The sequence below is a fragment of the Arctopsyche grandis genome, chromosome 9 (assembly GCF_051622035.1).
Source record: "Arctopsyche grandis isolate Sample6627 chromosome 9, ASM5162203v2, whole genome shotgun sequence".
NCBI classification, from domain to species: Eukaryota; Metazoa; Arthropoda; class Insecta; order Trichoptera; family Hydropsychidae; genus Arctopsyche; species Arctopsyche grandis.
Window position 1 is genome coordinate 6,181,015 of NC_135363.1, and position 67,095 is coordinate 6,248,109.

A 67,095-nucleotide genomic window follows, 5' to 3' on the forward strand; every position below is an offset into this window, starting at 1 on the left:
CGCTTGTGAGTCATTATTTTCCTAAAAGTACTTAAAAAGTCTACTATTAATATTTTTATTTCACGAATCATTATAAATTTGTTTAAATATAATCTTTAAAAGTATTTTTTTTCATTAAAAAATTCTTGGCACGTTCGCCACCTCTGGCCCAAGCAACTGCGTGAAAATTGTGTTATAACTTATAAGGATAAAGATAATTAATAAAATTTGGTAATATGATCCCATAAATGAGTGTTCCGAAAGGTGAGACATTTCAAAAGACAGAAAAAAGTGATAAGAATAATTACATCCAAATCAGGTTTCAACATAACATTGACAAGCATAAAATATTATATAATTGAATTTTTGTCTGTGTATATAGGTATGTATATATTTTTATTTTTCTAATCTATCTGTATTTTTTGGAACATTATGGCACATTAAGGACTCCTATAATGCCACAATTGTCCAAACTTATGTAAATAAAATACAGGAATTGCTCGTGTGATAATATGGAATACATGTATAATACCTGTGAATCTTGGGAGGCGATACTAATGATCAATCCGAATATTATTATGGAACAAGATTGGATTTGTATAACCGCCATGTCTTAATAATAATTTATGCGACTATCATAGCAAAGGGCTGGCGTTAAAATGATACGTTAATTTTCGGGTTTGGTTCTACATTTTTGGTGTAAAATGAGATCTCACGTATTCATTTACACTATCAACATTTACGTGATTCACTGAAATCTAGTATCACTGATTATATTGTAGTAATCAAACTTGTATGTAAAAACTGATGCATTTTATTATCTTTGAACTAAATAACAGTGTTCATGTGCAAAATTTTATCTTCAATTCTTCGAACTCCTTCAACTATTCTGTCAATTTGCAAATCAGCAAATGCTGTCAAGGAAATATTTGCTTATGCTTTTATCGACTGCGCATTTTTTCAAAGCTATTTCAAAATTAGAAAACAACACCATTTGCCATTATAGAATAAATGTTTAACATTTTATTTCTTTCTCGACGGTTTTATCTATCGTATTTCATTTTAGTCTATATTTAGATATTTTATATTATTATATTTTAATTCTTTAATGCTTAGTGTTTATTATGTTTCGATCCGCGCATTATTTGTGTCCACGTGAAATCGTACCTGTTATATCATACTTTCTTATTGGATTATTTAAAAAAAATAGCATTTAACATACAGGTATTTTCTAATCGTTTTTCGCATATTAAAAATATGTCTATAAGATTTGTTTTTGGTTTTCATAGGTTATGGAATTATTTTTCCAGGGCCCGGGATTCCTCTCGGAGGCCCTGACCATATGCACAAATGTGTGCGACGCACATAGGCGGCCGAAATATAAAGGCGGGCGAAAAAAATCATAGGGAAATAACATGATAGCAGGTATAGCTTCGGTCCTCATAGGGCTAGGTATTTTATGTTCTATTAAACGCATGCGCGCTTTATGTGTTCATGTGCTGTTGTTTATTTTGTACTTGGTTATGTACAGTGTGTTTTTTTTTTATTAGAACAGTGATGTGCGGTTGTTCTTGTGCGATAATCATGAACAACCGTCTCGTTCTCCGACGAAAGGGTCTCTTAGGCTGTATTCGTTGGGGGGTGGTGGCCTCCTGTTGAGGGCTTTAAGGGTCAAATTCCTTGACCTTTAAAGCGGGCTTAGACATGTTCTATTATATTTGTGACTGCCGGATGTATTTCTTCTAGGATATTGAGTATTGGTTGGTCATCGAAAGAACAATGTCCTAGATGTGGGATTGGGGGTAAAAACACTACATTTTCATGAATGAACTTGAAAACGTTAAGTCTCTCTTGTCGTCTGGTCCTGTTAAACTCAACGTTTTGGTTTCCTGTCCATTTTTCTGGTTAATTTTTATTGTGATTAAAATTTTCAACACCATACCCCGAATTAATATGATCTATACAAATGCTGATAAAATTAAAGAGCGACCGATTTAAGTTTGCACACAGGCGACCGACCTCCTAGGCACGGCCCTGATCGTTATGGTATCATATGTAAAGAGCGGACCCAGAGCGCGCTGTCCATTGTTCACATGTTGTAAATGCATTGTTAAAGGTTTGCCAAACCTTTTTTACAAAGCATTTACAATAATGGAACAATAGACGGCGCGCTTCCGGTCCTTCCTCTAATCATATGTATGTATAATATCGCTATTCTGTATGTCTGTGTATCTGCGATAACAATAGATATACCATAATATTCGTTTAGATTCGAGATATATATGTACGTCACAGCTAAAAAAACTGCCAACAAAATGTACGAATATAATAACGAAAGAAAAAAATTTCTATATATAATGTTTGCTATCAATGTTTCATTTAGGCTAATAGAAGGCGCTAATTCTTTCTGACAAAAACTTTGTTTTCGTTTTTATTACCTGTATTATTATTTGTTATTTTCTGAAATTTTTATTTATTTATTACAATTAAAAAAAAATGGATAATTAATGCAAAAATCAATAAAAGCATGTATTTTCATATGAAATTTATTGTGGTACCATCATTACAAACAAAATGGCAGGCTTACAAAAGGGCAGTATGCTCTTCATTCTCGAATTTATTATCATATAATTAAATTAACACTAACTTAAGACCTAAGAAAGCTTTCATAAAATTTATAAATGTACCTAAAGCATAATTATAATCTAATTTAATACTTCTTATTACTTTATATTAATTACCCTTTTACCGAACCCCAAAATTATCATCCTATCAGAAAATCGCCGATAACATTATATTTAAGGTTGTTAATATATTTACATACATATAAATATATATATTTAAAGAAAACTATTTGAATACTTCAAATAAAGCCATCGCATATCACTTATCTTTTCTACTTATACATATGTAATGCGCACACATATTTGCAACAACCGAAAATATAATATTTTCTTTTGAATGTGAATCTATTTTCTGATAGAATGAATCTTTTAAAACTACATTTAATTCATAAAGACAAAGATATAATATGTATGTGTTTTTAGATAAGTGATTGCGAGGCCCCGAAACGTGCGATAGAACAAAAAGATCACAAATTACTTTACAAGATATGGTAACTTAGCTTACGTTTAATAATATAATCTTTGATCTCATATTTAAGCATAATAGAGAGCTCATTGAAAGCACTCGCTTATGTGAATCCTCACGCTTTCCAATAACAACGTGCCATTCCGAACAAATCCTGTGCCACTTTTATTAAAATATTTGCTATCACATATTAACTGCAATTTTCTTTACGTACATATTTAAAATAGTACTTATATTCTAGTGAAATATTTCTAAGTTGATCAATCGATATTTGGAGAGGTGTATTTTGCCGTGACACGTTTTGCTTCCGTCCCAAATCGTATACAAGCGCATCTGAAGAGTTTACGGTCCCTCGTGTCGTCTGTGACCTCGTCCTCCCGTCTGCTTCACGTCCAGACTCCTCAAAGAGCGTGATCTCTCAAATAGGGACGGATCGGTGTAAATCGGCTCGCTGGGATCGTCGAATGGACCGTTGATTGGCCGTGATCCGGGATCTTGTGCACCGCGTCCAAAATCGCAAACTCGACTCAAATTCCTGAAACAAATCATACATTTGAAATCAGTTTGAAAAGTTGAATCAAAAACTGAATTACAAGATTACTTACCCTGTAGCAAATGGCTTATGAAGTCCTGCACCAAAAATAGACATCCTACTGGTCGGCTGTCGGGATGCTGGATATCCGTTGGAAACTGGTGATTGTCTATCTACTGAAACATTCTTTTTCATCACTCCCCAATAACGTCTGAAATTGTATAGAAAAATTTATAAACAATTGTTTCCAGTACAAACATAAGCTATACTTTTTAAAACAATTAACCTAACCTGTATGCAAACATGAAAATGAGAACCACTGTAAATAATAAACAAATAAGAAGTACAACTGCTGTCAACAATCCATGATACTCCCCAGCCGACAAACAGACTGTAGCCGGAGCCGGAGCTACTCTTCTCGCTCCCATCATCAGCTCATCTCTTGACTCGTACACCTACAAAAATATGATAGAATATATTCAAAGCACATATCACACAAATAAAGCATTTCTTTTTCACATACCTCTATCATTTCTCTAACATGTTCTGGATATTCTGGCGGATCATCAGATCCACCATCATTTTCATCATCCTCATACGGATCAATAGCACCAGTAGTTCCATTTATTATACTAGTTTCTGTACCATTCTTCAATTCGCTTTCAATAATAGTTCCATTTACATCCCTACGTCTTCTTTTTCCGAACGATGGCTCCGATCTACCAGTACCGCTCGAACAATATGCCTAAAAATAGCTCGGCTAAATATATCTATTCATAAATAATACACATATTAATCATTAAAGTACTAACAGGCTGACAACCATCTCTACAAGTCCTAACAGTAGCTTCAAATACAAGGAAATTAGACTCGGGTATTTTGAAGGCATTGAATCTTGCTTCCAAGCTATCACCACTTCGTCCACGGTCCAATTCCGGGAAGACATAACTGTCGACTGGACATCTGCATTCGAAAATTTACATCAGTACATATTTTTCAATATAAAATCAATTCCATTTGTGTGCATGATCAAAGACATACCCGTATCTATCAATCAATTGAACGGATCTTCCGGAGTATGGATCCCTAGCAATGACATTAGTAGCAAAGATATCAGTCACATAATTGTATCCGTCTTGAGATTCGAGCCTGAAGGTTAGTGGATCTCCAACAGCTATGGTTGTCGTCGGTCTGCCTTGGTATAGGATCATTAGTCTCACTTTGGAGCTGAGGGAGTTCTCGGCCGGGAGATATTCGATCGGTATTGGACTGCCGGACCTGTCAACAATGTCCCACCCCACACTGGACTCAGGCTTACTTTTGTCACTTTTGCACACTTGCATGTGTGAACTTCAAACAATGCTCGAAGCAGTATTTGAAGTTCACCGTTAGTATCTTATTAGTTTTGATACTCATGCTTCAAAATATTTCAAATCTACATACACAGTATTCAATACCATGCTTCGCAACAATTATTGCATTCGCATGCTCGTAAACCAAATCTACTGTATTTGACAGTTACAAGAAAAAATGATGATTTGGATTCTACTACACATGCTGTTAATGAGTTATGAGTCGGCTGAAAATCTAGCCGACTATCATTCTACTTGAAATTCAAATACAACTAGCATACCCTGCTCCGATGTAGTTAGACGTTACAACAGCTTCTCCGGGTCCTCTGAAGAGGCATGTCAAATTGAACCGTTTATCTCTACCAGTCTGCACATTGTCACTAAACTGGACTACCACAATATTGGTCATTGTGTCGGAGTACTGAAAATGAACAATCAATCAAAAATAGCCCAACCATTTTTATTTTAATCAGAATTTATATAAAACGTACCCTCTGCGTGCCACATTCTGGATATCCTTGAGCTCCGCTGATTCTTAAAACGTTTGCCGTACCTCCGTTACCTCTGAAGAAACACCTATCGTAGAAACCATAAGTGTAAATCCTTCCATAGAAACCTTCCGGTGTTCGCAGTGTGAATTCCATACCGTCTTCATTACATACTTGACTCACTATAATAGAATTTGTTTTAATATTGTACCATCAATAACTTAGATATATTCTTAAAAATACATATATATTTACCATCAAGACATTCCTCTCCATTTCTAGAAATGGATCTTTCATAGAAATCATAATTTCCTGTGCTATCAAAGTAAGCAGGATTGCTTATATCCATTTCTCTGGAATCTCTGTCGCTCAATTCGCAATTATCCCGGTCAGTATCTCCATAAGGTACTGCATTATCTCTAAAAAATTATTTCAAATTTACCACTACATATATAAAGATGAATTTTTGTTTGTTTTTACTATTTGTAAATCTATAGTTTATGATTTAGAACCACCAAATGTAGTATCTTGCTTATTTCAATCTGTATACCTGTAGTTGAATGATCTGCATATGAAATCTCTTGCTTCGGCGCATTCTCGTTGGCAGTGTATCAAAGATTGTGCCGTTGTGAATCTTCTAATATACTGGCGTCTCATACGTTGTCTGGCACCCATTTGTTTGTACGTATCAGCATCGTCACATCTTAGAGCTGTTGGTCTTCCACCCGTTGGACCTATTCCTAGAGAACCTTCTGGAGCACCATATCCACCGCCGTTGTTGTCGTAACCACTTGGTGGGATGCCTAAACAAAAAAAAATGTTTTTATAAATGTCATCGTTTAATTTTGTCATTAAATTATGCTCATTTTAGATATTACTGAAACTTGGTGGTGGTCTATATCCAGGTTCTCCTCCTGCATAGCTGCCTCTGTAACCTCCACTTCCTCCTCCACTTCCACCTCCACCCCCTCCTCCTCCTCCTCCTCCTACTCCTACTCCACCACCCACTGGTGGTCCTCCAATCGGTCTGCGGGAACCTCCATAGCTTGGTCTACCTCCAAATCTGTCTCCTCCGAATCGATCACCTCCTCCATATCGATCACCTCCTCCATAACTATAATAATTTAACATTTAAAAATCAAATTGACTTTTGATAACATATAATCCATTTACTGTATAAAACTTGATTTACCTTCCTCCTGTATATCCATCTCCAAAACGATCTCTATCGTGGACACTTCCCCCGCCGTAACGATCTCCTCCGTAACGATCTGTTCCCCAGGAACTTCCTCCAGAATATCCTACAAATATAATCATAATTGCATTAAAATTAATATATAATACAATGTACATACGAAACCAGTTTACAAATCCAAGATATGTTGTTGTTAATATATAAAATAATATGACAATAAAGTATGTAATTCAAATCACCTGGTAATCTATCATACGGATAGCGTCCAATGCCTCCAATTCCGACTTGGTTTCTATCACCATTGGGGTATCTGTCCCAAGGTCCCGGATACCTATCTCCTCGAACAGGGTACCTGTCATTCGGGTATCTTTCCCTGTCCGATGCTGGTGGATATCTATCATTTGGATACCTATCTCTATCGGCTGGATACCTGTCTCTGTCAATCGGGTATCTATCTCTGTCTACTGGATATCTTTCTCTGTCCATTGGTGGAAATCTATCAATTGGGAATCTGTCTCTGTCGATTGGATATCTTTCGCGATCTGCGGGATATCTTTCTCTGTCAATCCCCGAGGGGCGCCTGCTGAATGGGTAGATACCTCTGTCTGGCCCTAATGGGATTCTGTCGATTTCGTTGTACGATGGATAGTCATCAGGTCGTCCTGGTAATCGATCTCCTCGTATTGGATATCGATCAGTTGGTCTTGATGGTGGGCCTATTGGGTATCTACTTCCTGATATTGGATATCTATCTCCAATGGGAAAACCGCCAGGAGGATATCTGCCACCAATTGGTGGGTACCTATCTCCCCCAGGAGGAAATCTATCATCAGGTAATCTCCCACCTCCAGGTGGATATCTATCACCACCTATGGGAAATCTGCCTCCACCTGGTGGATACCTATCACTTGGTGGATATCTATCGCCACCCGGAGGGTACCTATCGCCACCAGGAGGGTATCTTTCACCACCCGGAGGGAATCTGCTGCCGCCTGGAGGATATCTGTCGCCACCCGGAGGATATCTATCACCGCCTGGGGGATATCTGTCGCCACCCGGTGGATATCTATCACCACCCGGAGGAAATCTGTCACTACCTGGAGGATATCTTTCTCCTCCTGGGGGATATCTTTCTCCTCCTGGGGGATATCTGTCTCCTCCTGGGGGATATCTGTCTCCTCCTGGCGGATATCTGTCCCCACCCGTAAGATAATTATCATCACCTGGAGGATATCTGTCACCACCAGGCGGATATCTGTCACCACCAGGAGGGTATCTGTCACCACCGGGGGGATATCTGTCACCACCGGGGGGGTTTCTGTCACCACCGGGGGGGTATCTGTCACCACCGGGGGGGTATCTGTCACCACCGGGGGGGTATCTCTCACCACCGGGAGGGTATCTGTCACCACCAGGAGGATATCTGTCACCACCAGGAGGATATCTATCCCCACCTGGTCGGTATTTATCATCATCTGGATATCTGTCATTACCACCTGGTAATCTGTCTCTGTCTCTGTCTCTGTCGGATGGATATCTGTCCCTATCCCTATCGCCTGGATATCTATCGTCTTCTGGATATCTATCACCTCCTGGATATCTATCGTCGTCTCCTCCGGGATATCTATCTCTATCTCCACCCGGATATCTATCACCCCATCCACTGCCGCCACCTTGTTTATGCAGGAAAAAAGTGCCTTTATTATAATGGATAGTCTATTGTCCATTTATTTGTCGTATATAATCGTCTTAGTGAATTTGAGTTTTGAAAAATTAGTGTGGACATACATATATGTATTAGTCGGTGAATTCGAATGAAATAATTATCTACAGTTAAAATGTTTGGTGATAAAATGCGAATGATCAAACCTGGTCTTCCCCAATCGTTTCCTTGACCCATATCAGGACGCGCTCCAGGAGATCCCGGTTGATCTCCGTCCGTTCCCATCAACATGTGATCTAAAATTGTTAGATGATCTGTGATGTGCCACTATGATATAATGTTAAAAATGAATATGCCATTGTTTTATTAGTAACAATTAGCACCAATCGTCCTTTGTGGTTTGTTAACGATTTTTAATTTATGATTGTGATTCATGATAAATGCTCATGTTTAGTCAATGTATTATTTTTGAGCAGTTAATCAAAGTTTTATATTAAGTAAATATTCTTTTTGTGAATTAAAAGCAAATGTGATGAATGCAATGAACAATTAAATTATTTTAAATGAAAATTTAGTTTATTTTGTGTTTTCAAATCTTACGCATCAGGTTTTCATAATAATCGTAGTCGGCATCGTATATTATCCTCATTCCGTCGCGTTGGTTAAATCTGCTGAGTCTGCAAGTTCTAAAACGATCGCTGTACACAGCTGAACGACACTGAAAACTTGTCTGGCGAAGGCACTCATCCAAACATTCACTCAATGACCGACCCGTGATTTCTGAGTGAAACTCTCCTCCAAGTCTGCTATTTCTGTATCTTTGGAAAGCCGTATCAGGTCTTCTGCCGTTAGAGAATAGATGAGAAGTCACAGAATTATCTGGATACTCCGATCCCCTCGCTGGAAAATATTCAACATTAAACCAGGATTCTTGATAGCATATCAAAACTTTGTTTTGTTTGAGACTTACGGTTATCCAAGCATACTAAATCGTAGAAATGATGGGTTGGACTACTGCTGATTGTGATATCATCTTTTTGAGAAACGGAATCTTCTTCAGAAAGCACACACATTCTAGTAGCTTCATCAAATTCGACAGATCGACAGAAGTACCTATTTCAATTCAACGAACTCATTAGTATGCTGGGTTAAAGTTAAAATCGAATTGATCTAATTATTAAAGTATGCAAACTTTTCAGCTCGAAGACACATATCTTGACACTCCTCTAACGTCATATTAGAGAAAATGTCCACCTCAAATGGTCCTCCAAGTCTTTTGTTTTCTTCCTTCACGAATACCGCCAAGCCATCACATCGTCTTTCAGCTTCAATGAAACAATTAAATTAATCAAATTTTTGAATATTTTATTCTATCACATATTTATTTTTATATAATACCTGTCAAACACGTGTTTTCTAAATAATCAGCGTTTGGATCGTCTTCTAAAAGCTCAGGATGAGTACGCCTCGTGAATCTGCTGAGAGAACAACTTCGCAAAGACGCGTCGAAAGAAGCTGAGCGACAAACAAAGCTGAACTCATCTAAGCACTTATCTTCACATTCGGTCCTATTCGAAGCTATGACTTCCTTCAGATCGGCAGAAGGAAGTTTCAACTTCTTGCGAGGATGCCTTTCGAAGACATATCGTCGACTAGGACATTGGCGCTCTGGACGATCGGCTAAAAAATATATACCAATTCAGAAAAATTTCAAGAAGATAATAGTAAATAAAATATAAGAATACTAACATCTCAAGCAAACTTCTGAAAAGTGTACACTATTAGGAACCAGCATCAAACTTCCGATGCCTTCAGGGGCTGCTTGTTCTCGGGTCAAATAGCAAGTCGATTCCTCATATTCTGGAGCGCCGCTAAAAGAAGCTATTCTGCTACCAGGTTGAAAGTCAAATGAACTGCATGCCCTAACCAAATTATTAGCAGCTGTCCTATCTCTCAAGCACAAATCTTGACACTTTTCGAGCACTCTAAAAGGCGGTGCTGTATCTCTCACCTAAAAACAAAATGAGTTCCAAAAAAATTCTTTATTTTTCACTTCAATAGTGGTTACATTTAATTTATACTCACAACATCATCATCAAATCCTTGCAATTGTTGATTGGGTAACCTTTCATACATTACCCTTCCTGCACCTTGATTGCACGTAGTCTGACCTGTAACAACCAGAATAATGAGTATCTAATAGATGTTGTCAAAATGATAATTTTAAATGGTTGCTTATTCGAAAATTACCATTGGCCATCATTTTGAGAAGTGTCAGGACGGTGAAGGCCTGCATGACACCAGAGACCTGGTGTTTTCTTCTCATTTTTGTCAACTAATTTTGATTGCTTGCTTATCACTGAAGTCACCTGCTTATTATAAAGCAGCGACTAGACGCATGTCTCGAAACCTGAAACAAGTACATAAACTGTAATTAATTAAACCATATAATATAAATGAATATTTTTGGAAGCTCAAAAATAGAAATCTTTCAAAATTATAGATATATGTACATACATACATAGTGTCAAAATCAACATTATTTCATTTTAGGCACCTCTAACCTACGCGAGCCTCAAAATATGCAATTCTAATTGGTTAGAATAGGGGTTGGCAAACTTATTAGTCAACAAAGCCAAATTTCAACAGTACAACGATTGAGATTTCTTTTGATAGCCAAATTTCTTTAACTTAAACTATATACATAGGTAGGTACACTGATTATTAAAATTAAACTATAGGAACACTGAATACAACTCGATATCATACTTAATAATAATCTTACTTATTAATACAAATAAAAATTGTAAGTAAGGTATCCATAAAATTAGATCATGACAATGATTGACAAACACTTAATGTGAACAAATACAAATCCTTTAAAATTTGTAGTAAGTCAGGTTTATATGTTGTCGTTTTTAATTTTAGGTACGATTCCAGGTTCTCATCTATAAGACGACTTCTCAGTTTACTTTTGATAAGGTTCATTCTTGAAAAATATTGTTCTCATGAATATATGTATATGTAGAACTGAAAAGGGAAAGAATAGAAAACGCTAGTTTTTTCAACTTATCATATGAGTCAGGAATACTATTCCAGGTATTAAAAATCAGCATGTCTTCCTTCTCCAGGTCTTTCAAAGCAGACCAATTGTGGTGTGAACTAAGTTCAGATTTTTTTCTCCAATATTTCCCTATCAGCACTAAGACGTTCAAATTTAGAGCGCAATAATTCTTTGTTTTTTATATCCACCAATTGAATTTCAAAGTGGCCAAAGTCTTATCACCAATTCCATAACTTTGCAAATTTCTCCGTCTATATATAGCTTTCCTCTCTTAGCAATCTCTTGACTAATCACAAAACTTGCAATATTTACATATTACATAGAAGATTGCATCCAGTAATTAATTACAGAACTCCTTACTACTTTCTTCCTGACATCACCGACAGGGTATTTAGTGCTAAATGACGCGTGTTTAGTTGAAAAGTGTCTCTCCAAATTTGACTACTTGTTATGCACCAATTTTTCCTGACAATTTTAGAGCACTTTGGCCCTTGAATCGTACTCAAGGGGCCAAAGAGCCGCTGTTTGCCGAACCCTAGGCTACAACATCCTAACTAACCGATAATAATCACGTATTTTTCTCCCTATTACCAATATGGAGAAATAAAATATATAGTGTTCATCTACTTATGTACAATAAAGTAAAGAAAAATTGATCATATTAATGATTCAAACGATAAAACACTCCACTGAAATAAAATCCAGCACTTATCCACAACTCGAGTGGTAAAAGGTAAAAGTAATTAATTAATTATAGAATCAACATTCATGAAAGCCATACACATAAGGTCATATCTAATTACTAGAATGTAAATCAAATTTGTCCAAATGTATCTAATTACCAGTGTACAAAACTATCGGAAAGATCCAATTAGACGTGGTTCACAGGCGCCCACGCACATTTGCATACTTATCTCAACTTCCCGAAGGTTATCGTCATTTGACATTTTTTGCAACCCGTTTTTTTAGCGACATATCCAGAAATTCGCTTCGGATGCACACACGAAATCTAAACAATAGCGTACAGCCGTCAACGACCACCGCATAAATGATTTATACAATAAATGTTCGTTCCTCTCGCGTTGGTGACGAGCAAGCCTCCATCCGGTCTATTGTGGCTGCGCTGCTAGGAGCTAGACACCGTCATCATCATCATCATCATCATCAGAAGTGACCCTGAACCATTTAGAACAAAAAGAGCGGGGTTAGCGGCTCTTGTTTCAGCGAATGCAGTTTGAGGGCAGAGTACAACAACGACCCAACAAATTGGCATGAACGATACTACATTTGTATAAAAACCTCGTGAGTTAATTTATTTTTCAGGCTCTCAACATACATACATATACAATAGTGTTTGTATGTTGCCCGATGAAATATCATCGCATGGGTTATGACATATCAAGTTATTAAATTTAAAAAAAATTAAAAGAAATGTGTCGATCCTTTGTTCGATCCGCACGCAGTCGTATTAAAAATGGTAAAAATACCTATCTAGTATATATTATACATATACTATATGTAATTTAAATAATTAATTAAATAACTTTCCAATAGATGGCGCTAAATGCTCGGAGACTTATTTCCCTAGAGGAAGCATTGATAACAAACAGTATATATAGAAGTTTTTTGTTGATCTGTTATTATTTTCGTATTATATTCGTACGTTTTGTTGGCACTGTTTTATCTGTGACGTACTTTTAACACAGACACGCAGAATAGGCGTGTCCTATTTTTAAATTTGTTTTTCAAAATCTGGGGGTGGTCTGTATTAGAGCCTCCAATTCCAATATTTGAATATTCGAATACCAAATACATTCGCCCATTTTAAGTATTCGTTTTTCGAATATTTTAAATGGGCGTAAAATATTGTTTCATGTTTATGATAGCACTCAAAGGGTTAATTAACCCTTTGAGTGCTGACGTATTTTCTGTTGAAAGTCCGCCACGCTGAAAATTTCGCTAGCATTTCCAACTAGAATTATTTTGAAATCCAATAGAAAGCAGGTATAAAAATTGTAGTTATCTAGGATCCACACAAATCCTAGATAACTACCGCTGAGGATTTCGAGTTTTGTAAAGGTGTGTTAAGACTAGAGAAATGTTATATTAATAGAAGTGGCTTTAGGCGTCATATTGTTGTCAAGTGACGATTGTCCACAGATAATCCTAAATTATTTTAGCATCAGTCGTATGCTTGGTGCTCGATGTATGTCCGATAATATATATTGTCCGATAAACTGTCGAATTCACTCAATATATATATTGATATATATTGTCGCATTCACTCAATATATACATTCACTCAATATATATATCGAAGAAAGGAACGGCAACAAAATTAAGATTTCGGGTGTACAGCCCTCTTAACGAATGTATTTTTCATCATATGTATTAGTGCATCGATTCCTAGTTACATATTACTATAATACATATATGTATGTACATACATACATATGTATTGAAAATTTTCTAAAAAAAAATGTTTCGTTACAACTTTTTATTATTGATTTATTCTTAGAGATGGAAAATCTCAAATGTCATAGTCTTTTAGAATTTTGGAAAACATCCATGCTCCTTTGAAGTTCTGGATATAAAGATTATAAACATTGCCTACTTTCTTTAATTAATCCTTTGAGTGCCGATCTCTTTTCTGTTGAAAGCCCACCACGCTGAAAATTTTGCCAAAATTTCCAACTAGGATTATTTAGAAATCTAATAGAAAGCAGGCATAAAAAAAATTGTAGTTAATATAAAATAAACAAAAGAAGTCTATTAACGAATATATTTTTCCAAAACTAGTTCCATCTTCTTCATTGTTGTTGAAATGTAATTCTCACAATCCGAATGCCAAACCACAATATAAAATACTTAGCAGCTACGGATTTCCATCGGGAAATTCTACTATGGTTCGAAATTCAGAAATTCTGGTGTAAACTGCTATGGTTGAAATTCAGAAATTCGAAATTCAGAAATTCTGAATGACACGAGTTATAGTGCGTACGAACCAAACGAACGAACGGTCTCTGTGCCAACTTTTTGAACCAGTAGCGTACAAAATATCGAAATAAAAATTAAATTTAAAAATTGAAATTAAATATCAAAATTAAAACTATTATTATTATATTAAAATTAAATTCAAATATCAAAATAAAATTATAATCATTATATTAAAATTAAAATTAAATATTGAAAGTTAAAACAGAACATGCACAATTTAAATAAATTTTCGAGATTGACCTAAAATTACATCATCAACTTGGTTTGGTCCGTAGGCACCATTACACGACAAATGATCAATTCATTTTTTTTTCAATGCTACCTGTAAAGGCTTCGCGGGTAGTATTATTGTTTACTTCGTACATACATACTCAAAATACAACGCCTATCAGCGTTTTTCAGGTCTATGGAATTATTGGCAAAACGCCAATTGGCGTTGGTCAGTGGTAATGGGAAAAGCACAACAATATTTTTTGCTTACTAAGAATGTCAAAAGTTAATATTCCATCATCGTCATACTTTAACACAGATGTGCATAAAGTATATCAGTTTCATGTATTTACATAATATGCTACCCAACGTTACCGACCTTCGTAATCTAAAGCTTCCATATCTCATCCCCCAACATCTTTTTTTTTCAAATTCTCCAAAACTATATCACTAGAATATCTCAGGATATATGTATGTATGTATGTCTATCTGTTATTTAGAAATAAAGTTTTAATCCCACCTATTCATTACCGTTTTAGTATTTTTATTCACTTCGCTACGTATATACGTATCAGACTGCGGATAGAGAGCGTGCTTTTTCAAAGCTAAAGTGCAAAAATAAAAAGGTTCGGCAAACCTTTAACAAAGCATTTACAAGCAGTCAGATGTTCGCATATATTTATCTACATATGTAACATATGTACGTACATAAATATATGCAAACATTTCGAGCACATCTTTCGTGCTTCTCAGTTCTCATCCAGATGTTTTTTTCTTGTTATTCTAAACACGTGTTTCTCCACATTATTTTACATAGCAATCTTACTTTCAACGTCTAAGTTTCTTTTATCCAGCACTTTTTACTAACCAAAATATTATATTTAAAATTACAATTATAAAAATACGCGTTCCATTTCATTGATTACTGATTACACGCAAAACCATACAGTGGTCACTGACATGTAATAATGAAAATGTGTCGGTACCGTTACATTCTAATTTAAATGTTGTTGAACCGATGTCGTTCGCTTTTCGATTTGACGAAAATGCAAAAAAAATATATCCATACATACGTATGTACATACACACGATATTCATCACCAATGTCCCCGCCCACCCGATTGTATGAAATCAAAAAGAACCATTTTTGGGTTAACTGTCATATAATTGATAGTTACGTGGAAAAAATGCTCGCATCTAGTGCGACAATCAAATTTTAATAACAGTACAATATGCGGTCTTTTTTGTCGTGCAAAAAATAACTATCGATTAAACCATGGACACTGATTCATAATGGGTATGTGTGTATAGTATTTACATATATGGATTATATATATGTATACATATGTATTTGCGACGGGTTCACGTTTGTACCGTTGAACCCTTATGGTTAACCATTGCACGCAATCAACAGTTTTACATATCTACATACATTATGGTAGTGTAACGGCTGTTGCGCTTTTGTAATAGTATCAAAGACTATTAATTTGTTTATTTTTTATCAAATTTTTGTATAATAATACAGTTTCGGTTGATTTTTATCGAAATATACAGTATTCAGCTATTAAAATATTTATTTTACAATCTGTAAATTAATTAGTTATTATGTTTCTACTTTTTTTAATAATTTCATTCTTATCAGAAATTGATATTTTGCTCAGATAAAGGTAGTACAGATACACATTTCCTCAACTCCCCCTCCGTTCTGGTTGAACTGCTGTATGCAAAAATGTAAATGATCAGTCTATGTGGACTAAAACAAACATAATCTAATGAGAGGCTTAATATAATATGAACTAACATTACAAAGTGGTGCAGGAAAGACTTTCTTGAAAGTGTGAGATTGTTATTAGTAAAGTTGAGGGTGGAGATGTAAATGTGAATCAATCTTAACAACAAAACTACATTTCATAACCTTTGAATGCTAAGCAACGTCAATCAGCGTTTTTCCAACAAGTCCATGGGGCTGAAAAACGCTGATAGGCATTTACAAAGTAAACAATAATACTACATGCTAAGCCTTTCTAGGTAGCATTGAAAAAAAAGGCATTAATCGTGTAATCCGTTTCATTTATTCGTCAACGTTTATAAGACTGGTTTACACTGGAATTTCTGAATTTTTAACCATAGCAGAATTTCCCAATGGAAATCCCTAACTGCCGAGTATTTTAGATTGTGGCTTGGCATTTAGATTGTGAGCATTACATTTTAACAACAATGAAGAAGATGGAACTAGCTTTGGAAAAATACATTCATTAAGAGGGCTGAACACCAGCGCCTTGTCCATACAAACGTATTAGACTTCTCCCTTCCTCAATTATGGCACTAGAGAATTTTTTTTAATATGCTATGGATATCCACCATTGGGATGCATCTATCGTTTTATTTTTTTGATTAGTTATTTTTTATAGGAGCTAGAAGCCGCCAAACATCTATAAAATCGCCTGTTTTTTACACCCACGAAAAGAGTCCAGCGTGCTTATTTAACGGTCGATTTAAAAAAAAATACGCGCACAGAAAATACCGATGATGAAATTTTTTTAAAATTGGTCCAGTTTTGGAGGAGAAAATAGGAGAATACGAAACCTCGATTTTGTCGATTTAAAATACGTATTATCTGTTCGCAGCGAAACTGTCGCATTCACTCAATATATATATATAGCGAAGAAAGGAACGGCAACAAAATTAAGGTTTCGGGTGTACAGCCCTCTTAATAGACTTCTTTTGTTTATTTTATATTGTTGTAAGATATATTAGAGAGTCTTAACCAGAGAAATGTAATAATAATAGAAGGGCCCTAACGAATAAATAACTTTTGTCAATATTACGCGGTACGTCTTTATAAATACGCTACAACCCACGGATAAAATCGGATCAATTTACTTATAATAATGTATCCCATGTTGTTTATTGTGTGTTTTTGAATGCATTTTGCAATATTTACCGATGCTTGCCCATCTTGCGAGTAATATAAAGAAACAGAGAAGTTTTTATCGGACATACATCGAGCACCAAGCATACGACTGATGCTAAAATAATTTAGGATTATCTGTGGACAATCGTCACTTGACAACAATATGACGCCTAAAGCCACTTCTATTTATATAACATTTCTCTAGTCTTAACACACCTTTACAAAACTCGAAAACCTCGGCGATAGTTATCTAGTTAACTACTATTTTTTTTTGTCTGCTTTTTATTGGATTTCTAAATAATTCTAGTTGGAAATGTTGGCGAAATTTTCAGCGTGGCGGGCTTTCAACAGAAATGACGTCAGCACTCGAAGGGATAATTAAAGAAAGTAGGCAATTTTTGTTACCTTTATATCCAGAACTTCAAAGGAGTATGGATGTTGTCCAGAACTCTAAAAGACTATGACATTTGAGATTTTCCATCTTAAAGAATAAATCAATAATGAAATGTGTAACAAATAAAAGAAAACATTTTTTTTTTAGAAAATTTTCAATACATACATATGTATGTAGATATATGTATTATAGTAATATGTAACTAGGAATCGATCCACTATTGTTAATTTCTTAGATAAACCATGTTTTACTTACATATACAAATGTATCATAGTAACAACTAGGAATCGATGCACTATTCTTAATTTCTTAGATAAACCATGCTTCTTTGCTCTCTTGCTTTGAACATTAAACGGTCCATTGCTATTTGCAATTGCACCGATCCCTAGCCTAAGTCAAGTGAAACTAATAATAAACTTGTAAAAATATCGAACATTTTGCGTGGGAAAATGTACAATGACGGGTACCACCTCGTCGCAGTCAAAATGAAAACGGATTTCGTGGGCGGTACATTAAAAAAATAAAATAAAAAGAGCTGCCGAACCGCGGCCATTACAGATTTGAAAAGCGCCATGAATAATTCCCGCGCAAACAAAGCAACGGAAGAAGTATTTCCGGTGCACGATGCTACCAACTTGTAGCTAAAACTCTCACCGCAACCAAACACAACGACAACGCTTAAAACAAGGTGGTAAAATAAAATAGAAAGAATAAGAGAAGAAATTCAAAATATATTTATTGTTATATAATATGCGGCATGCGTTGCAATGCTACATTAACGCATGCAATTCCCGTTCCCGTTCCCATTTGTCGGAAAAACACAGGCAGCGAATACGTTGGTCCCGATGCGAAAACATTTGAAATTATAGCGTTGCAATGACACTCATCCCCGTTTTTTCACAGTAATATTCCCGGACATGCATACAACAAATCCTGAAAGTTCCATCGTAATCGGTTCAGTGGTTTAAGAGCCTATTCGAGACACACGTGCAGACATTCATTACAAACCTCCTTTACGTTTCACATTAATTATGTATATATGTATATAGATCTAAGCCCGCTTTAAAGGTCAAGGAATTTGACCCTTAAAGCCCTCAACATGAGGCCACCACCCCCCCAACGAATACAGTCTAAGTGAACCTTTCGTCGGAGAACGAGACGGTTGTTCATGAATATCGCATAAGAACAACCGCACAGCACTGTTTTAATAAAAAAAAACCACACTGTACATAACCAAGTACAAAATAAACAACAACGCATAAACACATAAAGCGCGCATGCATCAGGAAATAATACCTGAAATGTATGTATATAGAAGAAAAAGAAGATAGATATGTTATTCTTTTTTTGTTGATTTTTAAATGCTTTTTATTATTACGAAATTATGTTCACAATACATCTTATATCTATTTTAATAGCTACTGATCTACTGATCATTTTCTATTTTACAATTTAATTTAATTTGGTTAGTAATCATAGTATTATATTATTCTAATGTTAATCTACAGCATAATAGGAAAAAGAGCTCAAACACCTATTTACAATCCTTATAAATGTTCATAATACATCTAATACATAATATTAATTAAAGACTTTCTAAAGTCGATGACTTAAAGCAGATTGTGTTTAGGTAATCTGTGTGTTATACCTGAAGGGTATAGACATTTTGTTGTAATAACCGAGACTCTTCACAAGTGTGTTAGTATGGTTATTAGTGATTCTGTCATAGAATCTACTGGTTAGTTTGTTAGTAATGTCTGTAACAAACGGAATATTATATATGGCATGCAGTTTTTTCAAGTTAGTATATATGGGTGTATTATAAATTATTTTTAGGGATTTATTTTGTATTACTTGGAGCTTGTAAAGATTAATATTCCAGGCGAAATTCCATACAGGTGAAGCATAGGTTAATTATGGTAATATGAGCGCGCGATATAATTTTATTTTATTTTGAGTTGATAAAGAACTATGGCGATTAAATATTGGATATATTGATGATATACCCCGCATCACCTTGCATTTCGCTGCCTCAATGTGAGGTGCCCATCTCATACTTTTATCGAACGTTACTACTAAATATTTTATTACTGACTGCCATTTCAGACTTTCTCCAGAGGGGATTTTCAGATCTGAACTTGGCTTATGCTTTCTAACACTAAAAAATATGGCGTCTGTTTTGGTTTGATTAATTTGAATTTTCCACTTATTGAAGTGTTCAGTCATTATTTTAATTGCAAATTCAAGATTTTTAAGAATAGTGTCTGGTTTTTTGCTACTTGTGAAGCAAGCGGTATCATCTGCATATAGGGCTATGTGACAGTTTTTTTTGAATATGTACATATGTCATTTATATATATGGAGAACAAGAGTGGGCCAAGCAAGCTCCCCTGCGGAACGCCAGCTGCGATTATTTTTGGAGACGATAATTCATTATTTGCGCTAACCACTAGCTTTCTACGAGTTAGGTACGATTTGATGATATGTTATTCGACAGTTTATCAAGATATATCTTTATCTAGAATGTCATACAATTCCAATTAGACCAGAGTCTGGTTGAACCATTTTTTCTAGTCTGGTCACCAGACTAGAAAAAATGAATTAGATGCCATATAGCCCGCGTGGCGAACACTGATCTACGCATTCCAACGTAGCAACCAAGCAGAATCGCATCGCCTTTCAACACAGACTTCAACAACACACTTTCGGTATCGTCCATCAAGCGGGAAATTAGAGAAATAGTTTAACCTTAGAGGTCAATCTATTTCTCTAATTCTCGGGATCCTTACATACTGCGTTCCGAAAATGCCTCCTAGAACTGGTGTTATTTTAAATAAATAAAATAACACCAGTTCTAGGAGGCATTTTCGAAACGCAGTCTTGGAAGGATCCCGAGAATTAGAGAAATATACTGACCTCTGAGGGCATATGAATAGTGAAAGTGGGCCGATCCCGGAGGCACTGCAATGCCGGACCAACCCGCGACAGGAGTGGAGCAACCCCCATTCATCCCGTCACTTTCCAAAAATCAGCTTAATATACTGGTCCCGCGTTGCGGGAACTATCAGATATTAAGCTGATAAGAACAGATACTACACTTAGCCAAAAGGCCGAGAAGCGATAACGTTGTTTTTTTCTTTTTCTTTGTGGCCACATTTTATCGATAGTTTTCTCGGGTAGTGACACTTCCTTGACCTATCTATCGAACGTTTTATATAAGATCGATCTCTCGTTGATATTGTAGTGCGGGCTGGCGGCTGCCCGCTTGTTGAACGTTTGTCAGGTTAGAACATTAAGCAAAATTAGTGCATCATCTGTGGGATACTGTCGGGGTTAGTGTGGTTAGCAGGTTTGGGACCGTTTGGTGGTGATTTGTTCTGATTAATTTGACTGAATGCTAATTTTAGCCTATACCCGTCTTCAAAATGTCGATGGGCCTTTGATTAAACGTGAGTTTGGTCTCACTGAGGGAGTTGATTAGGGGGTTGTCTATCTTGCCGAGAGACTTTAAGTAGTTCACGGTAAGTTTGTGTACGTGTTTGTCAAGGTAGTCAGTGTTTAGGTCATTGTGAATAATAGTGTTTCTTGTGTACCAGTCATAGTTTCCCGCGGCACGCAAGAATTTGTTTTGAACAGTCTGTAATTTGAGTATGGATCTGTTGGAGATGGCTGTATGAGCCCAGACGGGGCTCGCATATGTGATTTGTGGGCGGATGATGGATTTATACAGCAAACACTTGTTTTTAAGCGAGAGTTTGCTGTTGTGTTTACATAGTGGGTAAAGCTTTGACGTAACTGCCCTAGCTCTACGCAACGCATTGGTGATGTGGGGTTTCCAGGTTAGTTTCTCGTCGATTATTACCCCCAGGTAGCGGGTAGACGTGGTCCAGTTGACTGGTTTGTCATTTATGATTACTAGCTTGGCTGGTTTACGCCGTTTTTTACATCTGGAGAAGAATATTGCCTGACTTTTATCCGGGTTGATTTTCATCAGCCATTTATCGTACCACGCTACTAGTTAGTCCGAGTACTACTGGAGGGCAAGCGAGACTCCCTTGGGGCTAATGGAGTTTGCTAAGATGTCAGTGTCGTCGGCGTATTGCGCGATGTTTGTGTATCTATGGGTGGGAGTGGGTATGTCGTGTGTGTAAAGGTTGAATAGTGTGGGGCCGAGGATAGAGACTTGGGGAACTCCGGCGGAGATGTCCCGCTGAGTTGACATTTGGTCTTTCAATTTGACCTGAAATTTTCGTTCTCTTAGGAAGGATGCAATGGATCGAATTGAGTGGGGGGTGACGTTAGCGGCAATCATTTTATAAAGGAGGCCTGCGTGCCAAACTTTATCGAAGGCTTTGGAAATATCTGTGAAGATTGCTTCAGTGGACATGTTTCGGTCGAAGCCGTCTATTACGGTTTCAACGACTCTGTGTATCTGGTGAACTGCAGAGTGTTGAGGTCTAAAGCCAAATTGTGTTTTGGGAAGGAGGTCAATTTTAGCGATCTCGTTGTTGAGGTTTGAGATTAAAATCCGTTCCAGGATTTTACTCAGTGAGGAGGGCAAGCTGATGGGTCTGTAGCTTGTTGCGAGAGAGGTTCGAAAAGGGTTTTCTGATTAGGATGATGTTGGCAAGTTTCCATTGACTCGGAAAACAGCAGATTCTGTTGGTGGCGTTTAGTATTGCTGTGAGTGCAGCGATAGCTTTTTGAGGGAGTTCTTTTAGTGCTTTGTTGGAGATTCCGTCCGGGCCAGAGGCCTTTTTAGCAGAGATAGTTTTAATGATTTTTAGGACATCAAGCGGCGAAGTGGCGACAATGGGTACGGGGGCTGGGTTTTCGAGGTAGCTTTTGACGGAGTTTTCAACTATTTGGCAAAAGTCGCTTTGTAGGTTGGAGTTTGATAGAGAAAACTGTTCCCGGAGACTGTCGGCTAGAGCTTCTGCTTTATCGGTGGTGGAATAGACGAAATTGTCTCCAACTTTGATCCTATCGATTCTATTGCCGTTGCTTCTGAATATTTTTGACAGTTTTCAGAAACCGTTATGTCCGTCTTCTAGCGCTCTGAGTTTAGTATCCCAGTTGTCGTTACGTAGTTACCACAGGGCGTTTTTAGCGTCTTGCTGAAGTCTATTCATTCGCTGTTTAAGGATAGGGTCCTTGTTCCTTTGGAATGCCTTCCTAGCTCTATTCTTGAGGCGAATAAGATCACGAATATCGGGGGGGTAAAGCTTGCGGGTACAGAGGGGAGTGAGGTGTTGTAGTGGTGCTGGCGTCCAAGGCTGACTGTATTTCATCAGTGAAGATATTAATGGCGGAGTCTATGTCTTGGGTGGTGTGAATCGAGTGGGGGTAAGAGACGGTTTGATGAAGAAGAGTTGAGAATTTTTCCCAAGATATGGTGCTACGAAGGGTGGGATTTATAGTGACGGGCGAGTTGGTGAGTTCTAGTGTGACCGGGTGATGGTCGGAAGAGAGATCATTTATTACAGTCAAGGATTGCGCGCCTGGAAAATTTTGGGTTAGAACGATTTCTAGAATATCGGGTCTGCCTTTGAGGTTAGTGGGGATTCTTGTGGGTTCGTCTGGGGCCGTGACGGAGAGTTTTGGGTTTGAGAGTTGGGAATAACTTAGAAGAGTTTTCGCATTTTTATTAGTGGTTCGGCTGTTCCATCTGGAGTGTTTGGCGTTAAGGTTACCTGCGGCAATGGTGGATTTTTTGGTGTTAAAAATGTTGTCCAAGTCTGCGGTGAGTAAGTTTTGTTTTGGTGGGTTGTAGACTGCGTGGAGGATGAGTGGGGTGCCTGTTTTAGTCCAAACTTCTATCGACGTCAGTTCTATCCCTGTGGTGATCGGCCGCGGGGCCAAGTTGTGTTGGATTGTGTGTTTGATGAATATGGCTGTGCCGCCGGTGGCTTTGCCTATTCTGTCGTTACTGTACGTATGTAGTGTAGTTTGAGAAGTGTAGTCGATTACCAGGTTTGAGCCAAGTAACGTTTACTAGCGCGATATCAATGGAGTGTTGGAGCAAAAATTGCTCGAATTCGACACGCTTGCAGAGTATGCTGCAAGCGTTCCAGTAGACGATCTTGAGGTATCGAGTCATTTGTGTTGTTGTGTAAGTAGGGCTAGGATTGACGACATCATCAACTGCATTTGATTGAAGCTTTCAGTCGTCCAGGGGGTTGAGTTTTGGTTAGACTGGTTCGAATATTTTAGGCGGGGTGTCTAGGGTGGTGGAAGTTAGAGGCGGGAAGTTAGATTTGGTGTATGAATAGTGTGGTTGCTGTGGTTTTGGAGGTAGGAGGAGCGTGGGGTTTCGGGGTTGACGGGCGTTTTTCTTGGTTTTGTTGTTGGGGTTTGCGAGGCAGCCTCTGTAGCTGGAGATGTGAGGGCCTCTACAGCTGGTACAAGTTTGAGTGGGGTTTTTTACCTCACACTGGGTGGTCAGGTGTGGACCTGTGCATTTGATGCACATGAGGGCGACATGGCAGTTGTAGGAGCCATCCTCGGAGAAGTTTGGGTTAATGCCCCTTATGACAATTTTTAATGGCTTATCCTCCGTTAGGGGATGAGGGTAGAATTCGAGTTACGAGCAGTTCGGTGATATTACCTTATTCTTGGAATATACGGATGTAAACTTGAAACTTTGTTGATTAAATTGTCTGTATACTACATTGTAGTCCGATGGGTTCTTGAGGAAAATTGAGGCCACTTTTGGTTTAGGAGCAGCTGTTGGGGGAGCATTTGAGCCCGAGTTCGTGGACAGGTGAGCTGGGCGTGTGTTTTGTGTTGCTGAGGCAGTGGCACGAGTTGCCAATGGGGTGAGGGGTTGAGATGTGTGAAGGGTTTGATGGGGCTTGTTAGCCGACGCGGCGCTGGAGGCCGTTTTTTAGGTCGGTTGTCTCGTGTGTGTGCTTGTGGGGGAGTTATGAAGTGGAGGTTGTCGGAAATTTTTCCAGTTACGGATGCCAACGGGGCGGGGATAATCTTTCGGTTGTGGTTGACTTGAGTGTATTTATGGTGCGGTTCCAGGTGGGGACTTGACAGTGACCTCCATTGGATCGGTGTCATTTGAGTCGGAATCGGAAGTTTCGGAGAGGTTTGGGTTCAAGAGTGGCACGAATCTGTTGGCATTGGGCGTCTGTGATTTAGTTGAATTTGGTAGACTTACCTTTTTTCGTTTAATTGTTTTGCGAGTGGTTTGCTGAGAGGATGTGGTCGACTTTGTCAATTTCATCAGATTGATGGCGAAGGCTTCTTGGACAGCTGCTTGCTCGGCTTCGTGATTCGCTATTTGTAGCTTAAGGAGATCTCTAAGGGATTCGTTTTGTTCTCTTAGAGCCAGAAGTTCTTCCATAAAGTTTGCATACTTACTATCAAGGACAATGTCACTGTGCGTGTTGGCGGTTATAGCGCCGTTATCACTGGATTTTTGTGTCACTGTCACTGTCACTTAGGGTTTGTTTGTAGCTAGGGTCAGTATCACGTTCCCAGAGAGGGCGCGTCCGTGAGAGCCGAACCTTAGTTACATGGGGTTGGCGTTTGGGGTTTGATAGCGCAGGTAGCGCGGGTAGCGCGGGTCAGTGGCGTAGCGAAGGGAGGGGTCCGGGGGGTCTGGACCCCCCCACTTGGCGGAGCGCAGTCGGCGGCAAAATATCCCACTCCTGTTGAAATTGATCGGTTGATTGCGTCATTCAGTTAGCAGTTCGCTTTACTTTATGTTTATATGTTGTGATTTTATATTAATTAAATATAAATTATATAAATTATCTTGCCTTTTTTCCTGTCAAAACCCACCCCTTGACAAAATACTGGCTACGCCACTGGCGCGGGTAGCGATTGTGGCGACACGGGTGGTTGATAAGCACGCTCAACTCGCGAACAACTTGGTTGACGCGACGTGTCGTTCTGAAGTTGCAAAATGACCGATCCCATACACATTGTATGGGGTCACATTTCATCGGGCCGCACCCTGCAACATGTCGGTCTCTCGGGTAATAAAGCCCAACGACGGTTGATACCAGGTGAAGCCGTTGGTTCTGGTCGCATGGATTTTATGACCTGAACGACCGACATGCCGGACCCATCAACAAAACTCCATACAAAAAAACACGTCAACGACCGCACGAGCAATCTACGACATGCCTCTATTGTATAATTCGATCAATCTATGAGATAATTTCTCAATTAATTGCTCAATATATGAGGTAATTGAACTATAATTTGATTCATATATCATTTATTGCACGTAATAAGTTTGTTTAATCTATCGAGTACAATAAACATTAATTTTAAATAAAAACAACATAACAATGGAATTTGCCGGAGATCGAGGAAGAAGAGACGAAATACAATTAGTTAGAGAGAATTTAAAAAAAATGTGGTCTTCAAATTATGTGGATAATGTAAATACGTAACAGTGTCCTTGTGTATTTAACAATAGTTTTTTTTGAGGACTTTCGACACGTGCAACACTTGCATAGAGCTGCTGAAATAAATCTTCTGAACAATGATTTATAAACAGGTTATGTACTGTATCGCCTTTACTCATTGGCAGCGTTAACACTAGCGGTATCTACCGCGGTATTTGAGAGATCTTTCAAATACCGCAGATCGTACGTATGAGTAATAGCGTTCGAACACGCGGTATTTGATAGATCTATCAAATACCGCGGTAGATACCGCTAGTGTTAACGCTGCCAATGTATCATATTGATATCCCTAATATATATTATTTTAAATGGACAGGATTTGCCCGTGTCGTGTAAAATTAACATTTGAAATAATAAAGATGTTGAAAACCCTAATAAGTAAGACTTTTTCGACTTGCTTACGACGACAATTAAGCATGAGTCCAACTTCTTCTACGTCCATCTTGAAAATGAGCGGAATCTTGGTCGCTTTTGCTCTCTATAGTGAGTCTACAAATTATGTGTATAATATAAATAATAGTATCCTTGTGTATTTAACAATAGACAATAGCTCTAATACATATGTATATGTATATTATTTTAAATGGACAAGGTGTGGCTGTGTCGTGTAAAATTAACAATTGAAATAATAGAGATGTTGAGAATGCAAATAAATTGTAATTTATTAGGATTCTAGTAGCACGTGCGGCCGTCTCAGGTCGTCCCCGAGTTGAAAGGAAGGCCGCACTCGCAGACTTTCCAGCAACAAAACTCGTCAACAAAGTTGTTCGCGAGTTGAGTGGTGCGGCCCGGCCCTTTGAGAAATAGTTTAACCTCCGAGGTCAATCCATTTCTCTAATTCTCGGCATCCTGCCAAAGCTGCGTCCTAAAAATGCCTCGTATGCTGCGTACGGACCAAACCAACGACGATTTTGGTCCAACGTTTTAACCAGCAGGATTAAACCAGTAGCGTACAAAATACCGAAATAAAAATTATATTTAAAAATTGAAATCAAATATCAAAATTAAAAATATTATTATTATATTAAAATTAAATTCAGATATCAAAATAAAATTATAATCAATATATTAAATTTAAAATAAAATATTGAAAGTTAAAACAGAACATGCCCAATTTGTATAAATTTTCGAGATTGACCTAAAATTAGATCATCAACAATCACATACAGGTAATCCTCGACTTTTGTTTATCGAAGATGTTTTGACTTACGTAGATACGCACTAAGATCGAAAAAAAAATAAAAGAATTATTATTTTTACTTCCCCGTAATGCGCAGTTACTGAGAATATATCATGTGTTAGTATGGGTGACCGAGTGATGGTCCCAACCCGACCGGTTGTCGGTTTATCAAACGAAATTTTTTTAGTCTTCAATTTATCGGACAATGTCTTCAATTGTTTCTCTCATCGAAATAAATCGAATAATTAAATCCATCTCAGAGGTAAAATTTATCGGATAATTTGTGATTATTAATTTTATTTCGACGAAAGAAAAAAAAACCCTTTGACAAATCACCGACATTTTTTTTGTTAAATATTTTATTCGACGGCGAAACACAGTAGTGAATCGTGACGACTTATAAGAAACAATAACAAGGCTTTTTTCGCTCGTAATTATAATATTTCTCTGGTTGTAATGCGTGTCGTCGTAATTCAAAACATCGTTGTAATTCAAAACATCAACGATGATCTAATTTTAGCTCAATCTCGCTCGTTAGCTTAATTTTGATATTTAATTTCAATTTTTTTTATTTAATTTTTATTTCAATATTTTGTACGATACTGGTTTTAAAAGTTGGCCCAAAATCGTCGTTGGTTTGGTGCGTACGGACCAATAGAAATAAAATAACACCAGTTTTAGCAGGCATATTTACGGCGCAGCTTGGGAAGGATCCCGAGGATTAGAGAAATAGACCGACCTCCGAGGGCATATGAATAGTGAATGTGGGCCGATCCCGGCGGCACTGCAATGCCGGGCCAACCCGCGACAGGAGTGGAGCAAGCCCCGATCATCCCGTCACTTTCCAAAAATCAATTTAATATACTGGTCCCGCGATGCGGGAACTATCAGATATTAAGCTGATAAGAACAGATACTACACTTTGATCTTAGCCAACAGGCCGAGAAGCGATAACATTGTCTTTGTGGCTACATTTTAACGATAGTTTTCTCGGGTAGTGACACTCCCTTGACCTATCTATCGAACGTTTTATATAAGATCGATCTCTCGTTGATATTGTAGTGCGGGCTGGCGGCTGCACGCTTGTTGATCGTTTGTCAGGCTAGAACACTAAGCAAAATTAGTGCATCATCTGTGGGATATTGTCGGGGTTAGTGTGTTAGTGGGTGGTTAGCTGGTTTGGGACCGTTCGGTGGTGATTTGTTTAATTTAACTGAATGCTAGTTTTAGCCTATGCCCGTCTTCAAAATGTCGATGGGCCTTTGATTAAACGTGAGTTTGGTCTCACTGAGGGAGTTGATCAGGGGGTTGTCTATCTTGCCGAGAGACTTGAAGTAGTTCACGGCAAGTTTGTGTACGTGTTTGTCAAGGTAGTCAGTGTTTAGGTCGCTGTGAATAATAGTGTTTCTTGTGTACCAGTCATAGTTTCCCGCGGCACGCAAGAATTTGTTTTGGACAGTCTGTAATTTGAGTATTGATTTGTTGGAGATGGCTGTGTGAGCCCAGACGGGGCTCGCATATGTGATTTGTGGGCGGATGATGGATTTGTACAGCAAACACTTGTTTTTAAGCGAGAGTTTGCTGTTGTGTTTACATAGTGGGTAAAGCTTTGACGTAACTGCCCTAGCTCTACGCACCGCATTGGTGATGTGAGGTTTCCAGGTTAGTTTCTGGTCGATTATTACCCCCAGGTAGCGGGTAGACTTGGTCCAGTTGACTGGTTTGTCATTTATGATTACTGGCTTACCTGGTTTACGCCGTTTTTTACGTCTGGAGAAGAATATTGCCTGACTTTTATCCGGGTTGATTTTCATCAGCCATTTATCGTACCACGCTACAAGTTGGTCCGAGTACTTCTGGAGGGCAAGCGAGACTCCCTTGGGGCTAATGGAGCTTGCTAAGATGGCAGTGTCGTCGGCGTATTGCGCGATGTTTGTGTATCTATGGGTGGGAGTGGGTATGTCGTGTGTGTATAGGTTGAATAGTGTGGGGCCGAGGATAGAGCCTTGGGGAACTCCGGCGGAGATGTCCCGCTGGGTTGACATTTGGTCTTTCAATTTGACCTGAAATTTCCGTTCTCTTAGGAAGGATGCAATGGATCGAATTGAGTGGGGGGTGATGTTAGCGGCAATCATTTTATAAAGGAGGCCTGCGTGCCAAACTTTATCGAAGGCTTTGGAAATATCTAGGAAGATTGCTCCAGTGGACATGTTTCGGTCGAAGCCGTCTATTACGGTTTCAACGACTCTGTGTATCTGGTGAACTGCAGAGTGTTGAGGTCTAAAGCCAAATTGTGTTTTGGGAAGGAGGTCAATTTTAGCGATCTCGTTGTTGAGGTTTGAGATTAAAATCCGTTCCAGGATTTTACTCAGTGAGGAGAGCAAGCTGATGGGTCTGTAGCTTGTTGCGAGGGAGGGGTTCGAAAAGGGTTTTCTGATTAGGATGATGTTGGCAAGTTTCCATTGACTTGGAAAATAGCAGATTCTGTTGGTGGCGTTTAGTATTGCTGTGAGTGCAGCGATGGCTTTTTGAGGGAGTTCTTTTAGAGCTTTGTTGGAGATTCCATCCGGGCCAGGGGCCTTTTTAGCAGAGATAGTTTTAATGATTTTTAGGACTTCAAGCGGCGAAGTGGCGACAATGGGTACGGGGGCTGGATTTTCAAGGTAGCTATTGACGGAGCTTTCCACCTTTTGGCAAAAGTCGCTATGTAGGTTGGAGTTTGAGAGAGAAAACTGTTCCCGGAGACTGTCTGCTAGGGCTTCTGCTTTTTCGGTGGTGGAGTAGACGAAGTTGTCACCAACTTTGATCCTATCGATTCTATTGCCGTTGCTTCTGAATATTTTAGACAGTTTCCAGAAACCGTTATGTCCGTCTTCTAGCGCTCTGAGTTTAGTATCCCAGTTGTCGTTACGTAGTTGCCACAGGGCGTTTTTAACGTCTTGCTGAAGTCTATTCATTCGCTGTTTAAGGATAGGGTCTTTGTTCCTTTGGAATGCCTTCCTGGCTCTGTTCTTGAGGCGAATGAGATCGCGAATATCTGGGGGTAAAGCTTGCGGGTGCAGAGGGGAGTGAGGAGTGGTAGTGGTGCTGGCGTCCAAGGCTGATTGTATTTCATCGGTGATGGTATTAATGGCGGAGTCTATGTCTTGGGTGGTGTGAATCGAGTGGGGGTAAGATACGGTTTGATGAAGAAGAGTTGAGAATTTTTCCCAAGATATGGTGCTGCGGAGGGTGGGATTTATAGTGACGGGGGTGTTGGTGAGTTCTAGTATGACCGGATGATGGTCGGAAGAGAGATCGTTTATTACAGTCAAGGACTGCGCGCCTGGAAAATTTTGGGTTAGAACGATGTCTAGAATATCGGGTCTGCCCTTGAGGTTAGTAGGGATTCTTGTGGGTTCGTCTGGGGCCGTGACGGAGAGTTTTGGGTTTGAGAGTTGGGAGTAACTTAAAAGAGTTTTCCCATTTTTATTTGTGGTTCGGCTGTTCCATCTGGGGTGTTTGGCGTTAAGGTCACCTGCGGCAATGGTGGGTTTGTTGGTGTTAAAAATGTTGTCCAAGTCTGCGGTGAGTAAGTGTTGTTTTGGTGGGTTGTAGACTGCATGGAGGATGAGTGGGGTGCCTGTGTTAGTCCAAACTTCTACCGACGTCAGTTCTATTCCTGTGGTGATCGGCCGCGGGGCCAAGTTATGTTGGATTGTGTGTTTGATGAATATGGCTGTGCCGCCGGCGGCTTTGCCTATTCTGTCGTTTCTGTACGTAGTGTAGTTTGAGAAGTGTAATCGGTTACCAGGTTTGAGCCAAGTTTCGTTTACTAGCGCGATATCAATGGAGTGTTGGAGCAAAAATTGCTCGAATTCGACACGCTTGCAGAGTATACTGCAGGCGTTCCAGTAAACGATCTTGAGGTATCGAGTCATTTTTGTAGTTGTGTAAGTTGGGCTAGGATGGACGCCATCATAAACTGCATTTGATTGAAGCTTTCAGTCGTCCAGGGGGTTGAGTTTTGGTTCTGTGTTGTGTTGATTTGTTTAGGGGGGGTGACTATTTTAGGCGGGGTGTCTAGGGTGGTGGGAGTTAGAGGTGGGAAGTTGGATTTGGAGTATGAGAAATGTGGTTGCTGTGGTTTTGGAGGTGGGGGGAGCGTGGGGTTTCGGGGTTGACGGGCGTTTTTCTTGGTTTTGTTGTTGGGGTTTGCAAGGCAGCCTCTGTAGCTGGAGACGTGAGGGCCTCTGCAGCTGGTACAAGTTGGAGTGGGGTTTTTTACGTCACACTGGGTGGTCAGATGAGGACCTGTGCATTTGATGCACATGGGGGCGACATGGCAGTTGTAAGAGCCATGTCCAAAGCCCTGGCAGCGGTGGCACTGTGGTACAGTGTCACCGCGGCGAAGTGATTCTGTGCGTACGATTTGACCGAAGATGCTTGGGAGGTTGAAGAGTTTCTTCCCCTCTTCATCGCGTGTGGTCTCAATAGTGAACATGGGCATTTTTTGGGAGTTGCGTCGTGACTTCATTATCGTTGCTTTTGTGGCTTTGTAGCCAAGACGGTTCAGTTCAACGAGGACTTCATTTTCGGAAAAGTTTGGGTTAATGCCCCTTATGACAATTTTTAATGGCTTATCCTCCGTTAGGGGATGAGCGTAGAATTCAAACTTCTCAGTTACGAGCAGTTTGGTGATGTTACGGTAGTCGGTAATGGTGAGAGGTGAAATTTTCACCTTATTCTCGGAATATACGGATGTAAACTTGTGATTCTTGTAACCAAGTTTTCTGTATACTACATTGTAATCCGATGGGTTCTTGAGGAAAATTGGGGCCACTTTTGGCTTAGGGCCAGTTGTTGGGGGAGCATTTGAGCCCGAGTTCGTGGACTGGTGGGCTGGGCGTGTGTTTTGTGTTGCTGAGGCGGTGGCACGAGTTGCCAATGGGGTGAGGGGTTGAGATGTGTGAAGGGTTTGATGAGGCTTGTCAGCCGACGGGGTGCTGGGGGCCGTTTTTTGGGACGGTTGTCTCGTGTGTGTGCTTGTGGGGGAGTTATTAAGTGGAGATTGTCGGAAATTTTTCCAGTTACGGATGCCCACGGGGCGGGGATTCTCTTTCGGTTGTGGTTGACTTGAGTGGATTTGTGGTGTGGTTCCTGGTGGGGATTTGACGGTGACCTCCATTGGCTCGATGTCATTTGAGTCGGAATCGGAAGTTTCGGGGAGGGCTAAGTTCAAGAGTGGCGCGAATCTGTTGGCATTGGGCGACTGTGGTTTAGGTGGATTTGGTGGACTTACCTTTTTACGTTTCGTTGTTTTGCGGGTGGTTTTCTGAGAAGATGTGGTCGATTTTGTAAGTTTCATCAATTTGACGGCGAAGGCTTCTTGGGCAGTTGCTCGCTCTGCTTCGTGACTCGCTGTTTGCAGCTTAAGGACATCTCTAAGGGTTGCATTTTCTTCCCTTAGAGCGATAACATTGCGCAATTGGTGACCCCTTATAAGCTTTGCCAAAATGCTACACCTTGGATAAATCGCACGAGCCCGGTGACATCTACAGGTGACATACTTAAACTAACGTGCATCAAAATCGCGAGGGGACGAAAAGGAATCGGACGTCCTTACACCTGGCGCTAGCTTAGTAAATAAATATTATATCTTCTTCATTCAACAATAAATTTTAAAAAAACGCTTTGATTTTTAATTTGTGTCGATATTCGTACAAATTTACGTAAAAAATATTCGTACAAATTTAATGTTCAAAAATAAAATACTTATATAATAGCGCGAATTGCATCGGCTTATGATGATCTTAAAAAATAAGGGAACAACCACGTGATTGGTGCTTATTTTTAATCTTAAGAAAATCCAAAACGTGTAAAATTTGTAACTCTCAACATCAAATCAATTCTAGAATCGCCAGCATTTAGTATATTCATCAAATCATAGTATTAATAAAGTTTTTTGATTTACTTTTTATTGATGAATAATGAAAATAAATATTAAATTGAAAATTGGTCGCCGAGTTAGCTGTCGCCCAGTCGACTGTCGCTCAGTTGACGCAGGGCCGAAATAACGCAGTGCCCACCCGTCACGTCGCCCAGTAGTCGCAGTGGCGAGTAAAACCTGTCGACCGATCGTCCTCATCGCCCAATCGTCACGTACCGAATTTCGCCAACATGTCTAACTAGTGTTGGGCCCGTTGATTTCAACGGGTGGTTTCGAAAAGGAATTGAAACTCGAATAAAAATAAAGTTAAAGATATTGAATCGACTGGTTTCGGAAAGAAATTGATGCACGAATGACAAATTACGAAGTGATTACGAATTACGAATTACGTTTTGTGCATCGCCGTCCCCCCGACGCCTTTGCCCCCAGCGCCCCCGATGCCTCCGTCGCTCCGGGGCCTTCGGCCCCTGCGCCACCGACGCCTCCGGCGCCCCCAGCGCCCCCGATGCCTTCGGCACCCCGGGGGCTTTGCCCCCTGCGCCGCCGACGCCCCCAGCACCCCCGATGCCTTCGGCACCCCGGGGGCTTCGCCCCCAGCGCCCCCGATGCCTTCGGCATCCCGGGGGCTTCACCCCCAGCGCCGCCGACACCTCCGGCGCCCCCAGCGCCCCGATGCCTTCGGCACCCCGGGGGCTTCGCCCTCAGCGCCGCCGACGCCTCCGGCGCCCCCAGCACCCCCGATGCCTTCGGCACCGCGGGGGCTTCGCCCACAGCGCCTCCGACGCCCGGAGCACAAAAATGAAAAATATGAAAAAAATGAAAAATATGAAAAAAACTGAAAAAACTGAAAAAAATGAAAAATATGAAAAAACTGAAAAAATTAAAAAAATGAAAAAAAAAAAATTTCCCCATACTGGTTGATGGTTGATCGTCCGTCACATACAAATATACAAATATACAAATATATATATTTAGCGACAGTCCGTTTTTATATATAGTATGGTCCGTACGCACCAAACCAACGATGATTTTGGGCCAACTTTTAAAACCAGTAGCGTACAAAATATCGAAATAAAAATTAAATTAAAAAATTGAAATTAAATTAAATCAAAATTAAGCTAACGAGCAAGATTGAGCTAAAATTAGATCATCGTTGATGTTTTGAATTACAACAATGTTTTGAATTACGATGATACGCATTACAACCAGAGAAATATTATAATTTCTCTGATTACTGATTAGCGAAAAAAACCTTGTTATTGTTTCTTATAAGTCGTCACGATATACTACTGTGTTTCCCCCTTCGGAAATATTTTACCAACGACGGTTTTGGGCCAACTTTTAAAACCAGTAGCGTACAAAATATCGAAATAAAAATTAAATAAAAAAATTAAAATTAAATATCAAAATTAAGCTAACGAGCGAGATTGAGCTAAAATTAGATCATCGTTGATGTTTTGAATTACAACAATGTTTTGAATTACGACGATACGCATTACAACCAGAGAAATATTATAATTTCGAGTGAAAAAAACCTTATTATTGTTTCTTATAAGTCGTCACGATATACCACTGTGTTTCGCCGTCGATGAAATATTTAACAAAAAAAATGTCGGTGATTTGTCAAAGGGTTTTTTTTTTCTTTCGTCGAAATAAAATTTATAATCACACATTATCCGATAAATTTTACCTCTGAGATGGATTTAATTATTTGATTTATTTCGACGAGAGAAACAATTGAAGACATTATCCGATAAAATTTACCTCTGAAATGATTTAATTAATTGATTTATTTCGACGAGAGAAACAATTGAAGACTAAAAAAATTTCGTTTGATAAACCGACAACGTGCCGGGTTGGGACCATCGCTCGGTCACCCATACTAACACATGATATATTCTCAGTAACTGCGCATTACGGGGAAGTAAAAATAATAATTCTTTGATATTTTTTTTTCGATCTTAGTGCGTATCTTCGTAAGTCAAAACATCTTCGACAAACAAAAATCGAGGATTACCTGTATGTGATTGTTGATGATCTAATTTTAGGTCAATCTCGAAAATTTATTTAAATTGGGCATGTTCTGTTTTAACTTTCAATATTTTATTTTAAATTTAATATATTGATTATAATTTTATTTTGATATTTGAACTTAATTTTAATATAATAATAATATTTTTAATTTTGATATTTAATTTCAATTTTTAAATTTAATTTTTATTTCGATATTTTGTACGCTACTGGTTTTATCCTGCTGGTTAAAACGTTGGACCAAAATCGTCGTTGGTTTGGTCCGTACGCAGCATAACTAGAATTATTTAGAAATCCAATAGAAAGCAGGTATAAAAATTGTAGTTAATCCAAACAAACCCTAGATAACTACCGCCGAAGATTTCGAGTTTTGTAATGGTGTGTTTAGACTCTCTAATATATCTTGCAACAATCTTAATATATAATTTCGAAAGAGACTTTGTATGTAACTACATATGTAAGGTTTGGTTGGTAGCATCGTCATATCGATATCGATATGACGACGATATCGATATCGTTGAATATTATTTTTTTCGATTCAAATAAATTTAATAAAAAAACAAATGACAGTTTACTATTACATAGATTAGCTATGTTTAAGCTGTTTATATTAGAAACACAGAACGAAGCCGGGTAAAACCACTAGTATTAAATAAACAAAAGAAGTCTATTAATGAATGTATTTTTCCAAAACTAGTTCCATCTGCTTCATTGTTGTTAAAATGTAATGCTCACAATCTAAATGCCAAGCCACAATCTAAAATAATCAACAGTTAGGGATTTCCATCCAGAAACTCTGCTATGGTTATAAATTCAGAAATTCCGGTGTCAACCAGTCTTTATAAACACGGACACTTATTAATAAATTATTAGTTATTGTTATTACTAGAGGTAGGACCGGAAGCGTGCCGTTTATTGTTCAATTGTTGTAAATCCTTTGTAAAAAAGGTTCGGCAAACCTTTCACAATGCATTTACAACATTTGAACAATAAACAGCCCCCTCAGGGTCCGGGCTTTAGTTATTACACGACCCATGTTCAATGCATTTTTTTTCAATGCTAGCTGGAAAGGCTTAGCGGGTAGTATTTTTGTTTATTTTTTACATACTCAAAATATAACGCCTATCGGCGTATTCAGGCTCATGGACTTGTGGGCAAAACGTCGATCGGCGTTGGTCAGCATTCAAAGGGTTAAAAAGATTCAAGAAAATATATACATATAATGAATTAAAAATGAAAAAAAAAACGAACAAAAATGGGGCCAACGGCACGCGGTGTTCCCAAGCGGTCACCCATCCAAGTACTGACCGCGCCCAATGTTGCTTAACTTCGGTGATCGGACGAGAACCGGTGTATTCAACGTGGTATGGTCGTTGGCGAACGTAGGTCTTTTAAATATGTATCTTATACTTACTAATATAATAAAATGTTTTTATAATTTTGTTTTAAAAACAGTTTATTACTATTTAGTATTTATTATTTAATAACCTCTTCTTATTTTCTCGAAAAACTGTAGTAAAAAAATAAATGTATTTAATAAAACTGTAGTAATAAAATAATGTACTAAAATATAAATAAAATAAAAAGGCAATATTTCAACAACAAATGAACAAATATGTGAGATTTCATGATTATTATTTCAATCAAAGAGTTTTCAATGATTGGGGTTTCAATCAAAATTATAATAACCTCTTCTTATTTTCTCGATAAAACAAGTCTTCTGAGTGGAGGAAATGAGCTATAACAATAATCTTATTTATTAAATGGAAGTGCAGGGCTATGTGGTTTTTAGAACTAGGAAAAAAAACGCTTGTTAAACGTCAAGAAGGTCTACGTGCCCCGTTTTTAAAACGCGTTGTATACGATATTTTATCTCCAACGTAATGGCAGACGATACATTAACGTGTATTGATGACCAAAATGAGCAATATGGCAAAGTATGAAAACGATCGGATAAGAGATAAAAATGACCACTGACACGAAAGCCATGTGAAACGTAAAGGAGGTAAGTAATAATAAAAAGCTCGTTCAATTTTTATATAATAAAAATAGTAATAAAAAGCTCGTTCAAAATTTTTATATATTATAAAAATGGTAATAAAAAGCTTGTAAGAAGAAAAAATTTAAAAAAAAAAAACAAAAAGGGGGCCAACGGCACGCGGTGTTCCCAAGCGGTCACCCATCCAAGTACTGACCGCGCCCAATGTTGCTTAACTTCGGTGATCGGACGAGAACCGGTGTATTCAACGTGGTATGGTCGTTGGCAAACACTGGCATCCTCAATGTGAATCTCGTACTGATTATTTTTACAAGCCCTATCTATATTTTACTTCGCTAATCATTCAGGCAATATTTACTAAATCAATTTATAATAATAGTTTTTACTTTATCTACATATGTACGTAGTAACAATAGATGAAGTTTTGTTTCTTTTACAAATAGAATATTAAACTTGAGTTTTAAAATTTGACAAAGATGGATTTCCATTTTTTTAATTATTACAAGATTGGTCAATGTTAATCACTAACAGGCGCAAAGTTCTCTCAGCTGATGAACTTCCATACATTTCGTCCTCTGGGTTGAACAATCTCCTGTTTATAGGTTGTATCAATACTTTGTATCAATACTTTTTAATTTGTGTCTTAGTGTCTTATTGCTAGTCACCGGAGCCTGAGGGGGCCGTGTATTGTTCAAAGGTTGTAAATGCATTGTTAAAGGTTTGCCGAACAATGGATAGCACTGTGACTATCCTACCTCTACTTATTGCATACTGCAACAAGACACTTTGTCTAGGCGCACACGTGCTAAGGATAATGCAAGGTAAGAGTATCCTTTCTGCTAATTGCTATACAAACTCTCATAATTTATGGCTTTTAGCAAAAAAAAAGGTTGTTTTGAAATCTGTGCCGCTATTGCTATTGGTATATTTTACTTGGAAAACACCAAAAAAAAACATTGCACGTGTTACTTAGCTTTCTACAAAGTCTGACAAAAATGAATCTCTTCATAGCTAGTCTCGATACGACTTTGTAAGCAATCAGTTGAAAGTTGTAAACAGTTTTCGTATAAATTCAATATCGTTTGAATATTTGGTTTCCTATTCATAAAAATTATTTAACTTTCGTGTTAAATCGGTGTTTGTTCTTTTTTTTATTAAATTATCGTTTTCGAGTGTCGACGGAGTGGAGAAAAACAAAAACTTGTACACAGAAATTTGGTGAGTAAAATAATAATCAATTACAGTGAATTTGTAGAAAATCATTTTAAATAATATCAAAAAATATATTTTTAGATATACCCTGTACAAAAGAATGGCAGGAAATACAGACAAGCGTCAAAAACTTTTTATATAAATGATTATTTTATAAAATCAACAATCTGAACCTAGTGTAATAGAAAATTCATCGTTAATTAGTTGTAGTTCAAATGATTTAATTCTTGCAATATCAACATCGGGTTCAGCTACACCAGCAACTGAACCAAGTGATATAACTTGTGAAAACGACATTGGCATATATGTATGTACATACGAGTATGTTCAGAATTTAAAAAATCTTAGCGATTTAAAGAAAAATTGAACTTTTATAAAAACCATTTTCACCATCAATCTATTTCCATATTCGGAGCACAAAATGAGAGATAAAATTGTAGAAAGATATTTAAATATAAGGATATATATTTTATTGGATGATTTACTTGTACGAGATGAATTATGGTGAAGAAGATAATTCAGAATATGAGCCTAAAATTGATGGGGTAAAATTAGGGAATCCAGTAATAAAAATTTTGCTAAATAATAAAATAAATATAAATGATTGTGTTGGCATTTGTACCGACCGACACATGTAATATCATGATGTCCGAATTGCGAGGAGCTGTAACTCAAATTCAAAAATACGAGTATGCTCTACATTCAACTATGTAGAATACCATGTTTCAACCATCCATTAAATCTAGCCTAACTAGATAACCAAGCCACACTTGAACATGATAATATACCCGAAAAAGATGTTGATGAGCAGCAGCTGAGGTTGGAGGAAGACAAGCTAATTGCACTTGTTTTTTATTTCGAGTGTTTTTAACGAAACATCCATATCGATACTTATCTAAGCAGGTAGTTTTTTTAGGAGCTCCGTACATAGAAAGAAGAAAGCGAATTCCGAGTTGAATTACTGTTTTTAAAAACTTCAGCATATTGAACTAAATCTTGTTTTTCAAACATTTTAAAAACTGTTGTTTTACCTCTCCTGTGAAATGCAGATGTCGTATCACAGCCAGTTATTGCTTGTAAATATAGTACATGATTTTGACACTTTGCAAAAATAGATAAAAATAATATATTTCCGATTTATGTTGAGCTTTTCCAGGTTTTAAGAAGAAAATAGTTTTTTAGTTGGAGTTCGAGCAGTGAGTAATATATGGCTTCAGAGATGTATGTATATACGTGGCGTACTTATGCATATTATGACGATTACAACTTTTACAACTTTTTGAATCGTTATACCTCAGAAACGGTGGCTCTTAGGAAAAAAAGTATTGATACATTTTTTATAGATAATTTTATGATCTACAATTTTTGTATGAAGTAATTTTATGATAAAACTTACCGTTTTGCTGAAAATCGCGAAAAACCCATATTTTTGATCTTTGACCTCAAGTAAATTTTTTTCCAAGTACCAAATCGATGACGATTTTTGAAATGTCATTTATAATTATGTTTTGAACAATTTTTGTATCTTTGAATGACCGCTTGGGAACACCGCGTGCCGTTTGCCCCCTTTTTGTTTTTTTTTTTTATTTTTTTCTTCTTACAAGCTTTTTATTACTATTTTTATTATATAACAATTGAACGAGGTTTTTCCTAGTTCTAAAAACCACATAGCCCTGCACTTCCATTTAATAAATAAGATTATTGTTATAGCTTATTTCCCCCACTCAGAAGACTTGTTTTATCGAGAAAATAAGAAGAGGTTATTATTAGTCACCGGAGTCTGAGGGGGCCGTGTATTGTCAAAGTTTGTAAATGCATTGTTAAAGGTTTGCCGAACAAAGGATAGCACTGTGACTATCCTACCTCTAGTTATTATAATTTTGATTGAAACCCCAATCATTGAAAACTCTTTGATTGAAATATTAATCATGAAATCCCACATATTTGTTCATTTGTTGTTGAAATATTGCCTTTTTATTTTATTTATATTTTAGTACATTATTTTATTACTACAGTTTTTTCGAGAAAATGAGAAGAGGTTATTAAATAATAAATACTAAATAGTAATAAACTGTTTTTTAAACAAAATTATAAAAACATTTTATTATATTAGTAAGTATAAGACACATATTTAGAAGCCCTACGTTCGCCAACGACCATACCACGTTGAATACACCGGTTCTCGTCCGATCACCGAAGTTAAGCAACATTGGGCGCGGTCAGTACTTGGATGGGTGACCGCTTGGGAACACCGCGTGCCGTTGACCCCCTTTTTTTTTCTTTTTTTATTCATTATATGTATATATTTTTTTGAATATTTTTAACCCTCTGAATGCTAACCAACGCCGATCGACGTTTTGCCTACAAGTCCATGAGCCTGAAATACGCCGATAGGCGTTATATTTTGAGTATGTAAAAAATAAACAAGAATACTACCCGCTTAGCCTTTCAAAAAAAATGCATTGAACATGGGTCATGTAATAACAATAACTAATAATTTAGTAATAAGTAAAGAGTGGACCCAGAGCGCGCTGTTCATTGTTCACATGTAAATGCATTGTTAAAGGTTTGCCGAACCTTTTTTACGAAGCATTTACAATAATGGAACAATAGACGGCGCACTTCCGGTCCTACCTCTAGTAATAAGTGTCCGTGTTTATAAAGACTGGTTGACACCGGAATTTCTGAATTTATAACCATAGCAGAAATCCGTAACTGCTGATTATTTTAAATTGTGGCTTGACATTTAGATTGTGAGCATTAAATTTTAACAACAATGAAGCAGATGGAACTAGTTTTGGAAAAATACATTCATTAATAGACTTCTTTTGTTTATTTAATCCAATCTAATCCAATAGTGTTTACTATTGGATTAGCTTCTCGCTTCTGGATTAGCCGGCTTCTCTCGGTGTTTCTATGATTCGATGCTACCAACCAAACCTTACATAGTAACATACAAAGTATCTTTCGAAATTATACATATATTAAGATTGTTGCAAGATATATTAGAGAGTCTAAACACACCTTAACAAAACTCGAAATCTTCGGCGGTAGTTATCTAGGGTTTGTTTGGATTAACTACAATTTTTATACCTGCTTTCTATTGGATTTCTAAATAATTCTAGTTAGACATGTTGGCGAAATTTTCAGCGTGGCGGACTTTCAACAGAAAAGACTAGAAAAGAAAAGGGTTAACAAATATTGGTTCCCTGAAGCATTATTCAGCGGCAAGAAAATTTATACATTTTTTTTAAATTTATTGTTGAATGAAGAAGATATCATATTTTATTGTCCTGTAGATGTCACCGGGCTCGTGCGATTTATCCAAGGTGTAGCATTTTGGCAAAGCTTATAAGGGGTCACCAATTGTACAATGTTATCGCTTCTCGGCCTGTTGGCTAAGATCAAAGTGTAGTATCTGTTCTTATCAGCTTAATATCTGATAGTTCCCGCATCGCGGGACCAGTATATTAAACTGATTTTTGGAAAGTGACGGGATGATCGGGGCTTGCTCCACTCCTGTCGCGGGTTGGCCCGGCATTGCAGTGCCGCCGGGATCGGCCCACATTCACTATTCATACGCCCTCAGAGGGCACCCTATTTCTCTAATTATCAGGATCCTTCCAACTCTGCGCCCTGAAGATGTCTTCTGGTGTTGTTTTATTTAATTAAAACAACACCAGTTCTAGGAGGCATTTTCAGATCGCATTCTTGGCAGGATCCCGAAAATTGGAGAAATGGATTGACCTCTGAGGTTAAACTATTTCTCTAATTTCCCGCTTGATGGACGATACCGAAAGTGTGTTGCTGAAATCTGTGTTGGGGATGTATGTATTTTGGGGATTTTTTGAACACCGTTAGTCCTACCGAACTGAAACTTAGTATCGGTTACTGAAATTCTTATCGACACGACGTAAGTTTTTTTTCAAATTTTTAAGTTGTCTTGTAATGGTACCTCCCCTTATACGTATCCTCTTTTTTTTAATTCAATTTTTTGAAATAAATTTTCTCCCAAACTACTAACTGAATCGGACTGAATTTTTTTATGGTCCGTACGCACCAAACCAACGACGATTTTGGGCCAACTTTTAAAACCAGTAGCGAACAAAAAATTAAATAAAATAAAAATTGAAATTAAATATCAAAATTAAGCTAACGAGCGAGATTGAGCTAAAATTAGATCATCGTTGATGTTTTGAATTACGACGATACGCATTACAACCAGAGAAATATTATAATTACGAGCGAAAAAAACCTTGTTATTGTTTCTTATAAGTCGTCACGGTAACTACTGTGTTTCACCGTCGATGAAATATTTAACAAAAAAAATGTCGGTGATTTGTCAAAGGGTTTTTTTTTCTTTCGTCGAAATAAAATTAATAATCACACATTATCCGATAAATTTTACCTCTGAGATGGATTTAATTATTTGATTTATTTCGACGAGAGAAACAATTGAAGACATTATCCGATAAAATTTACCTCTGAAATGATTTAATTAATTGATTTATTTCGACGAGAGAAACAATTGAAGACTAAAAAAATTTCGTTTGATAAACCGACAACGTGCTGGGTTGGGACCATCGCTCGGTCACCCATACTAACACAGATATATTCTCAGTAACTGTGCATTACGGGGAAGTAAAAATAATAATTCTTTGATTTTTTTTTCGATCTTAGTGCGTATCTACGTAAGTCAAAACATCCTCGACAAACAAAAGTCGAGGATTACCTGTATGTGATTGTTGATGATCTAATTTTAGGTCAATCTCGAAAATTTATTTAAATTGGGCATGTTCTGTTTTAGCTTTCAATATTTTATTTTAAATTTAATATATTGATTATAATTTTATTTTGATATTTGAATTTAATTTTAATATAATAATAATATTTTTAATTTTGATATTTAATTTCAATTTTTAAATTTAATTTTTATTTCGATATTTTGTACGCTACTGGTTTTATCCTGCTGGTTAAAACGTTGGACCAAAATCGTCGTTGGTTTGATCCGTACGCAGCATTACATGTACTAGAAATAATAATTTTTATAATTATATATTTTTTTAAATATTTTTATCTGAACCGGAAGTAGTACTTTTACTCTAGAGCAGCGTTTCACCAAGAGAACTTGGTGGTACGCGGTGGATGGTTGGTGGTACGCGAAAAAAAATCAGTAATGGCGGACATGCAGGAATGAATGATTTACAATCATAATAAAAATAGAAATATTTTTTATATCTAATATATAATTTCGAAATGGGACTTTGTAAGTTTGTATCTTTGTTTGGGAACTTCGGAAACAAAATAAAATTTCCATGGCAACAATTCAATTGGTTGAATATTATATTTTTTTCTATTAGAATATATTTACTATTAGATTCGCCATGTTCAAGCTGTTTATATTACCGGGTGAAACAACTAGTAATTAATAAACATTATCTTAATTAGTCATCGTCGACGTCAATATGTACAGTCGATGATCGAAAATCTGGTAATTGATACGTTTTCCTCAGATCCGGCATGGATTTTGGAGTGCATTTGTAAATTTACCGCGTTCACGCTCCAATAAATAAATAACTTGAATTTGACACTTGAGAACAGTTCGATAATAATCTTTAATGTTGCAGATAAAATTGAAAGTACATATGATTAGAAAATTAGATTTTTGGAATTTATGTATCGAAGATTTGTTATAGATCAAACTGAAGTATTTGAAACTGATAGATCAAACTGAAGTATTTGAAACTTTACATAATACTGAAAACAAGAGTAGTATGTCTCGTGATATATGTACGTGAAAAAATAATTGAATATTTAATAGGGCTGAAATCGTCTTTTACGCAGTCCTTCCCCAAACCTTAAGAAGCAAACAATTTGATTTCAAACCCCTTTGATAATGAAAATTTTCGGACAGCTACCAAGGAAAAGGAGAACTTGATTGAACTTTCAAATTATAGCATTTAAAAACAGAATTCGAAATAAATAAGCTTATTAATTTTTGGCTAGGTATTAGTGAAGAATATGAACAGCTTTATGACATAGCGCTTAAATTTCTGTAGCCGTTTACTAGCACTGAACTGGTTGAGAGAGCTTTCTCTTCATATGTTTTAATAAGACAAATATAGAAATTGATTGAAACCAGCTCCAGACTAAGGGTAAATTTCGCATCAGTTGAACCAAATTTAAAAAAACTAAGTACAAGGATCTCATCAAATTTATTTTGTAAGGAGATTTTATGAATAGAAAACATATTATATGTACTTTGTAATTTTGTGTTTTCATTAAAACCATTTATCAATAATAGAAGTATGACAGAATAGTAGATAAATATATAAAACTTTGAGCATATTATAATTGTGACTCCGCAAATCACTTTTTTCTACAAAATTTCTTACCAAAACAGATCTACATATGCTACATATCCTGTATTCACATTCCTTACCATGCAAATACTATATATAATAATTACACTTGCAAAAACAAATTTCATGAAATACAATCATTTTTATATGGTGGTACAATTTAGCGCTATGTACTACCAAGTGGTACGGGAGTCAAAAAAGGTTGAGAAATGCTGCTCTAGAGAATCGAGGTTTTTTATGTTTTTTTCAAAAACCTTCTAATTAGGTTTTTCTATCAGTTTAAGCTTAATACCAAGTTATGTATAAAATTTGGTAAGCATCCATCGACCGGAAGTGGCAGTTTACTCTTGTTCGATTTTTCTTCCACTATTTTTTTCGACCCCTTAAACATGTGTGATCTTCACGAAAAAATTCAAATATAATTCTTGTATCAATGTGATGAAAATAAAAAAATCATTAAATTTAATAAACCGGAAGTGGGATTTTTTCCTCGTAAAACACTTTTAATTCATTCTGAAGCTTTTCTTTATCTAGAATTGGATATGATTCAACGGTTAGTAGCAGATCTTCCATTGGCATTTTCTTTCTGTACTTTTAAAGCGAAAGCAGAAGGAATGAGAAAAAGTGACAGGTGCCGGGCGCGCGCATACGACGCAACACGAAACACTGTCGGGAGTGGCAGTACGAGACCAAGCTTCTGGCTGCGAGCGCCCTCCCCGCGCCCCTCCTTCGCCCACTCGAGCATATTCCATCGAAAACCCTACTGCCCAAAATCATAAACGATGCCTCACTTTCTGATATTAGTACCGCGGTGTATGATCATTATTGGATGTATCAGTGTGCGTGCGAGCTTAATACACGCTCAAATTGTATTGATATTTTCATATATTTGACACGTTGACTTTGATGCAATATATGTACATACAAACATTCATTGAATTTTGTTAATGAACCAATCAAAGCAACGGCGATGTTCATCATTAATTATGACACCGACAAATTACCTTTCACATTTGACAAAAGTGCATCGACTACACAAATCTAACACGTTGAATAAACGCAAAACTATAGTGGCATAATGAAAATGTGGCACTTGTGACGCTCACAATGCGGCAATTATTATCGTTTGATACGACCCAGATGAACGGGATGCGAACACAATTATCGATATATTTAATAATAGTTCACGCAACCGAGCCACTGTTTGTTTACCTGTGTGTACACATATATGTACTTTGTGGATGGAAAAATAAAAGTGTGGGAAAACGCACGTACGCTTTACAAAAATATAGGATGGTTAGTGGGTATTATGCAGTATGGATAACCATTGACGAATAGAAAAACCAACTGTAAACGGACCGTACCCAATTGTGTGTGAGTATCGATTCACGTTCGGTTCGATTATGTGAAAATTATGGCCGTTATGTGTGTGAGAATTGTTCAACGGGCTGTATTGTAGTCGAGTTCTGGACCACGGATGAGTAGGCCTAAGAGGAATGACATAATGGGTGTGAAATGTCAAAAATGTAAACAGAGCGAGGATGAAAAGAATTGCTAATGGCTGAGAGGAACTACATAGGTGTGTATTTATCCCTTAGTGTAATATGCATGTATGTATGTGCTATTATCAAAATTAGATGTATGAATATGTCATAAATAAGTAGACTTCGGTTAACACCAATTGCTTTGGGTACTAAAAAAGGGTCACTATTGTTAATTTCTTAGAAAAAAACATGCTTTTTTGCCCTGTTGCTTTTAACACTAATAGAACGATTTATTCTTATTTGAAAAAGCAACTATGACTAGACGCTCTTTAATCATAGGTACGGTGTCCTGAAATATGAGGGCAGATTAAAAATCTAAACTTTTACCGTATTTAAAATGCAAAGATTCTTTGCTTTAAAGCCTTACATTTTCATTCAAGTGGTGAAAATGAACACAGCCACGCGGTGGTTAGGTTACTGACAGGATCAATTTTTCCTAAAAATATTATACCCACAAGATTTTTCTCGACATTCCTTCTTGAGGATGTCAATTCGTAATTTTTACACATCCAAAACTATAAAATGAAGTAATACATATTTGTGTCACTTACATATATGATTTCCACCAAATATAAAATAAATCATAGTTACAGATAGATATGTAAAAAAAAATAAATAGAATCCCTACTCAAGTCAGAACGAAAAATTTTGCAAAATGTGATATTTATTTAAGTTTGGACCATTGTGGCATTACAGCAGTCCCCAATGCGCCACAATGATCGAAAAAATACAGAGTTGAGAAAAATAAAAATATATACATATATACATATTTAAAAAACATTTATACATACATAATCATTAAAAAAAAACTAAAGCATTATAGTTATATTATTACTATAGCAGATAAATTACCATAGAAATATCAAATAATAAAATACAGAGTAGGGAATGTCTTGCATCTATAACTAACACCAATATATTATAAGAAGCAGCCGCGAACATCTCTGCGAGGCCCAAATGAAAGAAATAAGATCAAAATTTCACTCATACATCACATTCAATTATAAAAATAATGAGCGAAGGCTACCAGACAAATAAGTTAAAATAATCTCCAATAACCTACGCTCACTGAGGTGGAAAATATCACATTCAGGCTCCGCAGCAACGATTTCATTGAAAAGTCGGAAAGCTCTTGGAATAGGGGCCATTCGATAAAGAACTGTGCGGGCCGGAGGTATGACACAAATGATGATGTCTACCACGCACATAATTATTAGGGACATAAACTTCCAGCAACGATGGGCATGACGTATTACCACGTACATATAAGCTGGAGAACAAAACGAAATAATGAAAGGTTTCTCCGAAGTTCTAGGGAATTATACCCAAGCATGCCCAAAAGGAAAGGAGTAGGGTAGATATATGAGTTATACCCATACTCTTTTCTATATATGTATAGGAAACGAAGAAATGCTTTTAGCACTTCCTCAATTATTGGAGAGTAATTTGCTTCATGCGGATTCCACATAATCGCATTATACTCGAGCTTGCTTCTCCCACGCGAGTTGAAAAGTAAGCGAGAAGACAAAGGGTTAAAGAATAACCTAGCATATCGCAAGACATACGATATGATATGAGTGTTTGAAATCAGGGGAGTAGTATATCTTTTCATCAACTACATATGAGCCGTTATACATATGTATTTGAAAGCGGCGGAAGTCTACTTTCAGTTCCAGAAACATTATGTCTGTATAACTGAATTCACAAATTGTTATTACTTCTTTTAATTCGATATGTCCAGAATCTCGGAAAATCAGAATAAACATATTACAGGCCACCAGTATTTTTAAATATTGTTAAACGTAAAATGTCATATTTAATGTTTTGCGAAATGAAGAAAAGTGGACTTTTGCCACTTTCAAATATAACGGCCCATATTCTTTTACATATGAAGCAATCTTTAGAGAGGATTGTGTAGTCGAATTCACAAGAGTTTGACGAGAATTCTTCATATGAGTTTCGATCATCAACTAAAATCAGAAATTGTAACAAACCACATTACAACAAGCGTTTTCTTCATCTCATCTGAACTATCTACGATTTTCAGAGTCAATGAATAAAATAGTTGTCGACAAACGGTTTTCTCGCTTTGCATGCGAATTTTCCAATGAAAATGTGTATGTAGCACATCGCTTTTCACATGTGGACAGATCGCGTGTCCTTTTTGTTCACAGTATCGCCGATCGTCACACTTTACATTTTCGTTGTGTTTGAATGTTCCACACCTTGCGGTTCAATAGCATTCCATGCATTCTGTGACAAACCTGATTTTCCGAACCAACGATTTTCCTTCACCCGAAATAATTGAAGCATCATATTGCGTCACGAATTTTCACAGTACGACAAATTAATTGCCGATCACTGACGTTTAATATTGCAAATTAGTCATTTCCCATTGTTGTACGCTTGATGAAGTTGCGTACTACGTACATATAAGCCACGTGCAAACAACCGCTATTTCCGTTACGCAAATCTGCACCTGGTGTTTCAGAAGGGTGGAATTGAATGTCTATTTTCTATTTTACGTTAGTTTAAATGTGACTGGATGATTTTTTCACCATGGTATCACAGTAATGAGGAAAGTGTCACGGTTCGACAACCACCATGTCACGCGGATGGTTGCTAGTTATAAATCAAAATACTTTTAACATATCCGTACCCATTATCAGCAGGATACAAAATTTTATTGTAATGTTAGATTATTTATAAGTAACAAATGTGGATATAAGGGATCAGATTAATGATATAAGACTGGAAGTAGTGTCTCCACAAGACCCAAGATTGAAGCGAGATCAGCCGAGTGATTGTCAATGATTGTCGGAGACTGGATAAAGTACTTTTAAAAGCTGGCTTAGCAATAGAATCAATAGATGATAAGAAATAATCATAAATATTATCAAGATAATAAATCGTAAGGCAGAGTACTAACTAGTAGAAAGGACTCTTTCTAAGATACTTTACTTTCATTAGCAAAGATTTTAAAAGAAAAAACTCTTTTTAGTTGCTAATTCATTATCGTGTGTTGGTAACCAATTTAGAGAAATTATCGAGTCATACCAAAAAGTTTATCTCAAAATCTTTTGTAACATTACATACATAGATGCCCTGATTTGATTGACATGAATACGTCAGGCATATTACATGCATCCACATTAATAATTACAATTATAACAAAATTAATTGAACTTTAATTTATCATATAGCTATAATAGCCGTTCCTCGACCGCGTTTCCTTAATTAGTAATTATAAATGCTATTGATTAAAGTTTTAGACTTATGTAAATAACTATCAAAGGTCCACGAACATAAATGTGAACAATGGAATTTGATTAAAAACTTAAATATATATGAATGTGTACAATTAAATATTCATACATATATAATATGTAAATATGTACATATACATGTAACTAAAATAGGTTTACATGGATCATGGATGAAATATTACCAAAATTGTGCAATATCACATTGCATCCATTATATGTATGTATGTATGTGTAGGCATTAAATAATGAAAAGCACTTACCAAAATCAGCAAGATGTGACTGTTCAGTTAGGGAAACCCCAATAGGTTGACAGTTGTTGAAAATTTGGGGAAACTAGCGCTAACAGAACTGAAATCCTCTATCTGGACACGATACTGGAGCACCAAGTCCTGGATCAACATCCGTTCAATGCGAACACAGATTGGAAACTGATGAACATTGCAGGTGAGCACTTCCGAAATGTACCGAGAGGTGCCATTTAACTATATCGAATTCGAGGGTGACCACGCAGCGTGGAAAACCCGCGGGACATTTCTAAAACAACAGGTAGCAAGCTCTAATTAGCATTAGTATAGGTTCGATGAACGAAACAGATACTGAATATTACAATTCTACATATTATATATGGAAACACGTAACTTGCCCTAACCTACCCTTAGCTCTTAGTAGGCAATGTTCTATCAAAGTTGCTTGCTGAATTTTCGGTGACTAATATGTAAGTTCTTAGTTTGGATTGGATATCTTTCACATATGTATTAATCATCATTACCTTTAACCACCACCTACTACTAAGTGAAAGCCTCTATATATATACATATTTTTCAACCTTAGCTGCCTTGATGTTTTCATTCAGCATCTCCATGATCTAGCAGTTTGGGTCTATTCTTACTTTATCATTCGCTTCTCAAGTCTTAATTCAACCTTAGCTGCCTTGATTTTTTCGTTCAGCATCCCCAAGATCTACCATTTTGGGTCCATTCTTACTTTTTCATTCGCTTCTTAAGTCTTAAGCCTCGATAAGATCAAAATTCAATGCTGATTGTTGTTCATTATCCAAATTATGGTCACCCGATCGTCCTTCGTAGGATGACGACTGGTGACGGATGTTCTCCGGAAGTAACTTCCACACACCATCCCCCCTCTCTTCACTTCGTGGACCTCTTCACCCATCCCTTCCACCAGCTCATCTCCCGGCCAATCGTCCATCGCCAGCCGACCATTGTCCGGCCGTTTCCGTAAAAGCCACAAACTGTTTGGGGTCACTGAATACCTGTGACCAGAGCGCTACTATTAACGCGAAACTAGTCTATCACATATCCCACATAACAAATGTACCATTATTTGCGTTCTCACGCTCTGATCTTGTCCATCGAACTTACTTTCGACTTCCATAAAGCTACAAGACTTCATGAATAAGTCGCATTTTGCTACACAAAGAGAGTTTCAAAAGTACTTTTCAGTTGGAATTGGGCAATCAAAGTCCTAAACATTCCACAATTTATACTTATTGTATCTTTAAAGCTGAATTTGTATCTACATATAACCCAAGTGTCTGATAGATTTGAATTTACAATTAAAAGAATACTTATATACATGCAGTATGGCTCGATGGTTGCGTTTATGTTTAGCACCGAGAGGTTACCGGGTTCGATCCCGTGCTAATCTTTAATACTGCTGGTCAGACTTGGATATTTGTGACTCCAAGTCGATTGTTTTTTATCTGAGTTTGCCAATTTATGTGATTTCATTGTTGAAACGGTTCCTCCATCAAATTGGCAAAAATCATACTACCCGCTATGTCACAAATATCTGAATTTGATTTATGTACAAAGTGTAAAAATTTATATAGAAGTCTAAATCCATAGATAGATTAATTAATTGTTAATTCGTGTTCTTCAGCCTCTCGAAATACAGCGATTTATGTAATAAAAATGCGGCAATGTTTGTAATTAATTGTCTAGGAAGGCGCATTGGGGTCTACCTGTTAGGCCTTCCTGGTATACATACATATATCTATGTAAAATAAAATATGTTAAGTATTTATCATGTACTAAAATAGTCTTAAGTTTAAGTGAATGCTTTTCTCAATCAAACATAACTTTCGTAGTAGCGTGCTTCTTTGTAGTATAATACATGTGTACTTCAGCATTCAGATACATGTAACATGAATATGTTACACAACATTGGACACGTGTCTCGTTTTACCCACATTTTTTTTCATCAATATATTGAACATATTTTCAGCGAGCAATCATTGAAATTTAAAATTATGTACTAACAAGGTTGATATTGCCTTTACAGTGTACGTGTGCTCATTTCAGCGTGACATGTATTCGAACGTGCATATACACGTACAAACACAATCGCAACCGTGTGATCATAATTTAAACATAGCAATCATTATCGTGATTCGATCTATAAAAGAGACATCTCGTTCTGCACAATGGCGGCTCGTGATTCCGAACTGAAATATCATACCCATCATACTATGATTTGTCCCACAATATGGTAGACAAAGGTGGAGTTCGATTCCGAGCATAAATTTGTATTAGACAATGTGACACGGCTGTGACAAAAACAAAATGCAAAACGGAGAACGCCACTGACTGCGCTGTGCGATATGGTGCACGGACACCCTGAAATAGCCCCAAAAAATGGTAATTTCCATAATTGCCGTGTGCTGACAAAGAGCCGTGGCTTTGGCCCAACCAATGCTCGTTCCGACTGAATCAACCCAACCTGGGTCGCTTGCACTTGTCGGAACAAGGACCTTTGGTCTTCGGCGCTTTGATCTGGGGCCAAAGTTGACTCATCTCGATGATCTCAGACATTTTTCTTTTGGACATGTAATTTTTACTCCTAGGTATATCCTTTAAGCCTTGGGCACGATATGAACAATAGAAAATTTTCAACTAGAAATTTCTCTGTATAATAAAATATATATGTAAATTGCTCTGTATAGGTATAAATAAAATAAGACAATTTTTGTACCTCACTGATATGAGAAAGTTTTTTTATCCCAAAAATAGTATGCGTACGTAAAAATAGTATGTGGTGAATATTATATCTAGTTTTTTTAGTGAAAATATATCCTTTTTACAAGCCTCTTCTACACTTCAATTCGCAATCGATTCAGTATATTTTCCTACAGTCTTCCGATCGTTTTGAAACTTTGCCATTTTTATTCATAATTACAAAACTCTTCTTACTTCAGAAACGATTTGGTCGTGTGACAAAGTTTGGGTTCTTATTTATATTAGAAATGTTCCGTTTTTAGCTTAGCGAAATTGTATTTCTTTTCGGGTTGAGCAATTTGATCTGGTGTATGTATGTAATATGCATGTTTGCCACGCGTCTCATTCTCCATTCGAAAGCTACTTCAAATTGGTCACATCCCAAGGCTTTTGATAGGTCTTTGTCTCCTTTTTAGTAAAGGGCGTATTGCACTTGGCCAAAAATATTATTTAGCTGAATAATAATGTACATATGTAGTACATATATAACTTTTAGAATTAAATAAAAAGTGTAGTATTCAAATTAAGCGAATATGTATAGTTAAATGTAGCTCCTATATCATGATTGAGGAACTTAAGTTTGCTGTATATTTTTATTGATAAAAACGTCATGGTATATGTACCTACATACTTTTCATCTCTTATTTGAGTATCCGTTTAATTTGGAGCTGCAGGCTGTTGACAATCATCATCCATCACCCGCTTTTCATTATATAAGTTGATGAATCATTCAAAGCTACATTATTTTGATATTTCTTTTTGGTTTTTATTTTAAGTCATATACCGGCGATTTCCATTTTTTTTCAATTTAAACGAAAACTCTATTAAATTGCACTCCTCATTCTTTTCACTCTCTGCATTATCTGCAACAAAAACATATTGACTTCAAAACATTGTCTGAGATTTAAACAAGCAACTGATAACCATACATACATATGTACGTATATTAATTAAACATATATTAATTAAAAAGAGAATTACAATCTCCAAATTGGAATGAAAAAATAACTACAGAAAAATGGGTAGTTATATTTTCGCAAATAAAAATTGAATTTCCCGGAAAATATAATGATTTATGTGCGAGTATATTTTCACTATACCAGGGCATAATGGTAAAGTGGAGAGAATATTTTCGTTAATGAAGATTCAATAGACTGATGAAAGAAATAGACTTTTTTGAATACCTCCTTTACGTTTCACTTACGATTACAATTCAGGAAAAAGTTTGCCCCTTATCCGATCGTTTTCATACTTTGCCATGTTGCTCATTTTGGTCATCAATATAAGTAAATGGAGCCTCCGCCGTTACGATAGAGATAAAATATCGTATAAGAAGCATTTCAGGTCCGAAGATTTTTTATCTCGGTGACAGTTGGTAGTCTTTAATTTTATACACAGATGGCGGTAGAAAAAAAAATATTGATGTTTTTATTCAAAATAATAATTTTATATACAAATTATACAAGAGGTATGTTTTTAAAAAACTTTTTTTTATATATTTCTTACAAACCTCTTTTTTAATTTGGGTTCAAATGTTTTTATAGATTTAGTTGAGAGTATTCTACAATGAATTGAAAATTATGATTTCTTTTGATTTTGATTTTTAAATGCTTTTTATTATTACTAAATTATTTTCACAATACATCTTATATCTATTTTAATAGCTACTGAAATTTTTTCTTCTTAATATTTATGCACAGATCTCTTCAATTGCTATCTTGATGTACACGGTAACATGCTTTCACTGTAACCTATACCCAAATGTGTTTGAGTAGTTTAATCATGTAAATATGTATAGCATACATAAATTTAAAAAAAAAACCACCAAGCCCTGGCGGGAAAACGCACTGACACGTACAAGGGTGATATCATTTCGAGTTTAACCTCGCGGGAACGCCCTTGAAATTGCGCTCCAAATGTGTTTTCGATCATCAGACCATAGAGGCCCCATCCTGCATCCGTTGTGATGCTGCAGAATACTAAATAAATAAATCCATCCGACTCTCGAAGAGAAAGACCCGAACGCGAGCACATAATTTGTCAAAGCCGACGTAGACAATGGTAATTAAGGCTGGCTGTTACGAGCGATTTCCCGTGTGACATTGACACCGAAGGGATGCGAAGCAGACTCATGAAAATTCATACGAAAAAAATAGCTACACGACCGTGTACGAATTGATTTCCCGCGAAAAGTGTATTTTAAATTGCGCGCTCGTTAATCCGCGACGAGAGTGCGCCTCCCGACTTCCGTTCTAAATTTTCAAAAGATCGAATTGTGCACTCTGTAATGCGCCGGAAGCTGTAAAATATAAATAAAAAAAACAGAAATATTATGCAATTTAATGCCTGCGATGATTGATTCATTATCTTTCTAATATATAATTTGGAAAGAGACTTTGTATGTATGTAACCTTTGTTCGTTGGGTCGTAAATACATGACGTCATCAAACAAATAATTCGATTTTTTTCGATTCAAAGGATTTGAAGTCTTCGGGGGCAAAGGCACCGAGGGCGAAGCCACTTCACGCCGGGGGCGTAGCCATGCGGAAATGCAGCCCTAGGGGGGCGCAGCGGCGGGGGGCTCAGCCGCGGGGACGCAGGCGCCGGATTCTGGTATACATATAATTTCGAAAGAGACTTACTATATATGTTTGTTTGTTCGTGACAGTCAATTTAATAAAAAAAACAAATGAGTATTCAAATAAATTTATATAAAATAAAACTATTCAAATGTTTAAGCGGTTTATATTACAAATACCGAGCGAAGCCGGGTAATACAGCTAGTTTTCTATAATGCTAATTTTTACTATAATCGACTTTCGACAGTATAAGGTTAAGTTGAGTTTGGATTCAAAAATTAGCATGAATCGAATCTGTTTATATAAATTTAGTACAGAAATTTGTTTTAAAATAAATATTGCAACCATAAAATGTTAACCTCTTCTTTTCTTTCCATTATTTATAATATGTATGCTAATCATACGTGGACTAGTGGTTATCAAATTGTAGCATATGCTAAAACGCCGTTATAATTGGTTTTCGAGGATTATCTCCAAGCTTAAGTGGTGTCGGCTAAAAATGGAGACCCCCGAATGGACTTAGTGGTCGGTAACGGCACTCAGCCACTTCCCGCTAGAGTTTTCAGAACTGACAGCGCGAAAGCGTGGGATTGCGTAGCGAGACCGTGGGTCTGCATATCTGGTACATGACTATAAACATAGGTAAACAAACGTGTCGAGGAAGATGCACTGAGCGATCTGCCCTTTATAAGCAGGTACTTAGGCCATACCAAGGCATTCTGGACGGAGCACTGGCAGTGCATGGATCTCCTTAATCACCCAATAAATGCTGTGAAGACACTTAGGCCTTTTATTTTGATCCTCCACCCACCCCTACGCAACAATATTATGACTAGTAAATTTAGTTGGACAGTCACTTTTTTGTTCTAAACATACCTAGCAAATATTATATTAACGCATTATTGAATTCATAAGAATTTGTAAAAACATTAGAACTGTCAAAACTCAACTATTATATTATAACTGGCGCACATTGTTGAAAGTATATATGCGCTTGGAGAGCGCGAGTATATTTACTATTTGAACTGTATTGGAATATGAATGATCTAAAACGTCAGTTGGAATATATTAAAACTGAAAATACACTTCGACTGTAACACTTGCATTCAAATAAGATTATACTATAAGTAGTGTTTATAAGTATTATAAACACTGAAAATAAAAATAATGTGTTGAATTTACATAATTTAAGTGATTGAATTTACATAATTTGTCTTCTCGCTTGCTTTTCAATTCGCTTGTGAGAAGTAAGCTAGAGTATAATGCGATTGTGTGGAATCCGCATGAAGCAAATTACTCTCTGATGATTGAGAAAGTGCAAAAAGCATTTCTTCGTTTCCTATATAGGAAAGAATATGGGTATTACCCATATCTCTACCCCACTCCTTTCCTTTTGGGCATGCTTGGGTATAATTCCCTTGAACTTCGGAGAAACTTCTCATTAATTCGTTTCGTTCTCCTGCTCTTACGTGGTAATACGTCATGCCCGTTGTTGCTGGAGCAGTTGGGGCTTTATGTCCCTAATCACTATGTGCGTGGTAGACATCATCATTTGCTGGCTGTACCTCCTGCCCGCACAGTCCTTTTTCGAATGGCTCCTATTCCAAGAGCTATCCGACTTCTTAATGAAATCGTTGCTGCCGAGACTGAATGTGATATTTTCCACCTTAGTGAGCGTAAATTGTCGGAAATTACTCTAACCCATTTATCTGGTAGTCTGCGCTCATCATTGTTTTCATGATTGATTGTGATTTATGAGTGAAATTTTGATTAACTCTCTTCCATTTGGGCCTTACAGGCATGTTTTGTATTTGTAGTTGTTTCTTACATATTTATTGAAACTGGCTGTAGGTGCAAGGCATTCCTTATGCTATATTTTATTTGATATTTTTACTTTATCTGTTATTATTAAATGCTATTTTTTATGTATGTATGGATGTATTTATGTTTATGTTTAATTGTTATTTTGTTTTTTTTTCTTTTTTGTGTTATATTTTTTGACCATTGTGGCGCTTTAAGAATTCCTGTTATGCCACAATGGTCTGTTTAAAATAAATAAATAAATAAATATAATTTAAGCCTTATTTTTAACCTTTATTTTTTTTAACAATATATTTTATAAAAAGTACATATTGTAGAAAAATATATTAAGAAAAAAACACAAACACGAAGTACAAACTTTTGTTCAAAATAGGCACGTTTTATGTTTAATATATAATATATAATATAATATTAATAAAAATGAATAAAATAAAATCTGCCAAAGAAACATTTTAAAGAATAAGCAGTATTGTTGCTTTCAATAAAAAAATTAATGGAATATAAAAATTTTTATAAGTTCAAAGAAAGCCAATTTTTTTCAACTTAATAAATAAAAACAAAAATCATGGCATCCCTTGGCACGTGCCTAGTTTTCTGCCTTGAAATATATTGCAATTTCTTAATAAAATGTTTCATATCAATTATCAAACCTAACTTGTAACCATTTCGACATAAAATCAAAATCATTTTTTTATCATTTGTCAAGTCAAAAACTCCTGCCCATTGATTATTTGTGATTTCTCAAAATCTGATCAACCAATTTTAAATTAAAGCTTAGATTAGGTTGAGTTAAGTTTTGAAACGCTTTCTGAGTATTTTCTATTGTCGTACAAATATTTTTAAAATTTTATAGTGACATCAATGTTTCATGAAGGACTCTATAAATCATTTGGATTAGAAAATTCGTCACAATACTTCATATAAAATTTTGGTATTTTTACACAGATGTCACTTTATTTAAAAAAATTAATTACGATTAATCATCGAGTGTGCGCATTTCACGGGCTAATATCAATACATATAGTACGTTCATACATTTATAAACATATAAATATTTTAATTATTTTAGTATTATTATATAATTTAATTATTATCTTATCTAATTGTTTTTTTTGTAATTACAATTGATGTACAACTTTGTTAAATATAATACTTTAAGTAACATCTGCTTAGTTTGTTTAATTTTTTATTATACAAATTATAATTGTGATAAAATTTTAGCAGATTAATCTATACAAATTTCATTACGTGTGTAACAAATATCCATTACAATAACTTAGCCATCTTCCTGTTCCTGTTTACGAACAGTTCCAAAAACTCAAGGACAAGTGGTTAGGTACTCCAAACGTTCTCTTTGATTTCGTCAATCCAAACCAGGAAGTTTTTACACTTCTTTTTCTATCTTGATTTCCAAACATTAAAATTATCCATCCATTATCTTCACGCGATTTCAACTCGAATGGATTTTTAATGTGCGGTTTCCTTTTTCAGCACTTTCAGCACATTGTTGAGTCAACCCATTATTAAATTATTATTTCGACGAAAATAGTCAAGCAAATTGAAAAATTAAATAGATTCCACGAAAACATTTATCTTTGACATTAGAACTTCTCTTGAACGTGATCGTTATATATTTTTTGACCCAAAGTCTGCTTACTTACCTATTACACGATGAATAATTCGCAATACAAATATTTTTACGTTATTATCAATAACATAAATATACGTAGGTAGATATACCAATGGCGTGCCATACACACATACCTGCTGTGCACACATACCAAACGATCTGCTTATTTACTTCAAAGTGCGATAAAACTAGCGAATCGTTGACGCAAATATGAATTTTCACGAGCGAAGCGATAGCGACGCTCAATCTGGCACATTTTAGGTCAAATCGACCGACAGATATTCAAAAACCTAATAAAAATCGCAAAAATGTGAACATATTTGAAACCATCATCTCCAGAAGTCACAGGGAATGACTACACTTTGAAGGTACTACATATAATATACACATATGAAATATCAATCCGCCTTGGAAACCTCAATCCGCCATATTTGAGATCAAATCAAACGATGTATATTCAAAAATCTAATAAAAATAGTTCAAATGTGAACATATTGAGAATCACCACTTTCAGACATCACGAGGGATGTTTACACTTTGATGGTAGGTACTTCATGTGAATAGCGACACTCTTGTAAACCTCAATCTGCCATATTTGAGATCAAATCAAACGATGGATATTCAAAAACCTCATAAAAATCGTTCGAATGTGAACAATGTATGCATAAAAAATCATCACCTCCAGATATCAAAAGGAATGTTTACACTTTGAAGATGGGTAAATACTTCATATGAATAGCGATACTCATGGAAACCTCAATCTGGCATATTTTAGAGCAAATCAAAGGATGGATATTCAAAAACCTAATAAAAATCGTTGGTATGTGAACATAATCATTAAAAATCATCACCTCCAGACATCGCAAGAAATGATTACACTTTCTAAGATGGGTAAATATTTCATATGAATAGCGATACACTTGAAAACTTCAATCTGGCATATTTTAGATCAAATCAAACGATGCATATTGAAAAACATAATAAAAATTTATCAAATATGAACATATTTATGCATTAAAAATCATCACCTCTAGACATCACAAGGATTTTTTACACTTTGAAGATGGGTACATACTTCATATGGATAGCGATACTCTTGGAAACCTAAATCTGCAATTTTTAAGATCAAATCAAACGATGGATATTCTAAAACCTAATAAAAATCGTTCGAATGTGAACATATGTTTACACATTGAAGATGGGTAAATACTTCGTATGAATAGCGATACACTTGGAAACCTCAATCTGGCATATTTTCAATCAAATCAAACGATGCATATTCAAAAATCTAATCCTTGGAATGTGATCATATTTGAAATCAACACTTCCAGTTGAGACGAGGAATGATTAAACTTTGAAAGTATTTCAAATGAATGCACACCACATGTTTTCACAATAATGTTGATAAACAATTGACACGTTTATTTTATTTACCACGTAATGACTCTATTCATAGATTGGCCTTGAATCAAAGTCCTAAAAATTCACAACATAAACAGTGTTAATTGATTCAACGTTTGATATTAGGATTAGCGCAAGCTACGTTGTTAAACGAAATAGCATTATAGTAAAATTTAGCAGAACTATCTATATCCAAAAAACGTGTACAAATATTATATCTAACCACAATTGCGATTAAAAGTATATTGCGACGCTAAAAATATGATTCCTTCAAAAAACTCCAAACACATAAACAACTTTGAAAAACAAATAGAAAGTCACTCTCAAACAGTACAGGTGTAGCGCCTACTATCTAAACTGCGAGTACAGTTTTTAAAAATAAAATTCTTGTCGAACATTTTCTAGAAACGAAAATGCAATTCATAATGCAGTTCAATCACAATAGTGACATAAACAAAATTAATCAGAGATTTCAAGTTCAATCATCGATGTACTAAACAAACAGTTATTATCGATATTATAAATCTAAATTGTCAATCAATGTGGCGATGCATTAATATTATTTAGACATTGGTTCCATATCGTCAATTTCATCGATTTTTATCTCAAAAATATAGATAGGACGAATAGTAAACACCTAGTGGGGTAAACAAACATCGCAGTATCCACTCATACTTATGTATGTATTATGTCAATACATAGCAAATGTACGTATATAAACGGTTCTTGGAATTGAGTATAAAATTCTATGAACCGACTGGTTATTCATCAGCTCATTTCTTTTGTGTTGTGAGTAAACTTTATTACTACCATAAAAAGATAATGCGATTTGTTGTCATAGTTAAGTAGGTATAAATAAATAAAAATAGCCACCCTTAAAGATACTTAGGGCAAAAACACACTGAGTGGTACGTGGAGAGAAACTTGTCGAAATTATAAGATCGGATGCATTAACGATGACATTAAGACTCGCCTATCACAGCTGGAGTCTAACTAGATGTACCGTGCCATACGATTCGTTGTGTTCTTACCATAAATCCTCAAAAATATTAATTCACATTCAAAAAATACTTAAATGTAATGCTTAACACAATTTTTAAGATGATTCTACGCTTAAATAAAAAAAAAACAGCAAACATATGTAAAAGAGAATGCAAACAAACAACAGCCCGCTAAAAAAGGCAAAAGAACCAAGTGGAGTACAAAATAAAGAACAAGTTTATTTTGTTTACAAAATTTCTTCTGTGGAATCTTTCCAATGGTTATTGCCTCGTAGTATGAGCAATCAAACATGTTTTCAACCATTATATTTAAACAAACTGAAAACACATCAAGACAACGAGTGCAATTGTGAGCTGAATGACATAAGACATACGCAAACACAAGGTAGACAAAAAATGGCAGCTTTTACTCGAGCACTTTCAAATGTTTTATACCTGCATCTGTCTATGCAATTTGCTACTTAGTTTTTCTTTTGATTTTAGCTCCCCAGCGTTGCTTAACGTTTTGTTTTAGCATATAAATATGCTAAATGATCCTAGATGGAGTATGAGACGGGTTTTAATATGGCGCTGTCGCATATTTCAACCGGTAGACAATCTCAACTTGACCGACGCAAACAAAACCCAGATTGCCTTGAAAGAACTTTGAACAACACCATTTCCGCGCCTTGTATTTATAAACAGACATATGTATGTATAATATGTACTATTAATGTAAATATTTAGGCTGACGTAATACTCCAAACTGAATGCAAGTCACCAGGCCAACCGATTATCATTGTTTCAAAGCATAAAGGCATTCTGCTCTATTCAACATTGGAAGTTAATAGTCACTAATATGTAGGTACCTTCATAAATAGAAGTAGTTCGACGTCAAAATGCTTAAGCGTCTGTAATTTAACTGTTATTTAAATATGTGTGGACAAAGATGCTGGAGAGTTTTATTTCAGCTAAAGTTTTGAAATTATGTGTTAAACTCTACTTTTCTATATAAAAATTTCATCTAACCGACTGATATCACTGATTTACCTATCAAGTTTTATAATAGGTTCATTCTAGATGAGAAAACAAACCATTGAAGGAAAACCTTTCTCGAGAATAATTCACTACATGGGAAACAGTAAAATGACACGATTTTATTCAAGTAGCTGTCTTCAAGATAATGTGGACTGACTGTAAGTCATCAGCAGACTTAGGGCGAAAACACACAGCGATGCACGTGGCACGTGGTTTAGATACTGCAGGACTTTTTTTGAAAAAAAAGGTGCCGGAACTCAATTATTCTCACTTAAGTTTTTTATTGGAAAAGATTATATTCAAATTATATTATATAGAATATTCGTTTGAAACATAAAAAAATGCTGATATATAAAAAGAAACATAAGAAGTTGCCGGAACGCCGTTCCACCGCGTCACATGGAAAAAAAGCCCTATTTTTAAACATCCGAACAAAATGGGCCATGCCAAACACAAACGGTTTTGCGCCTGTCGCAGATATAGTACCTCCAAACAGCCAATAATTCGCAGATATAGTACCTGCAAATAGCCAATAATTTGCAGATATAGTACCTGCAAATAGCCACAACCATAAATAATAATAAAGTTCGGTTTAAAAAATAACACTTTTTTATTAGTTTTTCATACACAGCACAACACATTTTGTGCCGCGGCTACCGTTAATTTAAATGGACATAGCTCTACGTCAAATAGAAAAAATCGCAAAATCCAATACAAGCTCATTAAAAAGACATCGTTCAAAGCATACGAACATTTTATACACCTGGGAAAGGTCTGCGTTTTGCAGGAAGGTTTTGCTGATTTTGTTGCAAGTGAGGACATGCACGGTCTACCAAGCGTTAACATCGCACTCCAGGGTTCAAGGGACTCTGCAAGTGGATATTCCCCCGTCGATGTACGAATAAATGCTCGAGAAACGCTTGACCATGACCTATTTGAAGGAATAAATGGAAGACCGGTTCTATGTACTTGAACAAGTACGTATCATCTGTCTCCACAAACAGCGATTGCACTGGTCGAGCGACTGTTACGAAATTGCAATTGTAATACCCAGCTCTTAGCTATCCGGTTATGGTTATAAATGGCTAGAAAAGTGTTGATTTTGCAACTGAGACCACATAGCAACGATAAAAAGTAGCAACTTCTTCGTTAGAGACGAATCGTTGCCCAATTGTAAGTTTCCATTTTCCATTTCCAGTAGGAAAACTATTAGTCAACTCGGTCTATCGAAAACGTCATTGAGATTCAAGAGGGCCGATATCTCCAAATTTGATAGAACATTAACTAAATCTACCTAAATAATTATACTTTCAAAACATTGCAAGAGAATTTGGAAAAATTTAATAATCCCATGCACGTGACGATGAATCAACCCAGATGGCGAGCTCATTATTTTTAACATTCTTATAAAAAAAGTTATTTAATCAAATTAGTTGTGGCCAGTGCCGGTTTTAGGGGGGTCTGGGCCGGGCGGCGCCTAAGGGCGCCAAATAAGTTAGGGCGCCGCTCGCTGCGCCAAAGGCGCTTTAAAATTAAAATTACAGCGTCAAAATCCATACGAAATTTTAGATTAGAGTGCCAAAGGCGAAATTTTCTTCTAAGGGTATTCAGAACAAATTGCCCGAGGGCGCCATTGGGTGTAAATCCGGCACTGGTTGTGGCTCATAAAGTAATTACAAATCTTCCAATTGTTTGATTTTATTTTTATTGAAATATTTCATTTGAAATTAAAACTATTTAATTTGAAACGAAAAATATTGAATTTGATTTGTAAAATATTGAATTTGGAGTGAAAAACCTGTACATATGTAAACTCATAGCAAACAAAATCTCTCCATAGCCGTTTTAATAAGCAGATTTGAAAAAACTTTCATCTGCAGCGCATTTTTATTTATCCATTTTTAATTCAACGTTTACGTTTTTTGCGTTTATTTCATTTTTTAACCGTTTTATTTTATTTTTATTTTTAGCACTAGCATATGGCTACCCAAAATGGTAGATTTGTTAGCGCAAGACCGATGACCCAAGATTCGAGAGTTGACAAGTTATATTTGGTATTTTTCTGACTCGAATAAGGCTACGTGCATACTGGCACGACACACGGCGACAAACTGCTTTCGTCGTAATATAAAAATATCAAAGCACCAAATAGAAACGATCAACCTTTCCCCTACTGTAATGTCACTTCAGTATACATTCATTTAGCTTAAAGTTTTATATCTTCTGCTACCACACGTGAGCTATATAAAGATGGCGATTGTAAACTTGCTCTAATGCACCGCTGGCTTCTTCTCTCGTTCAAAATAAATAACCAGTAATAAAAAAAATAGTCGACGTTTACTTTTTGCAAATATTTATATGCGGAATGGGATGTTAGAGCGTATGTACTTGAAATGTTACAATGTCAAGAGTGGGTGCTTACACAATAACATGCTCGTTATTATTGCATAATTCTTTATATTATATGTTGGAACAATTATATATGTAGATAATTTTAGATTCAATATGTTTTTTAAATAGAGAGATAGTCTCAGGACTCCGGTGAACGAGAGTTGAGACTATTAACAGTTCACTGAACCACCATAACAGCTTTATTAAACATCAGAGTATATAACGAACATTGACCAGAGCGCACATTTTCTAAAATAAATAAAAATACATAATCTAAAATAATACATACAAATTCCTAGCATATGAACTTGATCGAAGCTTATCGTATTAAAATTTGAATTCAGAAACTGAATTGCTTGCTCTTTGGATGACAATTTCAACACAATTTACACAATTCAAAATTTCCAAAGGTCAATACAATGAAAGAACTATGTATGTATTCAACTATACAGAGGTTAATTTTGTATTTTGATTCGAATTCTAATGACGCATTCGTTGTTTAATTGTACGTAAGCGATAGCAGTATTTTAGCATGACATCTGCTATATTCGACTGATCGGTCAAACGAAAGCAGAATTTCACAAATTATCATTAATCCAAAACTAATTAGAAATTTCTATCGGTTGAAGCAACAGAAAAAATCATCATTTTGATATACATATGTACGTGTAATCTTACGATTTGATTTACGTACATGTACATATGTACAATGTAGTCCGAAAAGAATGGACCTTGAGTGGCCAATCAGGTTATGACCTACCACAAAACGACCAAAACTCAAGCAAACCAAACCATACAAAATGTGCATATGTACATACATGTCATACATCACGTAGCCCTTCGAAATTTCCAAAGCCTCCATACTATTAATTTTATCTCATCGCAGATATCACTGATATAATGTTTATCACCCAAGGCCAACATGATCGCCAAACTATTAAAATTGTACACGAAACTGTTGTTCTAATGTACATACATAAGATGTGCTATCTTCTACCATACGAACATATTTATACGAGATTTCTGTATAAATATCATTATCTGTTAGTATTGATACTAACGACCCAACAACAGCCTATTTATTGACTCACTTTATTTATAGAAGAGATTGTTATCAGGTCAAAGACGGACTTTGAAATTCATATCTACAATAAAATCAGGTATTTAGCTTCTGAATGCAATTTGGAATAATTGAACTTGACCAGCATAATAGGTGGATATTTTCGTAAATATTCATAAATATTTTGAAAATCAAAATGTCATGCCTTATGTTAGCAAAAATCTTACTACCTTTACTTCAAATCATGATTCAAGGAATGATTTTATCAATGGAACAACCCTATCGTGCTACAGCTGGTCTATAGGTCAATCTTGGTCCAATTACATTCCAATTTTCAAGCAGTTCTGTAACCTTTTAACTTTATGTTCTTTCGTGTTTCCGTTTAACGTTTTCAAACTCTTCAAATTGCAATCCTTTAAGATTATTTTTCATTTGACAGAAAATTATTTAAGATCAGGCTAATAATAAAGAAGAGTAAGAAAAAAGTATAGTGCAGTTTTTTGTTAAAAAAAGTTGCATACTCAACATGGAGTGTGCAGTGCGTTGTCGTGCTGCAGGAACCAATCATATATTTGCTATCAATTCTTTATTTACATAAAATTACGAATTTGCTTCAAAAGTTTGAGATAAACCTTTTAAACCGATTTACTATCTGCACAGAAAAAACGAATTTACTAGAGCAAAAACTTTTGAAAAAAAACTATATCAACATTTGTCTTGTCATGCTTTTGGGGCCATAAGAAACTAAATGACTTCCATTTGCTTGAACTTGGCTCATCTTTAAAATAACAGAATTTTTTCAAAGCATTATAGATCATAGATTTATTGGATTCCAATGAAATTGAGACAAGTAAAATATCTGAAAATTTAGAAGGTTATAAAAATATCGATAAAGAAAATATCAAATTGAATTAGTCACATACATATTTACGTATGATACATTTGTACGTACGTCACTGATATCTTATGAAAAATTATTGGAATAAATAAATCGACCAATGGGGATGTAAACATACATATGTACAATGAAATATGTATTTTAATAGTTTTTAGGAAAATTGTATCAACATGAGAAACTCATTAAAAAACAGATTACAGATGTTATAAATAAATAATAATAAATTAAACATTTCATCTGTTTCTGCATTATAAACATTTTATTGTATTTCAAAATGACATAAAAATGAATAGTTTGGATTATCCGTGTGATCTTTACCCCACCATAGCACCGGATAAACGAGATTACACTGTATACAGCTTACACTTTATTTTAAAAATATTTGTAAAATGGAACTTTTTTTGAAAAAAGCATGCCTCTTTTCCAAGTCTAAATCTTGATACGCCTTCGCGA

The 67,095-nt window shown here is 36.2% G+C and overlaps 1 protein-coding gene and 6 non-coding genes across 7 annotated transcripts; 2 read left to right on the forward strand and 5 right to left on the reverse strand.

Moving 5' to 3' along the window:
- Positions 1-3,411: 3,411 nt before the first annotated feature.
- nompA (no mechanoreceptor potential A) lies at positions 3,412-10,625 on the reverse strand. Its single transcript, XM_077438729.1, has 23 exons — positions 10,550-10,625; positions 10,385-10,470; positions 10,049-10,310; positions 9,698-9,979; positions 9,492-9,624; positions 9,270-9,412; positions 8,900-9,217; positions 8,468-8,595; positions 7,881-8,352; positions 7,404-7,817; positions 6,876-7,178; positions 6,634-6,742; positions 6,320-6,555; positions 5,992-6,244; positions 5,697-5,860; positions 5,445-5,623; positions 5,235-5,374; positions 4,643-4,879; positions 4,414-4,564; positions 4,125-4,346; positions 3,893-4,056; positions 3,675-3,812; positions 3,412-3,604 (listed from the first exon to the last, which is right to left on the reverse strand). Exons 1-23 carry the CDS (start codon positions 10,623-10,625, stop codon positions 3,412-3,414), a joined length of 4,803 nt encoding a protein of 1,600 aa, XP_077294855.1.
- Positions 10,626-20,814: 10,189 nt separating this feature from the next.
- Positions 20,815-21,000, reverse strand: LOC143917509 (U2 spliceosomal RNA). Its single transcript, XR_013261071.1, has one exon. It is a non-coding gene; the product is annotated as a U2 spliceosomal RNA (small nuclear RNA).
- Positions 21,001-28,246: 7,246 nt separating this feature from the next.
- LOC143917505 (U2 spliceosomal RNA) lies at positions 28,247-28,439 on the reverse strand. The gene has a single exon (XR_013261067.1). It is a non-coding gene; the product is annotated as a U2 spliceosomal RNA (small nuclear RNA).
- Positions 28,440-36,706: 8,267 nt separating this feature from the next.
- Positions 36,707-36,825, reverse strand: LOC143917495 (5S ribosomal RNA). Its single transcript, XR_013261060.1, has one exon. It is a non-coding gene; the product is annotated as a 5S ribosomal RNA (ribosomal RNA).
- A 768-nt stretch (positions 36,826-37,593) lies between these two features.
- Positions 37,594-37,712, reverse strand: LOC143917507 (5S ribosomal RNA). Its single transcript, XR_013261069.1, has one exon. It is a non-coding gene; the product is annotated as a 5S ribosomal RNA (ribosomal RNA).
- Positions 37,713-40,806: 3,094 nt separating this feature from the next.
- On the forward strand, positions 40,807-40,925 carry LOC143917499 (5S ribosomal RNA). Its single transcript, XR_013261064.1, has one exon. It is a non-coding gene; the product is annotated as a 5S ribosomal RNA (ribosomal RNA).
- A 1,111-nt stretch (positions 40,926-42,036) lies between these two features.
- LOC143917506 (U2 spliceosomal RNA) lies at positions 42,037-42,229 on the forward strand. The gene has a single exon (XR_013261068.1). It is a non-coding gene; the product is annotated as a U2 spliceosomal RNA (small nuclear RNA).
- The last annotated feature ends 24,866 nt before the right edge of the window (positions 42,230-67,095 follow it).

What these genes read in the sequence shown, in the direction of transcription:
- nompA (XM_077438729.1), bottom strand. Translation starts at nt 10,625, where the DNA reads ATGAGAAGAAAACACCAGGTCTCTGGTGTCATGCAGGCCTTCACCGTC. An exon ending in TTATTATGAAAACCTGATGC is followed by an intron (nt 8,596 to 8,899) that starts GTAAGATTTGAA and finishes TAACAATTTTAG; the next exon opens with ATCACATGTTGATGGGAACG. An exon ending in CATAAGCCATTTGCTACAGG is followed by an intron (nt 3,605 to 3,674) that starts GTAAGTAATCTT and finishes GATTTGTTTCAG; the next exon opens with GAATTTGAGTCGAGTTTGCG.